Source organism: Pavona decussata, unplaced genomic scaffold (assembly GCF_977016875.1).
Source record: "Pavona decussata unplaced genomic scaffold, jaPavDecu1.1 SCAFFOLD_191, whole genome shotgun sequence".
NCBI lineage: Eukaryota > Metazoa > Cnidaria > Anthozoa > Scleractinia > Agariciidae > Pavona > Pavona decussata.
Window position 1 is genome coordinate 654,225 of NW_028145600.1, and position 58,276 is coordinate 712,500.

Genomic DNA, 58,276 nt, shown 5'->3' on the forward strand with positions numbered 1-58,276 from the left:
CTTTGAGCCCCGCTAAATAGGACGATGACGTCATATGAATTGAGAATCACCTTACTTGTTCTACATAGCAACGATCTTGGATCCGCCATCTTGAATTTTCAGTTTAATTTCTCCAACTGAACCACGGAAAAACGTTGAAATTTACTCAAAGCATCCAAAACCAATAAAAAACGCTAAAATTATGTAAAAAGTAAAAGTTCTAAGAATTAACTTTAAAATTCGTCATGAAAAGGTTAAAAATCTCGACAAACACGAATCGGCGCCATTTTGGATTGCTCGATTTCACGGCACTAAATCAAATGGAAACCATCTGAATTGACTCAAAAGCACCAAAAACCGACAAAGAAACGCTAAAATTGCATAAGAATGTAAAATTTGAGGAATCCCTAGACTCAACAGCTATAGATACTTTATTATTGGGTTGTACATAGGAATTTCAATTTTTTTAATTTATAGACAGTTGTTTATATCTGCTCCGGTTGAAAACCGCGAGACCACCAAGAAGTCTTTTTTAACTATAGCTTTACGAAAACTTGTATTTAAATTTGTATTTAAGTTTTCAATGAGAGGAGTTTCATAAAATTTTCAAAATTTGGAAGAATAAATTTAGAATTTCTTATGAATAGGTAAAAAATTCAAATTTTGAAAAATGTGGCCATCTAAATATTGACGGTTGTCATGGAAACATCAAGGTCGCATGAACGATAAATCATTGTACCAAATTATTCCCAGTTAAGTTTCAGGTAAAGTCACAAAGTTTAATGGCATTTATTTTGATGAATTTTCAAAGCCAGAACAGCCTGGGGTCACTTCGTGTCCCCCCTTCCCCCTCCCCCGGCTAATTAGGGTTAGGATGAAATGTGACCGCCATAGCACATAACATGAACCTTTAGATGTCAATCGACTTCCATATTTACCGTTGAGTAATCGAAGTCTACGGTTTATGTCCACTTGATGCGATTGTACCAAGCACTTTTGAGGGCGTTTTAACGGTTATTTCGAGTGGTCTGTACATGTTGCTACTGGTAATTTCTGCTGAATTTCTAGGGTGATTTTCACTGTGGTTTTGAAAAATTAAGGACCTTATTGAACCACTGGCACGACGGCAAAGCTAGCGTAAACGTCACTTACTAATAGATATTTACGTTGCGTTATCCACTTTGTAATTGTATTCCAACCTGTTCAACTTGTGCAATGCGGATGAATTCCGAATTATCTCGGAACATAATTAGCAGCAACGGCGTTCTTGAATTTTAAGAAAAATTCATCATCGTGTGCCCACGTTACGTTAAAACTTTAATTTTGGTCATTTCACGTTATTATTTTGCAAAGAACGTCAAAGAAATGTACTAAAATGTTTTAATGCACTTGCAGAGTCATTGTTTTGCTCGTCAAACCTTTGCTGTCACCTTCGCGTTGGGTAAGGTCCCTATTACGTAACGATGAAAACAGTATTGTGCCATGCATGGGATGTGAGCAATTGAACATTATTCACAAATGCTTGGGACTTGCCGGTTTATAAAAGAAACCTCTTGCTCGCATCTTCTGTCCTTGTCGCATCAAAATCGTAAGAAAATCGCTTGTAATTTGTAAACGTGCATGAGCGAACTTGAAATCGCACCGAAAAATCACCTTAGAAAAAGGCCTCCTTAACAACATGGCGGTTAAATCCACGGACTTTTTGTAAATATGGGGAGCTTTAGCAATTAACGGCGACGGCGACGGCAACGAAAACGTCACTATTGATATGAATTCGCGTTTTTTCAAACGTCGTCGCGATTATTCCAATTTGCTTTAAATGTCATTTGTAGGTGAAATTTAATTTCCTGGCGGGGTTGAATTCTTGGAGACCGCACCCAAGTTATAAACGGCTAGAGAATGGAAATTTCGTCGTCGCGTGTTTGCGTCCTTCATAAAACGTCCCATCTCAGGAAATTTCACGTCCTAGTTGTGCAGTGGCGGCAAAGAAATGTAATGACCCGCTTTCGTCATTAAACCGGTGACTGGGATGTCAGAATTGTCAGATTAAAACAGCGTCTCCTTTATGCATATATTTCAGTGACATTACTCTCGAAGTTTGAAATGGAGCTCTTTACACGACAGCTCACCCAGCAGTGACCCAGGTTGTAGTTTATCTTCTACAGGGTAATTAGGTATCTCAGATTAACGTTTCGGGATGAGTTATAACCCCTAGAAACGAATTAATTGCAAAGCTTTTGATTCTCTCAAAACAGTCTTGTACAAAACAAAAACACGAAAAATAACGGCACATTTAGTGATAAAAAAAAATGATATAAACTATAAAGGAAGAAACACTGGTCGCCGGGCGCTCTCAATCTTACGAAGCGAACGTTAAAAACGATACACATCTTCTCCGGCATGTGCTAAATAATCGCAAGGTGATCGAGAAAACTGTCGCTAACTTTTGAACGGACTAACGCAGGATACCTCTTCTTTTCCGGCCCGATTGCATGTATGTGTCTTCAATATTTTGTATCACAATGCTAGTTTCTTGTTTTAGCCCTTGTAATGATTGTCTTTGATGCCAGTAAATAAGGGGTTCGCCCAGTCTTACTTAGGTGTCCTTAGTTTTCTGGTCATGCAATCTTTCAGCCGGATAGTTGCTTTGGATAGACAATACTCAAGTAATAACACATAATTACCTGAATTACTCTTCTCTACTAAGCCATGGAACTTGGAAGTACGTGTACATGAACGTTTTCGCTTTGTATGTGAGAGAAGACGGCAAATTGAAGAGAAGTAAAATCGTTTCAAGTGAAAAGTTCGCAACTGAGCCTGAAAACAATGTTAGTTGTTTTGTCCAGACTGAAATAGTTCATTTAGTAATTATTTCAACGATATGTTTTATTTATTGTGTTCCGGAAAACAGAGTCATTTTCAGCTTGCTAAAGGTTTTTAATAAGTTTGTTTAATGAACGCTGTTCTGTAATCAAGGTTTCTTTTCAATACAAGTCTAGGATTAATTAGCAACGGTGTTATTTTAAGAAAAACTACGACACTTTTAAGTTTTAAAAATATGTTCGCATAAACAACAAAAATCTTCAGTTGTAAAGATATAACGGCTTTGCTACATGTTTCATTCAAGGCGTAAATTTGCTAAGCTGTCGTCTTGTTAACATGGTAAGTGATTTATTGTTACAGTTTGAGTAGAAAGCTGCTCGCCCTGTGTTGGCTAAAAGCGGTGTGTTATTCGGAGTGTAACAACCTTAAAAAGAGATTTGTTCCATTGTATTCGAGGTGCAGTTTCCCAAACAGAATTTAAAAGATTAATTGGAAGAATAGTCTCCTTCGCAGCCGTTTTTCAATAACCGTACAAAGAAGGCCAAACCATGCATTGGCATAAAACACTTTCAGTATTTGAAGACACGAGAGAAACTGAGGGTGGATTCTTTGCAGCATATACGAATACTTGTTGCATTTTTACACGTACCCTGTTTCAGACGAACGAGTCGATAATCCCACGAAATCACCCGTATGTCAGACGTCTATTGTTTTTGAACCTGATAGGCCTTATCACGGTTTTCGACGCCATTTTGACGAGTAGGGAAACAGGCGTGAAATAACAGTGTTTGTATGGAAATCCGATTTCAAATAATTTTCATGAAACATCGCTTCTGAAAAATTCATGAATTGGAAACTTTTGGCACTAGGAAAAGGATTTTAAGAAAAAACAATTGGAGGGATGTAGCTGTGCCAGAAAGCGTCCAGTCGTGTTTTGAACTTTCCATACATTTCCCTGTATTTTTTTTCCGCGAGCTATTTCTAGAGCAGTTCACAGCTGGTTCGCTATACACTGATACAGACAACTGTATGGAAAGTTCAAAACACGATCGCGACCTTTTCCTAGTGCCAAAAGTTTCCAATTCATGAATGTTTCAGAAGCGATGTTTTATGAAAATTATTTGACATCGGATTTCCATACAAACACTGTTATTTCAAGCCTGTTTGCCTACTCGTCAAAATGGCGTCGAAAACCGCAATAAGGCCTATTAGAAAGATAAGTATTTATACAAAAAATCAGTTTTTTCACGGCTAACCTCTTTGGCTTAACTTATCAGAATACAGGCAGAGTGAAAGTTGACAAAATGATGTTGAACAAATTAAGGTGATTACGAAATTTTTAATTTGTCTGAGTGAAAATCTTTTAAACAGGAAATCACGCATACTCGGAATTAACCGAACCGTTGATAAACAGCAAGCGACCCTCTCTATTTGCCAACCCGTGTTAACTAAAAGATATTCAAATTGTAGTTAAGACCACAACCCGTATAGTTCTGCCCCATTCGGGATGTGCATACAGGGTGTGCGATGAACCAATTGCCTTTGGGTTTATCGCATTTACCCAGTTGAAATGAGCAATTATTCCAGTATACCTGCACCTTTCAAAAGCCCTATTTTCACTGAATCCAGACAGCCTGCAGCTCCATGGTCTTTTGCCGTCTGGGCGCATTGTTTTGTTGTCCTTTCTTTTGTCCTCTCGACCAACAACGAGAGACCGGTTGCAGACGGTGCAGGTCGTCCCAATTATTCGCGGGCACACAAATCCCCGCGTTTGAAACTGCAATCAGAGTTACTTCCACTCTTTTTTTAATCATTATTTGTTTATTTATTTATTTATTTATTTATTTATTTATTTATTTATTTATTTATTTATTTATTTATTCATTTATTTATCATTATTCCTTTTACACAGGCAAGTAAAAATTATTATTACTACCATTTATTATTATTCCTTTTATTTATTTATTTATTTATTTATTATTATCATTATTTTTTGCTGTCAAAAAAACTAATGAAATTCATCTTTACGTTGGAATTCATAATTTTACGCCATTCATTTTATGAAAGATTCGTTTATGTGCTCTCTGGATAAGCATAACCCAGATGCGTTGTAAACACCCGTGGCTGCATTTTTCCCTTTGTACGTGTGTTGCAAAAAATGTACTCGCAGAAGGCTGACTTATCCTCACCGGCTGTGCTTCCTACCGATTAAAGTGCTGATATAATACATGGAATTGCCTTTTTGCAGACTGTTTATTGTTACCCTAACAACCGACTCTGAGAATAGTAAAACAACGTTTAATCAAGAAAATAATATTCCTTTGTAATGGTTTTCTTTGGCATACGTGTTCATATTAAAGTAAGCTGACCTGTGATACTGTGTTGAAACCCATGTCTCGTTTTTCAGTGTCCATCCACGGTTGCTGGACATTTTTCACGGTTCCTAGTAGCCAATGAGCTTATTTTCCCCACTTTTAGCTCCCCACCGGGCGCTGTCCAGAAACAATAAGTACGCGCTCAAAGTATGTACTGTAGATTCAGAAACGAATTGTTAATCATTGAGAGTTTCTCCCAAAGCACGTGATGGTTTTGGAAGTGGCGATGTTACTAATCGCTTCTTGCTGCAGGAATTGTTCGAATGGACAACGATTTTCTCCAAAGTGTCCATCTTGTTAATGGCTATCCAGAACCAGCTTTTTTGGTCTTCTGGAGCCGAAAGGTGCATAGGGCGAGATCTCTCCCTTCCATAACTTCGAGAGTATTAGAGCAATGACAATGAAATTTCTAAGAGGAATAGTAACGTCCAGAAATGTTTCCTTTGAGATCCACAACAGGAGGTGATGACGTCACATGATGTTGGTATTACGTCATCATTTCCAAGCGGCGGCCATGTTATATCCGCCATCTTTGATTTCTAGATTTCCCCAAACCGCCCAAACCCACATAAAGTAACTAATATGTGATCAAAACCAAAAGACGAAAACTATGGAATGATCTAAAACTATGAAAGTTACTGTGAGGTACATGTAAGTAAATTTTCGTCATTTTTATTATGAATATATATCTCAAGCTCCCCCCCAAAAAAAATTTCGCGGAAAAGCCTTTTAACAAAGTTATAAAAATCCAAAGTCCGCCGGGTATAATCGCCCCCCTTCACGCAAAGCTGCATGCATAATACATTTTATGTGTCCCCCTTCGCTCTTCAGTATAGATAGTACGTGCTCCTCTACTAAAATTGTTTTTGCTAAACGATCAGATTCATATTCATTATCAGAACTTGTAGTTCAAACCTTCATGTCACCGAAACGCCATTAATCGCAAACACATTTATCATTAACGTCAGAAACGTAAAACAACTCATTATGGTTGAAAACTTCGTGCTCGATTTCAAAATAGACGAAACGGAGGCAATGTTCGCAATTGTAAAAACTATAAATCGAACTGTTTCTGACCTATTATTTTCCCAGCTGGTTTTAAAAGCTGTAGTAGTAACTGTGGTGGTTTATTTATGAATTCTTTCACCCGCAGTTCATATAAATAATATCCATATATTGCACTTCAAGTCAGATTAATTCTGCCGTAGTGGCCGTTTCTAAGGTTTGCTGAAACACATAAGCAGTGCAAGCGAAGGAAACAAAATGTTTTAATCGTTGTGTTTAAGCTTAAGGGTTTTACGGCCCAGACCTCGCTCGCCGGCTATCTCTCGTGCTCTTGTCGGAAAACAAGGCCTTACTGTAAATCGTGTGCTGAAAGAAAAGCTGTAAACGATAATTGAATACAGAAAGTTGTATGCCCCAAGGCGACAGGTGAACTTTTTCACATCATGTTTTTTTACCTTCTCTGAGTCTCCATTCAATTTAGTCACGTAGCTAATGTCAAGAGAGGATCATGGATCATCCTCTCTTGCTAACGTAAGATGACCAGATTGTTGAAAACAGAACAAACAAGAAACATATGAAATTAAGAGGAGAGACCCTGGAAAGTTAAACGAGGTTGGATATGACAATGAATTTTGCAATAGAAAAAAATTACGTAAGGGCCAAAAAGGCGAGAACTGGGCATAATGGAAAGGAAAGCAAAAAGTTCACCGTCAGTCCCCTTCCTTCTGTCCGTTTCCCTTGCACATCCTCCACTAGCGGTAATCCGCGTTATAAATAATGTGTATGCTGTGTTTCGTTTTGCGTGCGTGTAAAACGTTCGGGTCTTGTGGACAAACTCCTAAGGTGTGACCATTCATTAGAGAAAACCTTTGCATTGATGGCAACACTTTCATGTGGCAATGCTTATCATGCTGTACAAAGGCTATTTAACTTTTCACCCGTTGGATAAAATCCATGAAAGCTTTTAAGCAGGACCCCCGACGGTAATATTTGTGGTTGTTTAGGACAAGTCAGTCCTAACTTTTGTGTCTGTGGATGAAATCCTAAAGTGTGGCCATTCAAATGAAAGCTGCCGAACAGTACTTTCCTGTGGTACTGTTCATTATGCTGTACAAGGTGGTTCTACTTTTGAGTCTGTGGAAGAAAGCTACTGAACAGTACTTGCCAATTAACCTGTCTTTTTCAAATATTTTCCAAAATAAAATTTAACAACTTTGCCCAGTCGTGAATTTCTGTGAATGGTTTACTGAAAACTTAAAAATGGGTATTTCCCAGTATTAGAATATATGATGCACATGTAGAAGGACTCACATAGCTTTTTTTTACAGTTGAATTTACCCTGACATGCATCCATCGAATTATTGTTGAAGAAGGAAATCGATCTGTGACCAAGACGTCTACTTTAACCTTGAAGGCATGCGTTAAAACTGCTGAGTATCTTGGATCGTACAGAAACATCTTTTACGTTTGATAGTTTTGCCTGTCCCTAGTAAAATGGAACTCGCCGACTCCAACCCAAACGGAGGCCCCCGCCTCTCGCCCTTCTATTTCACTGATTCACTGAAGGAAATTTATGGTAGGAACGATTTTCTTCTTTCCAGAGTTCGGTTTATTCGGATTCAAATCCCCCTTATGTACCTAGTCTCTACAGAAGCATCTTCCAGTGTTTTACTGCGCTTCACATAAGAATCTTGTCCTCTTTGATCTGTTAGCTTCAAAGAAGATTATTGTTTTCATTTACCGCACACGCTTGAGGCGTGATCATTGTATCACAGTACGAGACATTGGATGCGAATCTGAAGTGATTTCGCCAGTAGCAAAATAGGTAAGCCTTTCTTTTCTACCTTTTTGCCTTTGGATGGCATTTGTCTTTGCTAACACAGTTACATGCAATATGAAGCAAAAAGGCCACTTTGCCTTCTTTTAATATGCTCGATAAACACCTTAACACTTTGCTCAATCCATTACCTTCATTTTCTCTTGTTTGTTGTGCTTGGTTTCAAGGCCCCAATCAACCTTTTCCAAAACTTCTCTGAGTTCACCGTCCAGTTCATACAACCTGTTTCGTGGACTGACAGCCGTGTTGGCACAATTCAGTAATTCAGTTCTAGTGTACAGTTCTAGTGGTTGGTTGTTTAGTTTTTAATTCACCTTAGACGTTTTTAAGCCTGTTATTCACAGTTCGTTTTAGAGTTTCCATGGCATTTAAGGACAGCGAGAAGAATTCGACGCTAATGCTCTTTACTTTTTTATGGCATAAGGATATATTTTTCAATGGACTTTATGTAAATAAATATATTAGCCTATGATCAGGCAAATACAGCAAATAATGTGAAATGAAAACTTGTATGGCCTTTTGCCGCGTTAAGTTGTCATAACACTTGTTTGAACTTCTCCGGCACGAATGCAAAGTGAAAGAAATTTGAGTTGCACTAATTTCCGAGAGACCATACAAGAAAAGAAAATAAAGGATAAGAAAATAAAAATGACGTTAAACGGCCTTGTACTTAGCTTAATTTTTTTCTCCTGAAACAGTACGTGCTTTTTTTAAAGTACCAACCATGCAAAAGTTGACCATTTCGCTCAATTTGAGATCTTTAGATGTTCGGATAAACCTCTGTAAGGCAGACACCTTTCCGGCTTTTGCTTCACCCGCGCGCCAAGAGCTCTTTTGGCGGCGCGCGAAACATAAGCGATAAAAAAGGTGTCTGCTCTCGCAGGCTACTGTAAGAGATTTAATTTCTTTCAGCATAAAAGTGTCGAGAATAAAATTTTTCACTGGGAAAACTCTATTGCGAACTAAAAATTTCTCCATCAACGGTATCTGCTGTTGTCAAGATGCTGTCAGTTTTGAAGGCGATTTACACGTTACGACTTTGTCGCATGCGACAAGCTTCCGACAGGTCTACGACACGAATTATTTCGTGTAAATCAAACCTACAACTCGCTTACCACTGTCATGTACGTCACAAAAAATTTCATAGGATTTAAAAACATGTTTTTTAAATCCTACGACAATCGTAGGTATACGCATTGTTGAATGACGAGAGTTGTGTGCGACTTTTTGCATGACGCGAGCAGTAGGCGCTCTAGAAATCGCATGCGACAGTCGTAAGCAAAAGTTGTACCGTCTAAATCAGCCTTTAGACTGACGGTAATGTTGCTTGATATTTTATATCAAAGTTCAAGTGCCGCGTCTCAATTTGTCTATAAAAATTGTTCTCGGCTATTCAACTTTCCAACGAACGAGTTTGCCTTCGGTTGGGTTTCGAGTATTTGCAAAAATCATGGCCCGGTTCAGACCGTCCGTACTTCGCATGAGCCGAATCGAATTCGAATTTAGACCGGTCCAAAAAATTAATCCTGGCTGCGGAATTGATTCAACGCCGAACTGAATACAGCCTAAATTGGCTGTTTGAAGCATACTATGACTGAAGAAGCTTGTTGGGGATTTGTAATAAAAACTGACCGCAAACCTGAGGAGAGTGACAAGCCAAAAAGTTTCAACTGCTAAGAGAAAAAGATAAAATCATGAAGGAGGCGAGAAGCCAGCAAGCGGGCCGGACATTGAGGTTATTCCCCTGTTTTACAGTGAGCAAATCCACTGCACACAATAGCAAAATAAAAATTTTATGTTCATTTCTAGCTAACTGCTGAATATTACTCAATCTTACTTGCATCTAACAACAAAATTCGTAATTTGCATTTTGCGTGGAAATTACGTGTAAGGTAAGACTTTCGTAAGACTCGCCCCAGTCCCTTCCCAGAGAAACCAGTTTTGAAGCTCGATTGACCACCGCTTTGTGAAATATCTGCAAAACCAACCCGGTGACCCCACTTTTTCTTTCTGGATTTCTAACCGCAATATCGTTTGCCAACTACCGTGAAAATTTTAAGGAAAATCCTATGTTTAGAAATATCACATTTTGCGCCTAAATCTACCCAATGGACATTTTGGCTTACCTTCAGAGGTAATGAGTTAGATTATTTTGTTGAATATTTCATTAGCACTTGTCAGGAATAGTTTTCAAACAGATTTCCCATTGAATATAAATAATGCAAAGTAAAAATTCTATAAATTGATTTGTCAACTATTCCGTTTAGAAAATAATTCCTGTTTTTGGCAAATTCTCTATTATAATCCTTTTTGTTAAAAAACATACATAAATTACCAAATTTGAATGCTTCGTTTCTAAAGAACAAGCATGGTGACCCCTCTTTTTATTTCAATTTTGGAGTAGACATATTAGATTAGTAACTTGACGAAATATGAACAAAATCTTATGTTTTATTTCAAGGGAATGACCTTAAACGAAAACGAATTTTGCCATTGATGATCGGCAGCTTTTCGAGGTTCGCTTTTCGTAAAATATCGACAGAGCTGTTATCCGTCTGCACCTCTATTTCGATATTCAAAGAAGAGCCTTGTGGTCTTGTACGTTTTCATCAAACGGAGTCTGGGGCGAATTTCCTGCCTGGTTACTGAGGCTGAAGGCCTGGACACACATGCACTGTGTTGATTTTTACGATGGCGGAAGGCGGCATTTACGCGGAGGACATCGTCAAGAATTCTCAGGGAACGGTTGGCCTTGTTTTGGAAGATGCTGAAGAAACCACGGAAGAATCCGACAGTGAAGAAGAAGCTCTCAAAAAGGGACAAATCGTTGTGTGTTGGTACCCTTCTGGCAACGAAGAAACCGTCTCGATTTCCAAGGTTCGTAGCTTGCGTAAACGTTTGCCGGCAAATTACTGGCCACGCAATCTTTGCTGACTTAATTTGATTTTACGCGTTGTATTGCTTTGATCGTTGCTTTTGAAGATCGAAATTCACACCTTAATTGCTTGGGGGTTGATCGGTCATATCACTTTCTTTTCTCTTAATTTAAGTCTTAATTAAAATAACAGCATTAATATTGTACATGTACGTTGTACACGCAAAATTGTTTTTATACGTGGAATTCAAAAACGTTTGTCCTTTTACGATTTTCTCCGTTTCATTTCTTGTAACATGCCGCTGTTCTCAAATTTGATGTTTCGGTGCGTGATGTAATGCTTCTCAAATATTAGTTCAAGACGTCTTCCTCTCTACTTCAATACATCACTTGTACTAAGTGGGGTTCAATATTCAACTCGCTATAAATAGGTTACCAGTGGTATTTATAGCCATGGAACTTTATCCGCGCTGTTTTGTAGATCTCCTCTCGTTTAATCCATTTGTTAACAAAAGCCACAACTAAGCCTTGGCTGAAAGCTAAGTAGGTTCATTATCAAGCCCAGGCACCTATTTTAGACATTGTGCCTTTGAAATCACCCCATGTTTTTTTTTTTTTGTTGTTTTTTTGTTTTTTTTTTTAAGTGAATTTTCAGCAAGTATTCGTTGTCATCTTGAGATATTCACTGGTAGCCATCTTTTAGCTGTATTCCTGTGTTAAGCAAAAAATAGATAAATCAAAAAAAAAATCCTCGATGTGTTTAGATTTATTTTTTCTTCTTTACCAATACACCAGATTTGAATTGCAAATTATTTCTTAGATTGCACATATCCCAAAAATAAACTTGATCCTATATTTGAAGAAAAAAATTTTGAAGTAAGGTATCAAATGACAAGATATTTTGAAAATAGGAAGAAGGCCTAAAGCTATATACATGTATTCACCTTGCCCAATTTGTTCAAAGAGTTGATGACTCTTTCCAGCAGATAAGTCCCTATCCATCAGATAAAATGTATTGCATTTAACTTACATTTCGTCCTCTGGATAGTGATTAATATCCACTGGATGGAGTCATCAACTCTTTGAACAACTTGGGCCAGGTACACAGTGATATTACATAAATCAGTCAACATTGCATTAATTTGTCAACTGGATACATCAATAGATTTAAAATGACATGGCAAAATTAAATGATCAGATATAAGAACTAGTTTAGTTTTCCTTTGCTTTTTAATTTACTTGTATATGACTGGTACACGACAGCTCTGATTTCATTAATGTTTATAATAATAATAAAAATAATAATAATAATAATAATAATAATAATAATAATAATAATAATAACAATAATATTTAATGAGGGGGTCCAACTCGCCAAGGCGGTTTTCAGTGAAGCCCTCCTAACCCACCTAAATACATAAACTAACAAATACAATTAAATAGATAAAAGCAATATATTCCTAGTAGTAAAAAAGCCAAGTTATCAAGTAAAAAATAAAAACAAGGTTTAAAATTAGTCAAAGTCTTTGAAAAAAGTTTTCAGTTTTGCTTCAAAAACATCATCATCATCATGTACGCTTAGTGATTTATCTGCCATAAGTCAAGATCGCACTGTTGTCTGCCATGTCATCTCTGTTGTTGTCAGACCCTGATAATTTTTTACCCACGGCAACTTGTGGTTTCCTTTTACAGGTTAAGTTAGCTGACAGGTCACTTCTTCCTGGTGATGTCATCAAATTTTCTGACGTGAGCCAAGGAACCCAGAAAGGATTTATCAGCAATGTAGAAGTCGTTGCAAGTGTAAAAGTTCTTCTGGCTAACCAGATCTTTCATAATGTGGACTGCAAAGACCTTTCTCCTTTACAGGTTAGATCTAGTTGTTTAAAATAGTTAAACTTTATTGAATCTCTTGGTCATGGTTTTTCAGACCCAACATACATAAGCATGATAAATAATTCATAATTTTAAAATATATAAGCATTAAAATTATAATAATAGATAAAAACATCAACAGGTAACTTTCCTAACTGACAAGAAATGATTCAAAAGGAATCGTCTAAGTTTCTTTTTGAAAGTATACAGGCTATCTGCAGCAGTGATCGCATGTGGCAATGAGTTCCAGAGTTTAATTGCTCTATGTAGAAAAGTTTGTTGACCTGTGGCCGATTGAAAAGATGGAATATTAAGGATAGTCCTTATTTCTTGTGTTGCGATCATGAACAGTAGATCGTGTCACAAGACGATCACTCAAATAACTAGGTGCTAGCCCTTTCACACACTTAAACGCAAGAACCTCTATATATCAAATAATAACTCACAGGGAGCCAGCGTAACTCCTGAAAATCCGGTGTTATACATGTATGATCAAATTTGTATATTGACGAAGCATAAGACTATGCAAGTCATGTCAAAAGTTGACAGTGTTGTTGCAGAGATGCCAACCTCTGGGGATCTGAAATCTAAAGATTTTCTCTTGCAGTACCCCCCCCCCCCCCCAAAAAAAAAAAAATAGTCCAGTATACCTGCACCTTTCAAAAGCTCTATTTTCACTGGCCTCGGAAAACCTGCAGCTGCATTATTTTTTAGGGTTGGAATCATTGTTCTGTTGTTCGTTCTTTTGTCCTCTCAACCAATCATGTAAGGCATTGCAAACGTTGCAGATTGCCCCAAAAAGTCAGTCTCTTTCCCACAAAATCAACCCATTTCTTTTAATAGTTTCTGTAAATGTCTTCAATAGCTTGGGTGAAAGATAAACAAAAATGTGGCCAAGAACCATAACATGAATTTGTGTGTTGGTGTGTGGTTGATTTAGGGAAAAGTTGGATTTTAAATCTTAGATTATTGTGTGGAGAAAAGAGTAAAACTTTAAAGTGGCTTTTAATTGAGAGATTTGGTGACCTGTTTGGAAGACTGGGAGATCTTTTGGAGAATCCCAGATAATACCTGAAAGAGTTAGTGAGGTCAAGAACCACATTTTAAGTAGAGAAAAGATTTACAATTTTTGGGGACTCCCTTCATTTTTTATTCAGAAAATACTACAGCAGTATATCTTAAGTAGTTCATGAAGCTTTGAAGCTCAGGAGTGAACAATTTTGGTCAAGTTAAGATTTCTATTATTTTTTGTAAATTATATCAGATAAATTGCCTTGTCCCAGGGCTAAATAATACTAAGAATTTCACCATGGTAATGGTCACTCCCGTACGAAAATTTGCAGCCTGACACGGCGAGAATCCGGCCTGATTCTGACCATTTAGTCATTTTTGCGGCATAAATTGAACGAGACAAAGCGAGACACCAGATTTGTCTCGCTACAGCAGTAGAATGAGACATTTGTCTTGCTATGTTCAGAGCGATAATATGGCCAGAAATTAGCGTTATCGAGCGAGACTGGTTTTACATCGTTTACGCGGTGAACGTGACATTTGCTAGGCTGTGTTATGGCCGAGAATGGAACGATACATCAACGTGATAGTTAAAAAAATATTTACCTCCTCTTGGTTTGTAGACCATGAATTTTGCAATGCACGAATATGGGCGATAATATGGCTGGCTCTGAGCGTGTTCCAAGCATGCGAGAAACCAACGTTCGTGAAGATGATCGATTCGCATATTTCGAGGATCTTTTAATACGAGTATTGATACGGCTATAAATTCTTTTTGGCGAAATACTTGACTCCGAGTGCAATTATAACCTACACGAAATAAAATACAATAAAAAATTGGGGTAGAATCACGCACTGCTGAAATAACAAGATGCCCCTCTAATGGCACTACACGGAATGCTTAATGTAGCCCCAATTATTCCCCATTGTATGTTTCGCAGATATTTAAAAAATATCCTCCCTTGGCCATTGAAATAATTGTCTGAATGGTTTTATTCAGATATATTGCGTGATACTTATCGTTGTGTTACTAGGAATCATACCAGAAATAACTATGCAATAACGTCATGACCCCGCTGAACTGGTCTGGCCTCCTCTAGCTCTAATCCTTCTCGCTGATCATTCGATCTGTTTTTTAAAGTGGATTTTCTTTGCTGTGAACTCTCCCAATTTCCGCCGTTTCAACGGCCGAGTACTACCTAGAAGTTATTATTTCGATTTACTGCTTGAAAAAGGTTGGTTTTCTCTCTGAAAACGACAGATCCGGAGTCTTAAACTCAGACATGTGGCCGCCATTGAACGAAAACAATTTTTCCAAATGATGATTTGCTTTGACGTCACACAAGTAGAGATGAGTGGGTCCCCTCCCTCGTGATATACGCGCAGATAATGGAGTTTGATTGGGCCGCTTTTGTTCAAGACAATCAAAACAATAGATCCCTTTTGGGAGAGGGAACAATTTAATCTAGTTTTAATGAATAAATCAAATGATGATTTGACGTCACACAGAAGTGATGAGTGGGTCCCCTCTCTCGTGATATGTGCCTGAAAAATAGATTTTGATTGGGCCGCTTCTGTTGAAGACAATCAGAACAATATATCCTTACTAGGGGAGGACAGAGTTTAATGCATAAATTAATGTGCACATTTATGACACCGATGAAGAAAAAGATACCCGACCGAAACCTAGACACGTCATGCCCTGCGGGCATTCCGTGTAACAAACAATTCAAGCAAAGAGATAGTTGATACCTATCGCATGATCAAGAACTCGACTTTCCTGATTGGCTGTTGTTTTGAAATCTTATCCCGTTACGTTAGCGCCGGGCAGTTCAAGTAGGAAAGCTCTGCATTCAAACGTTTGACCGTTTAGCTCCATTTTCTTCAAAATAATCTTTTTGACTGTGTTAGTTTCCGAAGATATGGATGGAATTTTGTATGCTTACATATACTTTCACAGCGATAAAAAAGTCAGTGTACCAAATTCTCGTTGTACCCTGGCCGGTGGATGAATTCAAAGAGCTTGGTAAAACTGGCGCATTCAAGAGAAGCAAACGGCTTTCCTCGGGATTCATTTATTCTCCGTGTGCGTCCCAAACGTAAGTATAATGGTAAAATGATTGATATACTTTACCTGAATTCTCACTGGATGGAAAACGATCGATTCACGGCTATAAATATGTACATGCATGTAGGGTTGTTCCGATGATAATGCTGTTTTCAGCGCGCGCTTTTAACGGTTGAACTTGTTTTAGCCATGAATCATTAGTGCGTGCTCAAATGAAACTCAAACGGTGTTGATAAAAAGCTGACTAACACTATAGCAGCTCTAAATTATTTCTTCGTTTTCTACGTTGTTTTTCAGAATGCGTGATGTGTTTCTGCAAACCAAAAGGACCGCCCCGTAACCAAAACAAATTTGATTAACTCTTTAGGAATCAAGTTAGCTGTTCAAAACAAAAGCTTCTGGTGCAGCAAGGGAAACAGCAGGAAATAAACGGCACACCTTGAGCGACTCTTCTTTTCTTTTATAATATAAATATTTTGGAGGTAACAGAAAAAGGTTTACGGTTAATACCCAGCAAAATACCGCCTGCTACTAGTTAACTCACATATGTCAGTTCACTTCGTAGTAAACATCCCACTAATTCTGATGTTTCAGTTACCTCAGGAAGTACTATTAAATGCAGAAACGTTTAATTTTGTTAAAATATATTGTAGCCATAATTTGTAGTCATTCCCTAGATTTATAATTAACGAGTTTTTGACGCGAAGTACGACAGGTAGTTAATGTGTACGTGCTCTTTTTATTATCTGGTGTTGCCTTACCTACATTATAATTTAGGCCATAATACTGCCCGACTCTAGCGAAACAAATTCAAGCCATAATTTCAGCGAAACATCAGCAATACAAATGTCTCGCTCCATTCCCGTTCATTTATCGTTCAAAATGTCACGCTCTTGCAAGCCTGATTAGTGTTTGGCTCAAGTCTCGCTCATTTGTCTCGGTGGATTCTCGCTCACGTATCGTTCAAAATGTCACGCTCTTGCAAGCCTGATTAGTGTTTGGCTATGTCTCGCTCATTTCTCAGGCCGGAATCTCGCTCGTGTCTCGCTCAGAATTTTCGTACGGGCTGCTCTAACATATATTTTCCATTTAAGGATAGTGTCTCTTAATACGAATTTCAAAGTATTTTTGCACAGTTCAAGACTGTGCTGGAAAAGCAGATCTTAGTATGGGCTACTGGAATCCAGAAAGAAAAATAGAGGTAGCGGGGCATTTTTTAAAGATAGTTAAGGAACAATGATTCTAAAAGCAGCAAACGCAAGTCAATGCATGGTGTTGTTTCCAAATTGAAGCTTTATTATCTCTGAAAAATGCATGGTTACCCCCAATTTTCTTTTTGGATACCAAGAGCACTTGCTAAGTTCTGCTTTCTCCATATAGTCTTAAACCATGCACAAATATCCCTGTGTTAGTAGGCACCGCCCATAGGTAATCCAAGTATCTTGAGATGCATAGAACGGCTATGCACAGTAACAAAAGTAGGTACCGCCACCAATGTGGTATAATCCATAGACATTCAGCTTTCAGACAAGAGGTAAATTCAGGGTCCGAAATTGTGCTTTCCTGGTCGCCAATGCGACTAAAAATTTTGCACTGGTGACCAGAATTTCACAACTAGTCGGCAGCGGGCGATTAACTATTTCATGCCACGATCATTATACAAACAATAACTTTGATTTTCAGCCAAATCGATAAAAATAAAATTCAAAGCCGCCCGCCAATTGGTCTCTCACTTTTTACCTTTCCACTGCTTTTGAAGTATAAAACCGATTTTCCTGTTATTATAAATCTATCACAACCCTTCACAGCTCGAGCAGTGCGAAGCTTCGCTGCCATGTTTTTTGAACGAGAAATGCTGCACGGTTGTGGCCTGGTACGAACAATATGGCGATCCGTCGATCGCCTTGACAAAACGCGAAAGGAAAGATCATTTACGGTTTTGAACATAGAGCAAAGAAGCAACCGGCAGTTTTTCAATCGGGTACGTTTCTTCTCCAAAAGGTAGAGACAAGAGAAGGTATAAAGTTGACTTGAAACATTTAGTAGTCTTATGAAACTGCGTATATAGCCGGCATTCGATTCGTTCGTCGTGGTTTTTCAGTGGTAGGTGTATAAATCGCCATTGCGGCCCCAAACGCGTTCTCTTCGTTCTGATTCTTAAAAGAAAAATTGGCGACCAAAATTTTCCATCTGGCAACCAAAAATTTTGGTTTGTGTTTCGGAGCGAAGGAAAAATTTTGACACTTTTTTTTTCTGCTTTTTGGCGACCACATTTTTCCAAATGGCGACTGAAAAAAAAATTTCAGTCGCCACTTGGCGCCTGCCTAAAAAAGTTAATTTCGGACCCTGAAATTTACAGATGAAGTTTACTACTTCCACTGTGCATGCACACACTTGTCAAGTTTGGGGTATCCCCCCTCCTCTTAATTTCTTGGCCAAAAAATGCAGTTTAAGTCCTGTTTCCAATAAATAAATTGATGTATGGACTGATTTTTTTCAGCATTTTATACCTGGAGCGCATGTTAACATGGGACCATGGCTTGGAATAGTCACTCAGGTTCATCGGAAAGTTGTACTCAGGGTTAAGAATGGTTCAAGGTAAAGTTCTCAAGAAGGCATTTCCTTCTTTTGCCTTATTATAATTGTCCAGGTGCTACAGCTGCACTGTAGGCCCTTTGGTGATTATCTGATCAAGCTGAGTAGAATTGATAGCATCTTGATAGTCACTGACTTCAGTGGCGATTTAAGTTAAGACTTGGGTTGTTCAAACGTTAGTTTTCAAAAACACCATCTTTACTTCAGTTTTCAATACGACAAAAATCCAAAGCTCTGGTGTATACATAAGTTCCCAGCCAAGACCATAGCCAGACTTTCAGAAGAGGCAAGGTAAGTGTTGTGAGCTCTGAAGGTGCAAGCCTCTTACGGGGTTAGGGGACATCCTTCCTGCAAAAATGTTGAAGCTTTGAAATGCTGCATGTATTTTTAGCACTTTTTCGTGGATATTTGTTCAAAAAATAGCTTTGTTTAAGTGTAAAATGGTAGCTTTTTTATTGCTCACCAGTCAACATATTATTTGTAAATTTTACACTCACTACTTGGCCATGTGATACTTGCACCACAGTATCACACTTCTTCCTCTCTCAGCTGTGTGTGGTGTGGAGGAACATTCATATGTGGTGAAGAAAAGGTGGAAGGCCTGGACAATTTTGTTGCAAACTTGCGGGAAGAAATCCCAGCATGCCTGCAAAGTTGATCTCACGTCAACTTTTCAGGGATGCCAGCAGTAGAGAACAGGAGTAGCGTCTGTATCAGCAGCAGAGTTTTTAGCATGCTGGGCAGAATGGCTGCATAATGGCACAGTTTTTACCAATTTACAGACTGACCTATAGGCCAGTGGATAACATTTTTTTTTCCCATAAGAAAACAAGGCTCAGGTGAGGTCTTGCAACAAATCCGCCCGGGTTGGGGGGCAAGATCGAAAAATTTGGCCACTTTCCAGAACCAATCAGACTGCAGGATTTACAGAATTCTGCCCACTCATCCACCAAGAAAATAGTAAGAACTTTGTCAGAATTTAAATACGTGTAATAAAGTGGCTAAAGCCATTGAACAGTGCTCAATACACTTTTTAAGTGTAGGGCTTTGAATAAGAAGAGATAACGTCGAAGAGAAAAAATTCTCTGTTACTCCGAGTTTCGTGTTCACGCACTCATCAGACAGTATTTAATGGAGAATAAACCTGTCAAGTTATATATATGCACGCGTCTATTGATTACAAAAAACAGGGCAGTGCGGTTCTAATTACTATAGGGTGTTGTTTTTTTAATCAATTTTTCGTAAGGTAAAACTTGTTTTCTTTGGTACGTGGCACTTGGAAATCAGTTCTGATCTTTTATTTAGGATTCTGTCGGGGTTTGTAGTAATTATCATTAGTTTCTCTGTTAAGCATAGGTGACATCGTTTAGAAATGTTGTTGTAGGGTCTTGCACGGCTGATTATAGTCCATTTGATGTTGAAGTCTTGATTATTGCCACATAGTTTCCAGATGTATTTGACAGAATCCAAAATGGGCAATTCCAGAAAATATCCATACCCAACAACGGACGGCTTCCATGTTTTAACCCCCCCCCCCCCCCCTTGCCTTTGGAAATTCCAAAATGCGTTACCCCCCCATGCCCTCAGAATTCCATAATCGTGAACCCCCCCTCTCCTTCAGGATTTCCGGTTTTTCTGGGAAGTACGTTTTCGACTTTAGCAACGCCTATGTGAACAAACGAACATGAATTCATGCCTCCTCAGGGCTGTGATCTAGCGGCGCTAGGCGACAAGCTTTACTCTTCAGCAACAAGGAAAACCTACCGCTATTGGCCAGGCTGTGAAAACTTCTTTTTAAGTCCGAATTTGGCTATAATAATAAACACCATTTATGGCAGTTTCACTCCCCTTTGTTTTCTTGTGATGTTTTGACGTTTACAAAGCAGAATAGCTCAAATTCAGACAGTTAAAATCTTTCAGCGATCAAGTCTTGTTTCGTCCTTTTATAATTCATGTAGTGTGCACGAAAAGTGTTCTCAACCCATATGCTTCGTGTAGTGTACATGAAATGTATCATGATTTAGCGATGCTTGTCTTCTGCTTCCGCGGTCATACGTTCGTGGATAATTTTATTTACGAACTACAAAAGTCCACTACAATAGCGTTTTCAAGGAACTCACTCAACACTTTCTAATCCAGAAATCCCACCTGTGGAATTCACCAGTGCCTTCGGATATCCAATCGTAAATACCCCCCATGCCCTCAGAATTCCATAATCGTGAACCCCCCCTCCACTTCGGAAATCCTAAAAGCCGTCCGTGGTATGGTATGGTATATTTTCTGGAATCGCCCAATAAAAGATCAGAACTGATTTCCAAGTGCCGCCACGAAAACAAGTTTTACCTTACGAACAATTGACTAAAAAAAAAACAACACCCTATTGTAATTAGAACCACACTGCCCTGTTTTTTGTAATCAATAGACGCGTGTATATATATAATTTGACAGGTTTATTCTCCATTAAATACTGTCTGATGAGTCTGGAGCTTGAAACTCGGAGTAACAGAGAATTTTGTCTCTTCGTTATCTCTTCTTATTCAGAATTTAAATATATGATTATGGCTAACAGAAAGTGTTTCTGAAATGCTGCAGGTGTTCGTTGGAAGGGGAACAGTCGTCAATGCTGTATGATGTTAGTGATCAGCGAGATGAGGTAAACTAATCTAAGATGAACTGTTTTTCATGACCATAGACCTTCAGAGGTTCTGTGACTTTTGAACAGCTGAAAACTACATTTACTAAGTTCTACATAGTAACTCCATATCCATCTTAGCTTTTTGTGTTTTTGTTTTTTTACCTGCTTCTAGAAGTAACAATAATTAGTTCATATGTTGTTTTCATCTTGTAGGATTCTCCATTCTATTCAGCCTTGTTTTACCCTGGTCAGAAGGTGGCTGGTCCTGCCAGGGCCTTTAAAGAAGCCAGATGGCTGTCAGGAGTTAAACCGATCTTAAACAACCAGGCTCAGATTAAAGGAATAGTAGAGGAGGTGAGATAAAGCAAAAATAAACAAGGGGCAGACTATGGATCCCTGCAGTAACTTTTTAATTTGTAGTGCATGTTCAGTGTATGACATTTGACTTTTTTGACCTTTTTATTTATACTTTCCACTCCTACTGTTACATAAGTGCAAAATACAACACGCAGCTCAAAAATAAAAGTTCAAATAGGGGAGAGGTGAGTAGAGGGGCGCCTGTAGTAAAAGTGTAAAACTGTAGTAAATACTGTGCCCCTTTAAAGGAAGTAAATTGATAAAAAAAGTAACTTAGTAGAATAGAAAAAATAAGAAAGATATAGCAGAAGGAAAACAAAAAACAAAGAGAAACGAAAATAATTGGAATAAAGTATCATTAATAGTGGGCAAGGAATTTATCATCAATATTGAGCAAAGTAATACTTATACAGTGTAGAGTGCTTTTCTAAACATGTCCAGTGTATGCTCTTATGTATGAGAGTGTTTCTCTGCTGCATACAGGAGTTTATGGGCCAGGCATGGGGCAAATTGACTGTCTGTGAACAGGACTTTGCCCGGCTGCTTTTAACATATCAACCAACCTTTTCAGTACAAAGACCATATCCAAGTCAAGTAACCTGCCCAGGTATTGCCACAGGGTTATCGGCGTAAGCAGTTACATGTCACCCTCTCCTTTAAATAAAGTCTCTTACTTACTTACTAGGTGCATTAACCTCTCACCTACCTGTTCAAAATCTTAATGAAACCCCTGTTCAGTATATGTATTAAGTTCCCCCAAACTACAACAGTTCTGAAGGAATGTGGGCAAATTATTTTCTATTTCCCTTATAAAATAAGCCATAAGTCCATTTTGAGCAGTAGTTTCCTTAAGGAGTTACAGAAGTATGGCTAATCCAAGCTACTTTTGTTTCATTAGGTCAGTGTGATAGCGTGTGATGTAGACTGGCAAGTCTGCGGAGCATGCCAACATGGTTTCCATGGTGATGAATGTTTTAAGCCGCCTGATCCTACTGTGACACAAGAACAGCTACCACGGTAACATGAGATTGAGATTCCTTTATGTTTTACTTGTGTGCTTATGGGCACAATGTGTAATAAAATAATATGTATGCATGTCTACAACAAGACATTGATAAGTGCTCATTACTTGAAATACATGAGGAATATCTCAGGGGACAGTGTTTGTGCTGTAAATTGTAGATCAGTAATGACATATCCAACACTAACTACAGTGCATGTTCCCACATTTGTCTAGACTGTATCTTTTGTGCTCTGGTGCTTTTGAAAGGTTGGAATCCCAAGACAGATGTATTTTTGAGCAGTTTATGACTATGCAGGAAAAGCAGGTCTTAGCAAGGACTATTGGAATCCAAAAGAGAAAATAGGTGGAAGTGTGCATATTTCAATCTTCTTTTGCCACATACTGGTGGTCATAAACCCTGCAAAAATACATTTGAATTAGCATGGCTCGGTCCTTAAGAAATCAGAGTTTCAGTTCTCAGATGATCCTGAGATACCTAGAATTTATGCGCAATAGCCAAAGGAGGCACCTTCCTTAAAGTGCGGGGTATGGTCCAGATACTAGCCATGGCTGTCTGCTTTAGCTATAAGTTGCACTGACTTGCTTGGTTACATTTAAGTGTTTCTGTAAAAGGGAATGGTTTAAAAAAAAAAATGGGACCAGCACCTCCTTTTTCTTCCCATGATGCTGATCTGTGTTATTTTTCATTACTGCGCCTTTCAATAACATATGGACTCTGAACCCACGTGATGGTTTGCGTCAATCATAATTATGGTGGCAATTGACTGACCACAAAAAGAAGCAGAAACTGACAAAGTGGATTAAAATCTGCCCATCACAGCACAGGAACATGACCTTTTGACCCCGTTGAGCCAAACGTTTTTGTTTTCTAAGAAGTCCACTACAGTGAGTGATGGTTGTGAAAACATAAGGGTTGGTTGAATTTTCTACTTCAGAGTCCATGGAGTATTGAAAGGCGCAGTAAATTTAATATTTATAATATGAATTAGCAGTTGTACTTGCTATGATTTACGATTTTTAAAGCTTTGTTTAAAGTGGGCGTGCCTCCTCCTCGCTGACCTTGGTCTTTCTCAGTTTTTTTCAATCAGTGCCTTGTAGCCTGCAGGTAGACATCTCCTTTTTCCTCAAAGGATACAGAAGGTCTCTAAATGTAGACTACATGTAAGTGCTTGTGGAAGGCTGAACGTCAATGGGTATCCACCACCTGCATGATGATGATGACCATGATGCATCACTTTCAACCAGCTCTTTCTGACTCTCAGTTTATAATTATTTGTTCCCTTAACTGTACTGCATTTTTTCACCCTGGACCGGACATGCTTGGGGGATGGGGGGGGGGAGGGGGGGGGGTAAGTGATGGATAGCTCTTTTCGTAAATCATGAACAGTCCCAAGCAAGGCAGTTTTCATTATTATTACTTGCAGGCTGTTGGTGGTGAACCATTTCCGACATGCTAATCTTCAGATTGGGGACAAAGCATTCTATACATTGAAGGCTTGTGATCTAAGACACGTTGCAAAGGACAGTTGCTTGGTAAAACAACAAACCAGTGACAACGATAACACTGAACGCCTTCATGAGCTGACTGAGCATGCCCAGTACACCAGCCCACCATCAGAAAGTCAGACAGAAGGATGTGGTGTACATGAAGTGGAAACTGATGAGAGTGCGGGAATTTCAAACGGTGCAAAAACTGGGCTTGGAGAAGTGTCAGCTGAGAAAGGCGATGCAATGGTTTCTGCAGGTGGTGGTTTAAGTTCAGAGGGTAGTACAGAAAGCTTTGCAACGGAGAATGATTCAAAAAACAGTAGTGAATCCACCTCTACGACTTCTCTTTGCGATACAAACTCAATCACTGTCGAACCATCCTCGAATAAAAAAGAGCCAACTGCCAGCGATGGGACTGAAGCTAGTGGTGTGACTGTTCAGGTTGACATACATGAAGGTCATCACACCGCTGGCTCGGATTCTGCTGAAGGGGACGAGGATTCAGATGGCGGAGAAACTGTGACCCCAAAACCAAAAGGTGCTGGGTCGCTCAAACATGACTCTGGTTTATCACACACCCTGCGTTATCCCACAAAACGCAGGAAAAAGCGATTACGAAGAAAGCGTAAAGCAGCACCTCCATTGAAAGTCGATGTCGGGGACAAGGTGTGTGTAGAGGTGACACATACCCGCACAACAGTTGATGTTATATGGCAGGATGGATCGACAAAGGACAAGATTTTATCCACGGATCTAATACCTGTGTTTCACTTGGACGAGTTGGAATTTTTCCCTGGGGATTATGTATCTGACAAAAGAGGTAAGAATTAAGCTTTGGGTGGTGCTTGCCTTCCCACCCCCCCCCCCCCCCCACCCACTTATACATATACAGGGCTTACTTTAGAATGTAACATTGCAAGATAAGCGTAGTCGAAAATATACAGAAGATCCCCGCTAACCCAAACAAAATCCAATTTCCCCTTGATTGGACCCCATTTTTTTAGTCTTTTTCAATCAGCTCACTGTAACTCGGTTAATTCGAAGTAATTTTTCTTTCCCTTGGCTCAAACTGATCTCAATAACTCGAACTCTCTTTTAAAAGTGTCAATCAGTAAGCCTCAAAATGTCAGAACATGGATGATTGGCGTGTCGAGATCTTTATTCTTAGTGTTAAAGTGGTTGTAATTTATGGAAACGTCAGCCTTGTTTTGTACTTCATATGTTCTTTAAATTCTGGCTTAAATTTCCGAACTTAACGTTCTTTTCAAAAGCCTCTTATAAAACAAACTGGTTGCACCAATAGGTAGTCGTGATTTTGAAAGAATGATGAAAACCCGATATTTTATTGATTATTACTAGTCATAATCAAAGGTAAGGGAGTGTGCTCTATGTGCTCGATCCCAGGCTCCCTCTCCTTTGTGATGTCATCCGCCCCTGCAAAAAAATCTGCGGGGGATGCCTGATACGCGTCCCAAGATCCATCCATTCATTCCGGCAATCAGGGTTGTCCCATACAATCGCGACTCCAATCCGTATTAGGGGTGCGTTCTTCCTACGTCGAACGCAACTAGAATTCTTGAACTATTGTTTGTTTCCCTTGGGAGTTCGAGTTAGCGAGGTTCTTATGTTAATATCTTGGTAATTAAATTTTAACTAGCACCTCAAACGCCACGCATGAGTCCCAAAATTTTGCCGACAAAGCTAGTGTTGCTGTTGCAAAAACACTGCATTCACGCGTAAAAAACTACCACTGATACACCATATGCATTCTCGAAACAGAGAATGCTGATTCGTCGAATTACGGTGTGATACTTACCGCTGACCACAAGTCTCGCTTATGCCATGTCAAGTGGTTCGCACGAGAAGGCAAGGAGCTGCACGAGGAACGTGACGTCAGCGTGTATGACATCATGGAGCACACGGACTTCGAGTTCAGCGCAGGTGATGTAGTGGTTCGTGTGGCCAGAAGTGATGCTGAGGACTCGGCGGCTGAAGCAGGAGCTGGGAGGCCCACTCCGTGTGTAGGACAGGTGCGTTAACCTGCTGATTGGCAAGTTGAAAATGTGAATTCTCCCTAGTGATTTTTTAACACTTCGTTTCTCCTTAACTCTGAGAATTGATTGGTTTATCAGACCCTGTTTGTTTCAAAGTTCAGTAACCCTACATTACGTTACGTTACATTGCGTTACGTTACATTACGTAACGTTATATTATGTTACGTTACATTACGTTACGTTATATCATGTAACGTTACATTACGTTACGTTATATTACGTTACATCACGTTACGTTATATTGTCCTCTTTGGTGAGTGAGAGAGCTTGTGTAAACAGTGTGTGTAAACAGTGATCTATGAAAACACTTCCTGAGTAGCTAACGTAGTGGTCCTTCGGGCAATTAGAGCAAAATGGTGCTAAACCCGGAATTACCTAAGCAACCCTTGCTATATTCTTACGGTAATTAAGTTCTTCTAACCCAACGTCGCTGCCGGCGCGCAGAATCCACTAATTCAATAAAACAGTCTCTTAAGTAAAGCGACACTGGGTATGTTCTTAACCCTTTTAAGCCCCAACAGCGATCAGCATGTAATTCTCCTTACAGTATTACTAGTTGATCAAGGTCGATCTGGTCATGAGAATAAAGGAAATAATCACCAAGGATAAACTGCCTTGATTTTTAAACAAATTTTCTCAACTAGTAGCATAAAAATATAGAGAGAACAGAAAGGAAAATGTGTATGTTGACATTGGCAATTAAGCTGTATTGGTCTCCTTGCAACCCTTCTGTCATTTCAGGTTACTCTTGTGGATGAGGAAGGCTTTGTGTTCATTAAATGGGTGGACAAGACAGTTTCAAAAGTGAAACCTCAAGAGCTGTACAAGATTGATACTGAAGTAAGTATACAAAACCTGGATTTGATGAAAATGGTTTCTTAAGGGAGCATGATTGTTTACAAACGCTTAACTGAGAGTCATCAGTAACCTGAGCTATTCCCGAACAAAAAGCTCGAAATTTGAAACCTGTTTTGCTTATAAATGCACTAAAAATTCGCACTCCTACCAAAAATTAGAAAATAATTGGCATTTGTTTAAATGTTGTTCTGGTTCTGAAAAACGCTATGACGGTATTTGTTTGTTTGGCAACTTTGTTTCCGAGCCCCTCATTTACTGTACCAGTTTTCTTATTACCTGTAAGTATAGCCACCTTCGACAGCAGCTTGCCAATCTCGTACGCAGAGTCCCCAGGCCCTTTGGCCAGCGGTTGGTCGCCTGGGGAGACTCTAGGGTACTGGAATGTTTCACCGCGGAAATCCTGCGTTAAAGAAGGCAGGGCGTTAACAGGGAAGCCAATCAAAAAAATTTAATTTTGTTTTGACTTTCCTGGAGTCTCTCCAGACGACCAGTAAGTAACTGGCTAAAGAGCCTAAGGGCTTTGCGTACAAAATTAGATAGACTTAGAATCGTGTTTACGGCAAACGGCAACAGTGAGGAAAACTTGGGAAGATAGTTTAATAACAAAAGTTCTATTCTATCAGGATGACGGTCATCTGTCGACAGACGGATCCACAGTAGGCTCAGATGATGAATGGGAAACAGCAAGCGGAGAAAGCACAGATGAAGAAGCACCAGTCGACATTATGGATCTGGCGGCTGAAGGAGAACATGCAACTGATGACGGAGCGGAGAATGTGGATAGAGAAGAGCTACAGGAGACAAGGAACAAAATCAATGAAGCTATTTCCAATACGAATCCTGGTAAGGTGTTACAATAGCTTTTTTACAATAGGCCATTTTACAGTTGTGTGTTTAGTGACCTGGCCTTGGATTGTAAGCGAGGCTGGGGATGACCTTGTTTTGATACAGACCTCACCACTTTTCGTATGTAAATGCAAATTAGTTAGCATAAGAACAGCATGATCTACATATGAAAAGCAGTGAGGTTTGTATCAAAACAAGGTCACCCCTAGCCTCGCTTGCAATCCAAGGCCAGGTCACTTAGCACACAACTGTAAAATGGCCTATCAGTAATAATTATACATTGTGATGTCCGATCTCACCATTGCACTGAAGTAATGTAAACCGCATTTGAATACGTACACAGAAAATGCGGTATATAAATACCATTACCATTTACATTCCAACTGCCTATTTGTATCTACGACCTCCGCTTTTGATCGTCCGCTGCTCTACCGACTGAGCTACGAGGGCAGATTGAAGCAAGTCGTGGGTGAATGGTAATTGCGGCAATGTGAGCGGAAACGGTATACTAAATGTTGTGCCGCTAATGATGTATCAGAGAATTAACTCCACAGTGTATGTTAAACTGCACCACTGATGAGTGGTAAAGTGAACTCATGAATTTCTTACTGAGTAGGGAAATGGGAAATCCGGAGGTCGTGGATGTTTGTATCACCGGATTGTTGTAGAAAGATCAGTTCAGATAAAAAGACACAATGATTATGCGGCTTTTTATTTTCGTATTTTACAATACCATACCGTACCATACCACTCCGTACCATTACTTTTATTTATAGACAATTAGTTTTGAAGTAATGGCTTCTGGGGTCATGTGGTATTTTATGTTTGTTCGCAAGTGAAAATTTTAGCGACACCACTCTCCCTTATTATGATACAATATTAATTTACAGAAATTTTTTAAAGTATGATAGGAAAACCCAAAGAAACTATCAGGCTTATACAACGTGGGCTTTCCATGCTAAATTACTAATTACTAAATTACTAAATCAATCTCCTAAATTCGATGCAGTGCCAGTCTATTTACAGCATTTTATAACGTTTTACACTTGTTCCAATAGTACACCTGGACCCGGCTGTGCAAAGTAAATAGACCATTTCCGAGTTGCTTTGAACCTCGTTATGAAAGCGAAGCTAAGTGCAAAGTTTTTATTATGAAAATTAGTTTTCATTCGTATGGAAACAAAACTAATTTTCATATGAAAAGCTTTGCACTTAGCCTCGCTTTCATAGCGAGGTTCACAGCAACTCCGAAACGCAGGACTAGCTTCAACTTCGAGCGTTAAATTCCTCCGTTTAAATTACGTGATATTAGAAGCTTAATGCAGTTTATCAGTGAACAACGCTTTAAAACGAGTTAAGCGGAAAGTGCTGTTGGCTTTTAATCCTGACATTTATTATTCTTCTTTTACAGTCGGTGGAAAGAAATGTAAAAGATCATTTTCAGATCCAAAACCAGCCACCGCTGAGTCAACCACATGTACACCACATCCAACACATCATGTTACCCTTTTTTTAATGCTTTTTCGAAAGGAAAGAGTCAGAAGCCTTTAATGGCAACACAATGTAGCAGGGCTGTATCTACGAAAGAAATGAGTCGCGGCTTGGCCAAGTCGAGAACTTATCGTATAAATGCGTCGAAAAATGAGATCCGCTTCGTGGCTTAGCTAAGCCTAGCCTTCGTATTAACGACATATTTTCGTATGCTTCACGGCTTAATAATCTAACGTTTCTTCCCAATAGCTTTCATGACGTTTGACGCTGTTCCCGAAAGCCACACCCACAAGTGTACGACATTCCAGGCACAGAACCCAGGCCGCTTCCTGTCCTGTATGAGGAAAGAAATGGCTCTACTGATGCACTCTCTTCCGGCTGGAATAATTGTCAGGGGTTATGAAGATCGAGTTGTAAGTTTCTTGTAGTTAGTTTGTAGTGCCTTGTAGGTGCTAGGTGTAAATTGATCCGTAATGGCTGCCACCACACGAAAAAATTGGAGATTCCTCTCGGGGAGTAGGGATGGGTTACATGTGGGTTGAGTTTGTTGTTGGTTCTTGTCCTTGTTCCGAGAGGTTTTTCTCCGGGTACTCCGGTTTTCCCTCTCCTCAAGCACCAACATTTCCAAATTCCAATTCAATCCGGAATCTAAGAGCCACAGGTTTGTCAGTGGCAACCGACTGTTAAGTGTCACTCAAAGTTGATTTATTTTTATTTATTTAAGTTGATTCGTGTTGAAAAATGCAAAAGCGCCCATCTTCTTCAGTAAGGTGAATGTCTGTTTTTAGTATGTACCAAACCAATGGATAGGCAGCCCCAATTAGTCAATTTCTTTCGGGGGGTTTTCGAGAAAAACTTGCCCGCAAATCAAGGAGGATGTTAGGTGGTGAATGGCAAGTACTTTCCGGCCAAGGGTGTGAAAAACGCTATTCACTGGTTCGGTACCAGAGCTTATCCTCTTTCCGTTGAAACACTTTCACCGGTGGCAGTCAAATGTGAAGCCTTATATCATTATCTGATTTCAGTCACACTTGGTGAATGGTTGAAAAAAAAAATATAATGTAAAAACGTCTCTTTATTAGCACGTACGTATGTAAATTTTGGCTATTGTCCTGTGGTCGTAAAGAAGGTTGATAGTGGTCAGCGAAAAATTGTACAAAATATAATCAATTTTTAAATTCTACGTTGAATCGGCTTGGCTTCATTGTTTGTTTGTTTTTGTTTCTGTTTTGTTTATTTTTTTCCCTGTTATTGTTACACCTCACTAGCCCTGTTTATTTTCGTGCCAGGACATTCTTAGGGTCATGATCACGGGACCTGTGGACACACCGTACGAGCATGGGCTGTTTGTATTTGACGTGAAGTTGCCGCCAGACTACCCAGCCTCCCCTCCCGTCTTCCATTATTTGTCCCAGTGCTCGGGTCGCTTGAATCCAAACCTCTACGAGGACGGCAAAGTCTGTGTGAGCTTGTTGGGGACCTGGACCGGGCGTGGAAGCGAGGTGTGGACGTCAAAGTCGAACGTCCTCCAAGTTCTGGTTTCAATCCAAGGTAATTTGTTTGCCATTAATTGTAAACATCAACTGTGAATAGCTACCTCGGTTTTAAGGAGACTCGCAACAGTTTTTCTGGCCTTGCAGGGGATCTTTTGAAATTTATATTTCGCATGTAAGGCTTGCTTCGATTTCCCTTATACTGCACCACCTTGTTAGCCCTCTTGGACTGTTAGGGTAGCCGCTTTAAGCTGTCAGCTTGTTGTTGTTGTTGTTTTTGGTTTTTTAGGTTAATCGCATGACAATGCTAGTCAGCGGTCCTGCTGTACGCTGGACACAGGGGCGGCCCGGGAGTCTTAGCAGGGGAACTCTGTGACGCTTTCATGCAATCTCGTACCCAGAGTCCTCAGGCTCTTTGGCCAGCGGTTGGTCGCCAAGAGAGACTCTGGGGTACTGGAATTTACCGCAGGATTTCTGCGGTAAAACAATGGAAGCCGTTACGGGGCGGCGAATAAAATTTTTTTTTTTTTTCGAATTCTTTAGAGTCTCTCTTGGCTACCACCCGCTGACCAAAAAGCCTGAGGACTCTGGGTGCGAGATTGGCTTTCATGCCGTTGTTTTTGTGGCACTGCTCGTTCAAAGGTCATTTGCGTTTTGCTTTCGCTTTTTTGTATAAATCTACTAGCGTTCTATCACGAATGCCGTTCTCTGATTGGCTACGCTACTCGCTATCTATTCTGTGATAGATAGTGAGTAGCGGTTTTCAACAAAATGGCGGCCGCTTCATCGCGTTTTCAAAGTGTCTGCGATGAGGAAATAGATAATTTACCTTGTTTAGTTTTGACCGACTAGTAGATTTATACTAAAACAATTAGATTATTCGCTCTCGATTTCTATGCGTGATAGAAATCTCGAGCTCATAATCTAATTGTTAAATAGCTGGAGCTGTGATGTCCTTTTCGCTGTAAAATCAAAATTCCCTCCAATTACATAGGCCTCCCGATAATAAGTACTCCTCGAGCATTAGCCTGCTCAAAAAAAGCCCCAGAACAAATATATTCCGAGGACTTGTAATCGGAATTTTGACAATATGTTTCCTCATATTTACTTGGCTTTTTTTTCCCGTCAGGCCTAATTTTGTGCAATGAACCTTACTACAACGAAGCAGGTTATGAAAAGCAGAGAGGAACAGTTGAAGGACGAGAGAACAGCCGGATGTACAATGAAATGGTTTTATTGAAGCTTGTGCAGTCCATGGAAAGACTTCTCAAAACACCACCAGCTGGCCTGGAGAACGAAATACTGCAGCATTTTGCTCATCATGGGGCGAGGTTAGAGTTTTGTGAATACAGGAAAATGAATAGTAGAAACGGCCTCTAATAAAGAGGTTTTCTTTGCGACGCTTTTGACCATGCGGAGAAGCAGACCTTAGCAAGAGCTGTGGGAATCCAAAAAGAAAATTGGGGGTAACCACGCATTTTTTAGAGATAAGCAACAATAATTCTAAAAAGTTTTAAAATATAGAACAATGTACGCGATTTTCTGTCCAAACTGAAACTCAATCATCTCTGAAAAATGCACGGTTACCGCAAATTTTCTTTTTGGATTTCAACTTCCCTTGCTAAGATCTGCTTTTCCCGCCTATAATAATAAACCGCGCAAAAAATCATTTGTAGTACTGTAGTAGGCACCGTCCTTAAGGCAGTGCCTACTAATACCGAAGTATTTTTGCGGGGTTTACGACTATGCTGGAAAAGCAGATCTTAGCAAGGGCTATTGGACTTCAAAAAGAAAATTGGGGGTAACCACGCATATTTTGGAGATAATTAAGCAACAATTATTCTAAAAAGCAGTAAAATACAAAGCAATGTATGGCGGTTTTTTTTTCCAAATTGAAGCTTTATTATCTCTGAAAATTGCATGGTTACCCCCAATATCCTTCTCGGATACCAAAAGCACTTGCTAAGTTCTGTTTTCTCCACATAGTTTTAAACCGCGCAAAAATATCCCTGTATTAGTAGCACCACCCATAGGAAACCCAAGTATCTCGAGATGCGCAGAACGTATGGGCACTAACAAAGTTGGCACCGTCCTTAAAGTACTTTTTCATTTATCTTCACGACGTTTGGCAGCCATTCAAGTTACTTGTGTTGGTTTGTTATTCAGTGAGACAGTCATGATTTAGTCCTACGAAAACAATCTTTTGTTCCGTCAATGAGTGAGCCGGGTTTTTAGGCACTAGAATGACACAGCAATCAGTCAATCAATGAGTCAACTGACTGAGCCGATAAAACGATAAGTCAATCTATTCATTTAGTTGGCCATTCCACCGATCAATCTATCATTCTATCTACCAATCAATCGATCAGTTAGTTGTCAATCTATCGATTAATTTATCAACAATCAACTAATAAGTAAATCTACCAATCGGCGAAAAGTCTAGCAGTTATTTATCAATCGATGAATCATTTTGCCCTTCAATGGTCCACTGGTCAATTGTTAGCCAATCGATCAATCAATGTTAATCCGATTCGTAAACTGTGTCACATTCCCAAGGTTTTCAATTTGTTGTCGATAGTAATTTTCGCTTTTGCCTCGGTTTCTCTTGATTGGTTTAATAAAAAATTCGCGCCACTTGCACAACCAATTAAAATACAAAACAAAACCAACCGTGACTTGCCCTCGAACGCATTTTCCCGCTCCTGACGCCATTTTTATGTTCTTGCTTCGAATTCTGATTGGTTCATTGTGCTGTTTTCCTTTGTTGTGATTGGCTCGAGTAATTAGTTCTGTTTTAGTCTTGGGACACTCTAATTACAAGGCATTCTTTGTCTAACAGAATGATACACAAGTTTAAGCGTTGGATCGATTTGTCCCACGAGCAAGTAGAGACTGTACCCGCCTGCAACAACGGTGCCGCTAGAGGGTCACTGGAACAAAAGGAACAAAGAAGCGAGAGTAAAGCTGCTTGTAATGATGACGTCAGTAACAATGACGTAAAAGCGGTCGCTGTGTCAGGCTGTAATAGAGAACAAATGGTTGGTGAACTGGAAACGAAAGAGGGAGCACGTCACCAAGACCCCTGCAGCAGTGACGTCACAGAGGATGGTCAAGCAACCGGAAATTGCGTCAAGCGGCCGAATAACGCCTCTGACCAATCAGCTGAAGGGAAGCCTTCACGTCAAGGAGCAACGGCATCAGACAAAAATGTTCCGGATTATCCCTTATTCCCACTTTCCCGCGGGTTTTGTTTGAGCCTTACCCGAGCGCTGGACAGTTTTCGTACGGCTTTGGAGAAAGCTCATCTTCCTGATTGCCTAGAGTAACCTTACTGCTGTTAAAAAAAATTGACTGATTGCTATTACTGACTTTGTAAAATATAAAGAAAAGATTATCCGGCAGAAATATTTTTTCACCGTTGTATTTATCGTTGGTTTCAGAATGAAAGACAAGCTGTTTGCGCAGCTAACTGTGCGTTAGATGAACTCTTTAAGACCTGTTATCAACTAGCAAATTCTCCTCACTGCACTCCATATATTTCTTTTGGTGGAAAGCGTGAGAAGATATTTCAGAATCGACACAAATTCTTTTTAGTGTTCATTCCTGGCGTTCTGAAGACCTGCTTGTTTGAGCATGGCCTGCTGATCGCTTTTGGGGTTTACAGGGGTATTTTTTCTTGAAAATATTACAAAACGAAAAGCAAACGGTTAATTTCCTTTGATTTAGCCTTGTCAAACTCATTTATAATTCATGAAGAGAAAACAAAGGAAAGCGATCTTAATCATCATACAATTTGGTGAACGTTTTCTTTGAATTTCGCCAAAGATTTATCATTGGTTTGAGAAGCTATATCAAACAATGTTTCATCCGATTTCCAAACACAAAATCGGATGTAACACTCTTCCTTGTGTTTGATACAGTAAAAACCCACATAAAAGAGCAAGTGGATAAAGAACACTCAGGCTGAGATTTGGTCAAAAAGTACCATATACATAAGAACACATTCAGCCTGAAAAATGAAAATTGTTCTTATGTAAAAAAAATTGGCTGCCAGTTAGATTAGAATAACCTACTAGGGCACAGTACTAAGTAGATCAATATATGTGCTAGACCATTGCACACATTGAGTCTCACACCAGGTATGGGTAAATTGGTAGTTTATGCAGCACTGTATTTAATTTTTAGAAACAATTTTAAGAACACCTTAAGAACAGGCTGATTTTGAAGAAAACACCCGATATATAAGAACAAAATCAGCCTGAAGCTCCAAAACACGTGTTCTTTTATGCGGGTTTTTACTGTATATTACTTCACTATATCTCCAATTTTGGGCGTCAGTTTTCCCACGCAGTAAATTGTTTTGTTTTGTGAATCTCCCTATTGGAGTTTAACTCAAATCACTTTGCAGAGTAGAGATGAATGAAACGTGACTCTCACTTTTAACCTTTCAGGTGAAGGCTATTAAGGAGCACTTTGATGTAAACGCTGTTTACCAGTATTTTTTTAATTATTGTTTCCGAGTTTTGGAATTGAAGAGTGAGAGTATTGCTTCATAAATGGCGACCGACGAATTATTCTTTCATTTTCACGAAAATTAGCCTTCCTGGCTTCGTTACCATGTGTAAAATTCAATAAATTTTTTACGCTAAAATGAGGTTAGTGGCGCCAATTAACATATCAAAAAGAATAAGAATTCGGCCGCCATTTATGAATAAGGTCTTTGACGTTATGTGCTATAACAGCTCTGGAAGTGTAAAACAAAAATAACTGGGCGCGAAATGTGACAGAATTTACGTTGGCATTTAAAACTGTCAGATTTTCGTGTGCCTAGGATAAAGAACTTAAATTCAAAAAATTATTTATTAATACAGAGTTATATTTAATTTCAAACAACCGACACTGAGGTGTTGTGACTTATTAATGCTAAAAGGTAAACAACAGACGTATTTTCTGTTGTCATGGCAACATAATTTAACCTTAATTAATCTATAAGGTCAGTAAAGCTTTCTTTTATTCTTTACTTTTTTGTCCTAAACCTTCTAGTGACTTAACCAGCTGTAGGTCAATTGCAGAAAGTATAATCCTACACACAACGTACCGAAACAGTTCACAGATTCTTAATGCTCGTGACATTTTGTGTGGTGATAGTAATCCATGTTTACGATATTTGTAGAATTCCCCACACTGTTTTGCTGCAGACAAAAATTACGAGAAGGCGTCGAACAAGTACGAGTGCCCGTCAAAAATATTCAAAAAGTACGAGCGGCCGATACAAAGTAGGAGAGGCTGAGACAAAAAGTATTTCAAAAAGTACGAGCGGCGGACAAAAAGTACGAGTGGCCGACACGAAGTACGAGTGAACGAAAAAAAAGTACGAGGGGCCGACACGAAGTAGGAGTGAACGAAAAAAAAGTACGAGTGGCCGACACGAAGTACGAGTGAACGAAAAAAAAGTACGATTAGCCGACAAAAAGTACGAGTGGCCGACACGAAGCACGAGTGAACGAAAAAAAAGTACGAGTGGCCGACAAAAAGTACGAGTGAACGAAAAAAAAGTATGAGTGGCCGACACGAAGTACGAGTGAACGAAAAAAAAGTACGAGTGGCCGACAAAAAGTATGAGTGGCCGACAACAAGTACGAGTGGCCGAAAAAGTACGAGCCACCGACGAAAAAGTACGAGTGGCCGACAACTGTGAGAAGTGGTACAAAATACTCCATGCACTTTAATTGCCTTTTTACGCGGGATGCTCTGAGGGCAGCCCGTGTCTAAAATTGGAAACAATAAGGAATAAGTTTTGGGCCGTAGATCTTTTTAGATCCGAGATGTAGCCTGCGTAGCAGTCGTTTCCGTTTCCTTTGAGCACGAAAAGACGCCCTCGCGCGCTTGCCCCGCCTGGCTAAAAGGAAATGGAAACGACTGCTACGCAGGCTATCCGATATGGTGTACTTCTTTTTAGACATGATATTTCAGTTCTTTTGTTCATTGTTCGTAGTCACGCGCTATGACGTGGACGGATGTATGAATTTGGGCCCATCCGAAATCACTACCGCGTGCATTTGGTAGAACACTTGACTCGCGTTGGTTGCTCTTCTTTTTGCTGTGCTACACCGTGCTGACGAGAGCCAACCAGCGCGAAACAGCTGTCCACGGTTGCCGCATTCTGTTGATTCTCGGTTTGGTCTCTATCATGTCGCTGTCGTGTTAAGTTTTCTACGCAGTCCGATCAGCCTTGAAGAAATTTGAGTCTGAAATTGGGCTGGGTATCTTTTTTTTTCTTTTCTTCCTGGTAGCTTCAAATCTGCACATTAATTTATTCATTAAACTCTGTTCTCTCCTAGAAGGGATCTCTTGTTCTGATTGTCTTCAACAAAAATGTCCCAATCAAATCTATTAATTGCGCGTATATCACGAGCGAGGAGACCCCTCATCCCTACCTGTGTGACGTCAAATAATCATTTGATTTATTAATTAAACCTGGATACTAGATAAACAGCTGAACGACCGAGTGGATAGCTCTTTCGTTTGCAGTCATAGGTGTTTATAAGGATCGATTTTCTGATATTCTAATGTAAACTTAAAAGCGCTTATCTTTTCGGAACGAGTGAGAAGCGATGTAGCTTTAGTTATAATTTTCTAAGGTTAAGTAAATATTGAAAATTTTACGCACGTATTTTAGTGAGCTCACCAAGAAGAGAATTAAGAAACAGCATAGATTGACAAAAGCAAAGAGCTGTTCATCTAGTTTCGCGGGTTCGTTCACTCGGAACGTGGTCATTTATGCCGTTTGTCGTTTGTTTTAAACTTACCTCTAAATCTCTCTGATATCGATGTACCATCCTCGGAGGCACAGGGCAGATTTTTTTTAAATTTAAAGACCACTTTATTTATTTAGTGCGCAAACAAATTACAACACACTACTTAAGAAATGCTACTTGTGAAGTGATAATTACACTATTTACAATACGGTACTAAAAAAATGCGAAACTACTTACAATACGATATTAAATTATTACCAACAAAACAAAACGATACGCTACTAAGAACAATACTAACACTATGATACAAAAAAAATTACTTACAAATTGATAAATTTAATTTATTACACCCATTCTGAAATCACTGGTGATCCTTGCAATTTGATTGGCTCTCAACAGTGCGATTTATTCACAAATCGCATTATTTTTTGCTTTAAATCGCATCCTTGTTTTAGCCCATCAAAATGAAAGTGAAATAATAAGGAAATATTAATATTGACATAAAACTGTGTGATTTCAAAATGGATGTAATAAAGTGGTAATTGAACTTCGTGTCGTGCAATTTTGGTCTGAAATCATACTAGCTTGTGATTTCAAATCAAACTCGCGCTGCGCGCTCGTTCGATTTTGAAATCACGCGTATGATTTCATACCAAATTGAACTCCACTCAGTTCAATCTGACCATTATTAAGTTGCCTACAAATGGATAGAAACAGTATTTGCATTTGCACAGCTAGACTCCAAAAATTAATTGCTTAAAAAGTTGGACCATTTTTTATTAAAAGAAAGTAGTTTATTTGTCGTAATCGCAATGTATTTTTCTAATTCAATTTTTTCGTTAACGAGGGTGACAAAATCTGTGAACTGGGGTCTTTTGTCATCTTGTACTGCATTAGTGTAAAGAAAATATTTCCCAATTATGATCAGGTGGTTTAGGGTTAGATCGGACGATGTGAACTTTAAAACCCCATATATAATTTCGTTTTGCTCCAACGCAATGTTTCCTCTACATGTAGCGTTGTACCACTTTGTAAATTTATTCCAAGAGGATTTAGCAATTGGACATTCCACAAATAAATGGAGTGGTGTCTGATCAATATCATGGCAATAAGGACAATCGGGTTGCTGTTTCAGAGCAGATAACGGCGAGGGAAAGTCAGCGGGGAGACATTTCGGTGAAGAAAAAACAAGGGGTAAAACATGCACGCTTGATGCACATATAAGAAAATATTGGTCGTTTTGTCTGAAATTCAATGATGTCACTGGTCGCTCTTACTTAGACCCCTCAATGAACGACCGAAAACGCGATGGCGAATGAATTTCCTGTTGTTATAGACAAAGGCACTGTACGAAAAGAACCGATATTAGATAACGGCAAAATGAAATTGTAACGAAACTATCATTGCATTGATATCAATTGCCGTCGGGTCAGTTCTATATCGTAAACTAGTATCTCGCTTTTTATCAAAAAACGCTAAACTGGATCATTGTATTATGCTATTCCAGGGATTTGATTGGCTTTGCGGCCATCGTAGCCAACAAGAGATTATACCGCCATGCCCGAGAAATAGCGACCATTAAATTGTCTTCTGGTTGTTTAGTTGGCAAGCAAAAGCAGAAAGATCTAGCAATTTTTCTTGACTGTTTTTGATAAAACAACTATTCCACTCTCGCGTGTTGGATATGAGATGATTATGCGCCTCGTTGGCTATCTATCATCTCATATCCAACGCGCGCTCGTGGAATAATTGTTAATTATAACATGAGGAGTCTAACGAGGAAGTTGATGGTCCAGAGTTTACAGCTCATTGAAGTGTTGTCCCGGTTTGGCTCAGTCGGCGGGGAAAGCGAAAGAGAGAAGAGACTGAGGCAACACACATTCTTTTGCTGCAAGAATGGACGAAAATTTCACGGAAGGTTGTTGAAATTTAACGGGCGTTTGCTCAAATATTCATAAAAGTTACTCAGGTTCAAAGTCACTGCGAACCTCCCCAATGTGACTCAGATAAAGGACGAGTTTTCCTCGTGAAAAATACTTGTTGATTTAACCGTTTTTGACGGAACGTCAGACGAAGTACTTCACAAGGACAAAAGTTTAAATAATGCCCGCGTTGAATTGACATTATCATGCCAGTATAAATTAAAATTAACAGATTTAGCTGGTTTGCCGTTTTGTTTTTCTTATAACTTTCAATTTATATTAGTCGTAATATTATGTTGTTGTGGGGCCACTAAATTCGCATTTGGTGGTTTTCTTTTGAACGAGTTTTTGGCCTTCTTAGGCTTGCAATCGTCTTTTACATGTAAACTGGCCAAATGCATCATAATGCACTTATAGTCGATGTTGATGGAGCAGGGAAAAGCGGGTTCGCTGTTACAGCGACAGCACGGATCAGAAGAGAAACTAATTAGTGCCTTTCATCTCAATTTATTCTGTATTCAAAGACTGTTTCGTGGCGATATTTTGAAGGTTTTTCTCTCTTTTAACGCAAAACCTGAAACGAGCTCGAAACCAGACAGATGACTGAACGACTCGAGTCGAATTTGCTGTGCGGCTAAATCAGTTTACACATGTAAATTAATAATATTTTACCAGCATTTTGCGAGAGCCTTCAGCAGTCTCAAAGGCAAGAGGCGTAAAGGTTTGAAATTGCAACAAGAGAAAGACATCTAATGCCTTCGAGATTATAGCATTCAGAACAAAATTAGCATTCCAAAATATTAATGCTTGGCCGATGATTTTGTCATGTACAATTTGTACACCGGCTCAAAATCGCAACATTGTACTTAGAAAAAAATAAAACGATTTCTTTCTATCAAAAATCAGAAATTTAGCACCGCAATGACATAACAAAAAAGTGTTATAAGCAATCGGTCGCCGAGCTTATAAGGGAAATTTAAGAACTACAAATGCAATTAACAACGCAACAACGCGAAGCGACGCCATAGCCTAAAATTTGAATATCTATGTTTTTTTCAAATCACGGAAGGCAATTGTAAAACATTTAAAAACAACATTTTTCTTTAGAGTTGATAAGTAACATCGAAAGTTTGTTTTTATTCTAGCAGTAGCATAGAATTTCAAGAATAAACATCCTTACGTCTTTAAATTGTGTTTTAACCGCAGGACAGTAATTTGAATATTTTAAAGTTAGAGCTTGGGTAGTAAACAAATCGTCTCGGTGTGTTTCTAGTCCCATCGAAAATTTAAAATATTTCTTTTCCTTAGCTATAATCATTCCTCAATTTGTAGCAATTTCATGAATAAGATAACAAAATATCACTACAAAGGAAAACAGTGGCAAGCCCCTTCGTCTGAAAACAATAAAACCTGTATTTTGAACAAATGCGATAAAAATACCCCCACGGAAAATAAAGTTTTGTCTCCATATTTTTTGCGCATGGAATATAATAATGAAATTTGGTCCATCAAGTTGTTGTATATAATGTCTGTTTTCTAAGCACGCGCGTGTTTGAGATTTCTATGGGCTGAAAGCCGCATTTTGATGAAAAGTAAAATGGAAACAAGCACACGCTAAGTCACTTACAACTCGAGGTACGCGAGGTTGTGGTTGTTTCCTCGGAGGTCCGCATAATGTGTTAAAAACGGTCACCTTTAAGTGAAGCTGTCAAACTGCTCCTCTGTTTTGAAACGATTAGATTTGTCCCAGTAGTCGCGAAAAAAACAAAAGGAATACAATGTCTACAGCTAAGCCTGCCGCCTCACACCCCAAGTACATTGATATGATAACGAGCGCGATCAAAGCTCTCGCCGAAAAGAGCGGATCGTCCCGACAGGCCATCAACAAGTATATAGTGAAGGAGTACAAGCTGACGGAGAATAAACACCACAATGCTATGCTCAAACAAGCGCTGCAGCGAGGTACTGGACCTGGCGGGCCGCTTGTTCACAACAAGGGAAAAGGTGCTGCGGGCTCCTTCAAGATAAAGCCTCCTCCGGCAAAACCTGCCAAACCGGCTGCTACAAAGGCTCCGGCGAAAAAACGCGTTCCCAAGAAAGCACCTGCTAAGCCCAAAGCTAAGCCTGCGAAACCTGCCGCGGCTGCCCTGCCAGCGGAAACGCCGCCTACAGCCCCGGCGCCAGCGCCTAAAAAGCCCGCCAAACCTTCCAAGGCAAAGGTCGCCAAGGAAAAGAGCGCGAAAGTATCGAAGGCTGCCTCTCCGAAAAAGCCCAAAGTTGTGAAAGGCAAGAAATCTCCAAAGAAGCCTGCTTCCAAGAAGTGAACGCTTTTATTGGGTTAAAATCGAGCTGCAATTAGTTCAGTTTTCTAGAGTCTTGCAATGGAATAGATTTGTATATCCAGTCGAAGCTTATACGACGTTAATCGTGTCTTTTTGTAAACTCATAAATGAAAGGAGCTTGAAGTTTAGTGAAAACGGTCAAGCAGTTACAGTATAAAAAGTTTTTAGTATGCTTGACACGCCTGCAAAGCAGTCTACCCTCCAGTTTCTATAATTCGTAGGAAAAAAAGAGCTCTTGCTGAGGCCTTTTGTCCGTATGTCACTGTATTTATTATCGGCAATTAGCACGAAAAATGAGTCTTGTATTAATTTAAAAGCCTGAGTTTTTTTGTTTGCGAAACTGTAATAGTCTCATTTCTTAATTATTACTTATTATTTGTACATAAAACAGGAAGCGCTGAATTTTTTTTTTGACTTAAGTTATAGGGTGTAATTAAAATTTCCAGTTTAGCTGAATCGCAGAACTACCAATGGTTTGTTCTTTAACTGTTAGTGTTAAGCAGCAAAAACGGCAAAAGTTACCCTTCAGTCTCGTGCTATCTGTCAAAAGATAAAGTGGTCATTAGATGGTATCCAGAATACATTTTATGGTATGTCAAATTTATTTTATATTCCCAGAAACGGTGATGTCCATGCAGAGCTTTAAATTTTTTTCTCAAACTCAGTGCTTACACCTCCTACGGTATTGTGAATACCCTGCATGGGCCCCTGACTCGTTCCCAGTCGTCTCTCCTATTTTTAGATTGCACGACGTTTACGCGGGAGTTGTAAATTTGGAGGGGTGAAAAAGTCCTGGGAACGAGGTAGCTGACAGTAAGCAGAATTTCTTTCCCCACGGGGAAGCAAACTTTCTGCTTGGGAGAGTGTTTGATGTTTGGTTCAATAGCAGGCTGATGAGTCAATATTTTGTTATTTTGTTATTTTTCGTGTCTATACACTTTTTATTTAATGTTTAATGGTTAATAATGCTTTGCCATGCTAGTATATGTACAATAAAAAAAATGAAATTACAAAAGTTGTAAAAAGCGCATGACCGAAGAATAATTGGGGGAAACTAAATTCCCATATAAAGAATATTCTCCAAAAAAAAAATGTAAACATTTAAAAAAAAAAAATGAAACAAATATTAAATGCGGCTAAAAACTAGCTTAATTAAATTACCTACTAAAATTGATACTAAGAATTGTGAAGTAAAATTTACAAATGGCCCACAGCTTACCTAACGAGTTACTCCTGATTTAAATGACACAAATGATCTAAAAGATGGGATTTAAAACTTCTCAATGAAGATGAATGCATTATGTTTGTCGGAATACTATTCCAGTCTGTTATGTAGCGATTAATTGATGAAAATTTAAAGTAATTCGTACGTGTCTTCTTAGGTCTTATCTTAAAATTATGGTTCTTACGTGTTTTCGCTATGAGGATCTATGTCACAGTGTATTTATTTATTTTTTCTGTGTGGGATTTTTTCCAACAAAACAGTATAAACTGAGCGTTTAAAGTAGTTTGCTTAAAATATACGAAGTTTTTCTGTTTGGTGTCTGGTGCATTAGTGTTTTAAAATTCACAGATAATTTTCTGGCGTTGTGAATTCAGGCGCGATCAGTGGCTCTGTAAACTACTTTAATCTTCTAAAGATGATGTCTTGTTAGCCATTCTCTCAACAAAAATTTCGTTTGAATGAAAATAAACTGTTCTTATGTCTGCCGTTTTCCTCATCAGTGGGCGTAGGAAATCGTTTGAATTGTCAGTTGTAGAATGCAAGATAATCCAAAAACAACGGAAGACCCATTAAAGAAAAATACGCCCACGATGATATCAAATCCGTCGTGCCAGAAAGGATTCAAAATTACCATTGTTTAGCACAAACGTTCATTAGAAACGCTAATTTTAAACTATACAAAAGTTAGCTGCAATTTTTTGTACTCAACAATTTTCACGTTTAGGCATAATCAATTAAAGAGTGATAACACAGCTGGCCAGGGAGTTTCAGTTCGTGAAGGCATAAAGCGCAGAAAAGGAGCAAAATTCAAGTTGTTTTTCCTTCTCGTGCTCGCTGATGTCTATACACTTGAATGGAGAGAGTGTCGAACGAAGAAATACGATGCAACAGACCAGGACTCGGAACTAACACACACCTTCAAACACTCAGCTGGTTGTCTTCCAAAAAAGTAGGGCTGGGAATATGGGAATGAGCAATGTTTATCGTTCAATGATACGTAGACAAAGGAAAACAAAGCAGAATAAATGTTCAGAATAAACGTTACGATCATTTGTGGTTACTGATCTGCTACCCATTGCATAAGGGTAAGCCTTTTATGTGATGTTTATCTAGAGCTTAAATTAATAATTTTAATTTTAGTTTATATGGTTAAAACACATATAAACTTAATTCTTTTAAAAGTGGGCGGGATCGGAATTTCCATCTAAAAAAGGGCGGGATGGCGGGATTAACCGGAAAAAATGGGTGGGAAGGCGGGATCTGAGAACAATACAATACAATACTCTATTTCACCTTTTCTTAAAACATTATATTAATATTATATATGTATATTTAGTTAATTTAAAGTTTTATAGGTATTATTATAAGACTAACTAAATATAAATATCTACGGTGGAAATGCCTAGCGCCTAAGTGAACCAATATAGTTTTCTAGTCAGACACTAGTCTTGTTTAATTACATTTTAAATGTAGACATCTACATACATACTCAGCACACACTCGCACACGACACACACACTGCACTTATTTAGTGTTGAAATAAAATTTAAAAGAAAAATTAGAAGAATTCAACTGGCTTGGACGTTAAATTTGCTTCGATAGTAAACACTGTTTAACTTTTCTTGGGAAAGTAGAAAGACTGAGATCTTTGATATCTTGTGGTAGTTTTTGCCAATGGTCAACTGCTTGAGCTGAGAGCGTTTTTCCAGTATTGGTTCTGAAACGTGCTTTATAGAAATTATCTTTAGAAGCATATCTAGTGTTATATCTCTGGCGTGATGAAAGTGGTTTAATATTGAATATGCTAGGGAGCTGATTTTTATGCCACTGGTGGGAGAACTGAAGTAAACGAGGTGTAAAAATGTTCTCTCCTGTGAGTAGGTCTAGTAGGTTAAGTAGCGGAAGGGCGCCATTTGTATTTTCACCATACAGAGTAGCAAAGAACAGAAGGCGAATAATATGATTTTGCTTGACTTGAATTTTCTTTAAATGCGATGCACAGGCGCTACCCCAAGCAAGTACAGCATATGATAGATATGGATACGTCAAGTTATAATAAAGTTGTCTGAGTTGTTTTAAAGGAAGATAGTGTCTTAGCTTGACGAATATTCCAGTATTTCTAAAGATTCTCGAGCATATATGAGATATGTGGTATTTCCATGAAATTGTGTCATCAACTAATACTCCAAGATATTTTATGCAATTATGTATTTTTATATGTATATTCAGAACCATCTTTGTTAGAAAATTTAACTTTGAATGTATTACCCATTTTCTTTTTAGCGGATTAAATAATTATGTAGTTTGTTTTCTTAAAATTTATTGACAGTGTATTTATATCACACCATTCCTTCCCTTATATGAGCTCTTGGTTAATTAGGGTTCCCAGCTGGGTGGCATTGGAAGACGAGGCAAAAATATTAGCGTCATCTGCAAAAATACTAAAGCAAAGTTTTTCAAAGCAGTTGGGAATATCATAGATGTAGATGAGAAACAACAGGGCCCAAGCGAGCTACCCTGAGAAACACACAGACCATATTATGAAAGGTGTTCGTCATCGTGGTTTAAAATGATAGAGTTGAGTGATCGTTTGTCTCACGATTGAGTCACAAAGATGTGGATCGCGACGTTTCGACCGCTATACTCATCAGGCGATGGTGTCGACTGATTGTGTAACAGTAAAGACCATAGTTTGTCTAGATGATTCCGTACCAGCTAAAGAGACGTACTGCTGTCTGTTTGACAAGTAGTTTGTGACCACTGAAGAGGTAGTCCTCTGATCCCATACATTTACTTTATCTTTAAAAGAACAACGTGATTTACAGTATCAAACGCTTTCACGAAATCAAGGAAGACTCCGCAGGTTGATAGGTTATTGTCAATCCCTTTCTTTAGGTTATCAGTGACCTCGACTATTGCCTGTTAATTCAGTCGACCACCCTTCCCTAAAACCAAATTAAATTGATAAAGAATTTCATATTTTTCAATATAATTTATCAGTTGCTTGTAAACAAGCTTTTCAAAAATTTGTGTCAAGGCAGAGAGAGTCGAGATTGGGAGGAAATTTGTTGCGTCTGTAATTTCACCGCCTTTGTCATTCTGTGTTACTTTTTGACCCTAGTGTGGACCCTCTTTGCTCAATCCTATCGTTCATAGCGTCCGTCATGTCTCTAGGTATGATCGCCATCAACCGATATTTTTACTTTGTCAAGTGGGACAAGTACAGGAAAATCTTCGAGAAGAGAAAAGCGTTTCTCTATGGAATTATGGTATGGGTAGCCTCGATAGCTCTAGCTTCCCCTCCACTCTTCGGCTGGGCAGAATATCGCTTCATCCCTGGAAAATCGTTTACATGTATTTCATGATTGCACTTTGCTTTTTCGGACCTCTCTCGGCAATGGCCTTTTTCCTATTATAACATTATGACGATTACAAGAAAATCGAAAAGAAAAATTGCCAAGCAAGCACAAGAAGAAGGAAAAACAACTTGAATTTTGCTCCTTTTTTGCGCCTTACGCCTTCTCGAACTGAAACTCCCTGGACAGCTGGTTATCACTCCTTGATTGATTATGTGTAAATGTGAAAAATAGTAAAAAAAAAATAGCAGCTTACTTTTGTATAGTTTAAAATCAGCGTTTCTAATGAACGTTTGTGCTAAACAATGGCAATTTTGAATCCTTTCTGAAACGACGGATTTGACATCATCGTTGGCGTATTTTTCTTTTATGGGTCTTCCGTTGTTTTTGGATTATTTTGCATTTGACAGCTGAAAATTCATTGGCGAATGATTTCCTACGCCCATGAAAAAACGGTAGACGTAAGAGCAGTTTATTTTCATTCAAATGAAATTTTTGTTGACAGGAAGGCTCACAAGACATGATCTTTAGAAGATTAAAGTAGTTTACAGAGCCACTGGTCGCGCTGGACTATCTGCGGTAAGCTTTACAACCGAATTCACAACGTCAGAAAATTAACTGTGAATTTAATACTAAGGAACCAGACAACAGACAGAAAAACTTTGTATATTTTAAGCAAACCACTTTAAACTCTCAGTTTTTACTGTTTTGTTGGAAACATTCAACATATTGGTTGGCCGGGGTAGGGAAAGAATAACTATCCTTGTAATTTTCGGGTGGGAAATTTACACCTACGAAATGGGGCAAAGTCTCTTAACCACAATCTTCGAAACCACTATCCTTTTCCTTATTTGTTTCGCTGCCTTAGTCGGCAACTTGAGTTTATTCATCATCGTTTACAAGGACAGAAATCTTCGCACCATTACAAACATGTACATTCTAAACCTCGCTGTGGCAGATATGTTGGTTTCAGTAGTAAGCATGCCAGTTACTATGGTGACGATTATCCAACAACGCTGGGTTTTTGGAGATGCCACTTGCTCGGCGCTCGGCTTTTTGACAATCTTATCATTCATAGCGTCCGTCATGTTTCTCGGTATGATCGCCATCAACCGATATTTTTACGTTGTCAAGTGGAACACGTACACCAACACCTTCGAGAAGAGAAAAGCGTTCCTCTACGGAATTATGGTATGGATAGCCTCGATAGCTCTAGCTTCCCCTCCACTCTTCGGCTGGGCAGTATATCGCTTCATCCCTGGAAAATCGTACTGTTTTGTTAACTGGCCTTCAAATGTCTACTACATGTATTTCATGATTGCAGCTTGCTTTTTCGGACCTCTGTCGGCAATGGCCTTTTCGTATTACAACATTTTGACGTTTACAAGAAACGCAAAAAGAAAAATTGCCCTATCAAGAAATAACGCGGCACTTGCTCCGTCTCAAGTTCAAGGTTCTAGGATATCAGATGAGATGCAATGTAACAACGGTCTAGAGATAAATGAACTAAACTGCAACAATGACGGCGAAGAAGTACGGATTAACATGCAAAGAGACAACCCAGACATTCAGAATAAACTAGACTTCAACCGGATTGAAAGACCGAAGATGACAGGGCGAAATAACTCGAAGGAGAACTTGGGATCGAAATCACGCGAGTTTCAACTAACACCCGAAGAAGTTCGTATCACAAACACTTTCCTTTTAGCGGTCGCTCTGTTTATAATCTGCTGGGCACCATTCGTTGTAACCATGTTTTTCGATGTGTACTACCCCAGGCCGTTGCCGCGCGCAATAGATTTCACATCGCTACTTCTTGGTTATCTAAACAGTATGTGTAATCCCATATTGTACGGAGTTCGAAATTCTGCTTTTCGACAAGGGTTTCTTAATCTTTACTCGAGATTTATACCCGATCGTTTTCAATAGACTTACATGTGCGACTGCAGCCACTGGGCTTGTGAACTCGTCACAAACATTTAACAGAAGTGAGCTTTGTGGCAACTTGAAGGCGTGTGGTGAACGGACTGATCCACTGTAAACATTGTAAAGTATTGTAGCGAAGACCAGAATTGTGCCAAGTAGCATTTAGAAGGGAATTCCGCCAATAAACGTAATTAACACGCTTGAAGGCAAGATTAATTGAAAATTAAATGTTTTTTGTTTCAAACGTGATGCAAATGGTAACGATAACTGAGCGGAAATTTGACATTTAACTGAATTTAAGGAAAAACCCCGGTTTTCCTGACTTTTCCCTCTCATCTCTTAAAAATATTCACGTAAATCTGAAATTTGAATATCGACGTGCAGTTTGTCAAGTATGATTTCCCAGTCCATGAAGGCGAGAACTACTTTCCCTAAACCAAAGGTTAAATGACAAGGTATAATGGCTCGGCCTTTTGTTGTTTTATTATTCTGCCACATTTCTAAGCAATAGTTTCTGAAAAAACAACGTCGTGATCTCCGCGGGAACGAGTCAAGATTAGGTCTACTGTTGGAGATCTACTTTCCCATTTCAATCCCGGCTATGCACTTCTTTTTTCGGTCTCTACATGATTTATCTGCAGCCAATTATTTCACCTAACATAGCTAATGTTTCTGCGTGGTCTCCCTTCCATTCTTTCGTTAATGACACTGAATTCTCTAAACATTCCGTCATGTCGTGGTATTGTGGCAAGTAATTTTTTCTGTCCTTTTAGGATCACTAGTCTTGATAAGTAACTTCCCGACATCTGCTCTTCTTAGAGCAACCTCGTTTCTAACTATCTCAGACCAGTTAATCTTTTCCATGTGACCACAAAACCACACTTTTACAGCTTCCAAACTGTTTGATATCAACGGATTTCAAAGTCTTTGGTCTGGGCTCCATAAAGTAACACACTCTTCAGATCCTTGTCTCCGGTGCATAGTTCAGGTCCTTTGTCAACAACATCTTAGTACTTGTCTCTGCGCCTTTCAATAACATACAAACCGACTCAACTTTCAATTGGCGTGCTTTACCACTGTCAATCATAATTACAGCGTCAACCGACTGATCAAAAAAATACAAAAATCGAAACCGGCGAAGTGAATCGAGATCCGCCAATCACAGCTTACGAACGTTACCTTTTCAGCCTGTTAAGAGGCAAACGTCTTTCTTCCAATTCTTATTCTCTTAACTTTTTCGTGGCTGCCGGATGAATACTGTATTTGATCCCGATAAAAGTGTCGCGAAGACGAAAATCAAGTGTGTGTCACATCATAAAATATTCCTCGATTCGTGAAGCATTTTGCAGCATGTCCCAGGGTGCTCGCTACTGTGCGCCATTTTGAATATCGCGAAGACCAAGGCGACGACGTTGTTGCAAATCAGCAAACTGCGTAGCAGTCTTTTCCTTTCTTTCTTTTCCTTTCCTTTAATTTCCTTCTTTTCTTTCCTTTCCAAGGGAGCGTGTGAATGAGATTCAAAGGCAACTTAAATTTTGCTCCTTTGTTAATTTCTGCGCTTTATGCGTTCACGAACTGAAACTCCCTGGCCAGGTGTGTTATCGCTCCTTAATTGATTATGCGTAAACGTGGAAAATGTTGACAGAGTACAAAAAACAGCAGCTGGCTTTTTTATATAAAAAACAGCATTTCTAATGGACGTTTGTGATAAAGAATTATGACAATTTGTAATCCTTTCTGACAGTATAGATTTCACAGCTGGGTTGGTGGGCTTTTCTTTAATGGGTCTTCTGTTGTCTTTGGACTATTTTGATAACTGACAATTAATGCTTTCCTACGCCCAAGCGGAAAACGGCAGACGTAAGAACAGTTCATTTTCATTCAAATGAATTTTTTGTTGAAAGAAATGCTAAAAAGACATGATCATTAGAGAATTAAAGTAATTTACTGAGCCACTGGACGCGCTGGGCTATCTGCAGTAACCTTATTGAATTCTAAACGTCAGAAAATTAACTCTGAATTTAACTCTTAGGCACCAGCTTCAGACTCCAGGATAGAAAAACTTTGTTTATTTTAAGCAAACAACTTTAAACTCTCAGTTTATCTTTTTTGCCGGAAACATTCAACAGATTGGTTGGCCGTGGCAAGAGAAGAATAACTATTCTAGTAATTTTGACGTTGGGAATTTACGGGCTTTATGCCCTAACTGTAACGATTGCATATGGATGGCACACAAAAAGAGACGATTCAACTCAAACATAAACACAACAGCACACTTTTCCTAGTCCGTACGCCATGAAACCCGGAAAGCATGGTCTCCAATTACCCATAAGTCTAAGCAAGTTCACAAAGTCTAAGGACTTCTGGTTAAATTCGATTACCGGTTACAAATATGGTACTGTTATCACTCCTAAATTGATTATTGGTAAATGAGGAAAATGTTAAGTACAAAAATACCAGCTAACTTTTGTATAGTTTGAAATCAACCTTTCTAATGAACTTTCGTGCTATTTTAAATCTTTGGTCACCTTTCTGCATCCACGGATTTGACTACTGCATTAGTGGGCTTTTCTTTAATAGCCTTCTATTGTTTTTGGGTATTATTTTGTATGCAGTTGATAACTGACAATTAAAGATTTCCTCACCCAAGCGGAAAACGGCAGACGTAAGAACACTTCATTTTCATTCAAATGTAATTTTTGTTGAAAGAAAGGCTACAAAGATATGATCTTTACAGAAATTAATGTAGTGCGCAGAGCCACCAAGCTTTGGAAACATTCAACACATTCGTTGGCCGTGGGAAGGAAAGAATAACTATTCAAGTAATTTTCGGGTCGTGATTAACGCAATAAGAAATGGGGCAAAGTCTCTTAACCACAATCTTCGAAACCACTATCCTTTTCCTTATTTGTTTCGCTGCCTTAGTCGGCAACTTGAGTTTATTCATCATCGTTTACAAGGACAGAAATCTTCGCACCATTGCAAACATATACATTCTAAACCTCGCTGTGGCGGATATGTTGGTTTCAGCAGTAATCATGCCAGTTACTATGGTGACGATTATCAAACAGCGCTGGATTTTTGGAGATGCCACTTGCTCGGCGCTCGGCTTTTTCACCATCCTATCGTTCATAGCGTCCGTCATGTTTCTCGGTATGATCGCCATCAACCGATATTTTTACGTTGTAAAGTGGAACACGTACACCAACACCTTCAAGAAGAGAAAAGCCTTCCTCTACGGAATTATGGTGTGGATAGCCTCGATAGCTCTAGCTTCCCCTCCACTCTTCGGCTGGGCAGAATATCGCTTCATCCCTGGAAAATCGTACTGTTTTGTTAACTGGCCTTCAAATGTCTACTACATGTATTTCATGATTGCAGTTTGCTTTTTCGGGCCTCTCTCAGCAATAGCCTTTTCGTATTACAACATTTTGACGTTTACAAGAAACGCGAAAAGAAAAATTGCCCTATTAAGAAATAACGTGAGACTTACTCCGCTTCAAGTTCAGGGTTCTGCAATAGCAGTTGAGATGCAAAGTAACGACATCCCAGATGAGGGCGAAGAAGCACGGGTTGACATGAAAAGAGACAACCCAGACATTCAGAATGAACTAGACTTCAACCGGGTTGAAAGACCAAATATGACAGGGCGAAAAAACGCGGCAGTCAACTTGGGATCGAAATCACGCGAGTTTCAACCAACACCCGAAGAAGTTCGTATTACAAACACGTTCCTTTTAGCGGTCGCTCTGTTTGTAATCTGCTGGGCACCATTTGTTGTAACCATGTTTTTCGATGTTTACTACCCCAGGCCGTTGCCGCGCGCAATAGATTTCACATCGCTGCTTCTTGGTTATCTAAACAGTATGTGTAATCCCATATTGTACGGAGTTCGGAATTCTGCTTTTCGACAAGGGTTTCTTAATCTTTACTCCAGATTTATACCCGATCGTTTTCAATAGACTTACATGTGCGACTGCAGCCACTGGGCTGGTGAACTCGTCACAAACATTTAACAGAAGTGAGCTTTGTGGCAACTTGAAGGCGTGTGGTGAACGAACTGATACACTGTAAACATTGTAAAGTATCGTAGCGAAGGCCAGAATTGTGCCAAGTAGCATTTAGAATGGGATTCCGCCAGTAAATGTAATTGACACGCTTGAAAGCAAGATTAATTGAAAATTTAATGTTCTTTATTCTAAACTCTCTGGATATGGTAACGATAAAGTGATAATTTAATATTTTGACTCAATTTGAGGAAAATCCCGTTTTTCCTGGCTTTTTCTGTTCATCCCTGAAAAATATTCACCTAAATTTAAAACTGATTGAAAATCGACGTAAAGTTTGTAACGGAAAAGATTCTACTCGCCAATTTTATATCAATCGACAGTTTCAAGTATGAATTTCGTGTAGGCGACGGCTACGTTCCTTAAAACAAAGGTTATGGCTCTGCCTTCGGGTGTGTTATTATTATGGAATGACAAATTCTAGGTTTTCAGTTTACGGGCAACATGAACCCCAATGGTGAATATTTTGTCGTTGTGTCTACTTTGCCTGAAACATATTTAATAAAAAGTATTTCTGTTAGCGAGACACTGATCTGAAAGGATTTTAACAGTAGCGAGAAGCATTGATAACATATAAACTTTGTTTCCGAAGGCCGTTGTCCTCGATGTATACGTATGACCTCAAAATGGATTATGAACCAGGTGGATTTTTGAATAACAAAGTTGGTTTTCTCCAGTAATTCTTTTAAGAAGCTAAAACTGGCATCAATGCAATATTGACGAGTAAAGGTTAAATGAAATTTGTTTCTTATTTCTGGATTTCTCCAAATCTTCAGGAAAGCGTCGAAATTAAGCGAAAAGTAATCAGAACCATTAAGGAAACACTAAAATCTGCTAAAAACAAAAAACTTACAGAAAGAAAAGTAATTTTTCTTCATTTTAAAAAAGGGATTTTCCATTTTCTGAAAAAGAAAACCGGCCTGTCAAAAGTTGGTTGCCTGGCAACATCAAAGTCAATGGACAGTAACCGATGGTATCAACTTGTTTTCAGATAAATTTCGTGTAAAGTCCTACCTTAGATAGATAGGATTAACGAAGATAACACTCCCCAATTTGCGAAGAGATCTTATATGCACGATTCGTCAAGCGTAAAAAGAAGCGCTTGCCATTTAGATGATGTTTCCGGTGGGAAATCAAAATGAATAGTTCATCCAAAGCCGGAGAAATTTTCCGGATAAAGGTATAATTTTTTCGAGTTAGGCACTTATTTTTTCTTCTCTTTACCGTAACACCCGGGTTTCTGCACTATTTAATTTAACCCCATTACCAGCACCACATTCATTCGTTAAACAAAGAAAGTCATGGACTAGTTCCTGAGCTCTCGGTTTGAGCCTTTCGCCGTGATATGAGAGCCAGGAATAGGCTATACTGGAATGAAATACCAAATGGATACGAAATGCATTAAGGTATTGGGGTGATGTTTACATGGGACTATCTTTAACACAGCATTGTTGCCTTAAAAGTTGTTATCGCGTAACAGCGCGCGGGACAACTTTTAATGAAGCTATTGTGTTGCGGCAACACATTTGCAAGTTTTTGATCTATTACTTGAAACCACGCAACGAGTTGCTGCAACAAAATTAAACGTTGCGTGAAAAGTTGTCCGCGCGCTATGTCGCACTAAATATCGTTGGTAAAAGTTGTTGCGTGTAACCTTTCCTTTAAACTAGTTCTTAAGGAGTCGGTTTACGAAAAGAGAACTCTCTCCATGATATTGTGATGCAAACCAAATGGATTTTTAAAACTGATTTCGTACCTTTTGTTTTTATCTTCGTTTTTTTAATAAACCGTTCTTGAGTGAACTGTTGACGTCTTCCAATTCCGTTCGATTGCAATCATTACTGGCATTTCTTCAAGTTGAAACAAAAGCTGCTCGGTAATAACAGCTTAAACCGACAGGGTTTTGAATTTTTATTTTAAAAAACATATTATCTTAAGGTTACCCTATACCTTCAGAGGTGTCTCGCGTTTAAGCGATGTAGCGCGTCCAGTTTAAACTGTAGATACCTAAACCCCTATATCAAATTAAAGCTTATAGAGCTGGCTATCAAACTAAACCAAGCATTTTAAAATAAAATGAATTGTCAAATTTTTCACGACCTCAAAATGCGAGCGTCCGAATCACCTTTTTAAAGCTACAAGTCAACAAAAGACAGTGACAATGACAGTCAACAAAAGAAAAATTGGGTGGTATTATTAAACCTAAAAGTTTTCATCTACCACGAGCATGCAACTCGATTGAAAAAACGTTAACTGGTAAAAGGGAATGAACGGGAAGACCCAATAGATTTCTGTGAAACGTTTGACCTATGAGCTTGTTTGGATTTTTCTTGTGAGAAAATAAAAATATGAGCAGTTTTCAAGGCTCAAAATTTACATATCTCGCTCGGACAAAGCGAAAAAACAAAAACACTGATTATTATTTAGACACAAGTGTTTTACTGGAAAATACACCACTCGCAAAATTCATACAAAACTACATCCGGGATCTGATTGCCGTATTTTCCATATCCTCACTAGTGAGGATGTTCATGACGTCACTTCCCGCTTTTTCAAGGTTGTTTGTGCAAACAGTCATTAAAATGTTTTTTGTCTATACAATAAAAAAGAAAATTACACGGTGGCTTGAAGATATGAATTTTATTTTCTCGTGTTAAAAACAATATTTTACGGACGAGCGCAGCGAATGAGCAAAATATTTTTTTTATAGACCTTATTCCAAAATGGCTACAACCGTTCACTACCGTGAAAGAGGCAAGAAGGGGTAATTTCAATGCAAACAAAATCTTGTTAAAATTGTAGCTATTTTGGAATAAGGTTTATAGGCACATGCTAATACATCATCCCATAATTCCATTAGGTCGCATCGTTCACGCTTTGCACGGGACAAGGTTGTTTCAATCGAAAGTACATAATCGATTGATAATCGATAAATAGATCGCCCTGGAACCAACTCGAAAGCCTGATTGAAGCTCAAAATTAATGCGTTTTCGTTTTACTGTAAACGCATCAAAAGCCTCGCGTCCACTCTATAATTTCGTAGGGTTTTCCCTTGTTCACACTAAGACATTCAACTGCGTCAATACCCTACTAATATACGTTCCAACAGTCATTTCCCATAAAAAAAGACGCACCCAAGATGTTTGTGATTTGAATGAAGTCAGTACCATGGATAGCAGAAGGGTGGATTGGTCACGTGGGGTTTATTGAGCGCGCCAATTGGTTAAAACGTTTTTTAAGGTGGCGAAACTGAGTAGAAGTTTCGTGGCAAAGAAGATAACGAAAGTATAGTCAGAGATTTCCTTGCAGTTTTCTGATGAAAAATATTTACAATAATTCGCGGCTATAAATTACTCTGACTTTTATTCTTGCTTCTGTTTGTGTCGTTTCTCTTTCTTTAACCGGTGCAACTAATACACAAAGCTATAAACTGCAAATAAACTCGTAAATATGGAACAAATTACAAGGAAAATCCCGTTAGCAGTTCACTGCAGTTTCTTTACACAGTCCGCAGTGCTTCCTGCCTTTCTGTGACGTCACATGTTTCACTAGGTTGCGATGATCACGTGACCCAGTTACCGGGCTCCAGTCTCTTTTCAATGCCTCATCTCTGGAGAGCGATTTCGAGTGTATGCATTGTCGATGAAATCGATCAGCATTTAATATATCTTTCTAGCGTGGACGCAAGGCCAAAATGCATTCCTGTGCTTAGATACAAAATTGCGGAATTGTTTGGAGAATTTTAGACCCCAAAAAGAATTTTAGAAAATCTTGGGACTTTTAGACGAGTAAACTTCGGTAGAATTTTAGAGGAATGTTAACTTCCAGGTGACACTCAATCTTGTACCCAGAGTCCTCAGGCTTTTTGGTCAGCGGGTGGGCGCCAGGAGAGACTCTGGAGAATTCGAAAAAATTTAAAGTTTTTGATTGGCTGCCCCGTAACAGCTTGCATTGTTTTACGGCAGAAATCCTGCGGTAATAAAATTCCAGTACCCCCGAGTCTCTCCTGGCGACCAACCACTGGCTAAGTAGTCTGAGGACTCTAGGTACGAGATTGGTTAACACCAGGAGGGAGAGGTTAACTCGTGGGCTCGGCTGTCCGGATGATACGGGCCATCGTGACGTCACTTCCTGTTAAGCGCGGGATTTTGTCCAGTTTCGAAAATGGCGCTGGTGATTTTGTTGCATCAAACGACTTTTTTTTCCAGCCAAGCTCCAGATGGGGTTTGTTTTCTTGCTGAATAGATTTTTAATCTTCTTTTCTCGATATAGGTAAGTGTTCATTTATTTTCAACCCATGAATTATGCTGAAAATATTGCAGTGAAGAGTTACGTGTACTCCCGCTCATCGGAAAAGCTGAGATTATCCGCGCCAGAAAAATTACATCTTATTAATTATACAAAGTACTGGTGAGACTGACATTTGGCTCGGGACGAGGTCAAATCTTAGTGCAAACGTTCCAGTTGAGATTAGTAAGTTATATTGAACTGTAAAAATGATCAGTGCGTTTGTTTCGCCGAGTGAAAATACAGTGAAAATTAAAAGTTTGTGTTTTCTGCTGAAACTTGAGCTGAAGTTATAGAATTTGCCTCCAACATTATTAAAATGATTGATAGATACAAAATGATGATTCAAAGGAGCTTGTTTTAATTTACCCATGCCATGCAGAAAAAAGTTTGCAAAACATGCGGACGCCCGAGGAAACCGACTTTCTTTTAAACTGATCCTTACTTTTTGCGAGAAATTTCTCGAAATTTCACACCAAATCGCGTACTCCTGAACTCAGTTTTCTGACCAAACATATTCACAACATCTCCAGCTTTCTCTATATCTCTGATACGGAGACATCTTGTCGCGAAAATAAACTTATCACCTGAAATGATCAACAAAACAAATGAGCAGGGAGACGATAAATGCTGTGTTGCAGTTGATTTTCATTAGTAAAATGTTGTAAGAGTAGAAGTTGAGTTTAACTTAAGTACTAGTCCAGTGAATAATTAAACCCTCCTTATGAATTCTAAACGTACGAGAAAAAAACTTGTGCATTACCCCTAGAATTTTGATGTTTAGATACAGAATGTTTGGACTATTTTGCCTTGAAGCTGGCGTCAGACGCTCGGCCTCGCAAGGAGAAGTCTTGTCATGTTTTCCTGTTTTTGTGAGATAATTAAGCAAAAAGCAAATCCCGTTGATGGCAAATTACTTTGTACTGAAGGTTTCTTTGTAACGTAGCTTTTCCGATAGCTTTAGAGAAAATGTTTTTCGCCTTTCTTTTCGCGAGCGCTCGACCAGACAGTACCGGAGAAATGCGTTTAAACCCACTGATCATTTTTATTAAGTTGTAAGATAATTGTTTTTAATGGCCAGTCGAAAGCTCTAAACCACAGTAAGATCTCACTTTTCCCTCCTTGTTAAATTCTTTTGGTTTCTCAAGTTATCTTTCTTCAAAGAGGCGTAGGCCGTCACTGTTTTGTCGCATTTGCTATCAACCAGTGTCAAACTTTTGCGTGTTTTCATACTTGAAATATTAATTTCATGAGCGATGTTGCTGTTTTCATGTATTATGGTAATAGGTTTATACTAAGCTGTGATTCTTTGATGGCCTGGCGTAGAATTATTTGACTGATCATCCAAGGAAAAAATTTGGCGGGGTTGTAGTTTATCAATCATTCAAACTCCCCGGGTTTTACAGGAAGTGACGCCATGACGGCCCGCATCATCCGGACAAGCAATCCGATTGCGAAAAGCCGAAGTTGACCCCTCCCTCCTGGTTAACACTGACAATTTTAAACAAGCAAAATGGTCAGCAAAACGTCTTTTATTGTTACCGCTGACCAACTTGAGGTCTCGTCTATTTCTTTATTTCTTCTATTATTCAAAGCCCGATTAAGTTAATCCTGAGTTAACGTGAACTATAACTTGAGTTTAATTATTAACCAATACTGATTTTTCCAAAAGATTTTTTTCTCCCTCAGTTTTGACTTGGACTTTCC

General features: G+C 39.0%; 4 protein-coding genes across 4 annotated transcripts; all 4 read left to right on the forward strand.

Annotated features, from left to right (window-relative positions):
* The first annotated feature begins 10,692 nt into the window (after window positions 1-10,692).
* On the forward strand, window positions 10,693-34,667 carry LOC146462150 ((E3-independent) E2 ubiquitin-conjugating enzyme-like). The gene is made up of 14 exons (XM_085086033.1): window positions 10,693-10,896; window positions 12,587-12,760; window positions 18,346-18,443; window positions 21,033-21,093; window positions 21,289-21,429; window positions 22,331-22,449; window positions 23,881-24,764; window positions 25,724-25,974; window positions 26,740-26,838; window positions 27,480-27,699; window positions 29,443-29,606; window positions 30,483-30,744; window positions 31,816-32,017; window positions 33,526-34,667. The coding sequence occupies exons 1-14, from the start codon at window positions 10,711-10,713 to the stop codon at window positions 34,010-34,012; spliced, it is 3,348 nt and encodes a 1,115-aa protein (XP_084942159.1). The 5' UTR covers window positions 10,693-10,710; the 3' UTR covers window positions 34,013-34,667.
* A 6,391-nt stretch (window positions 34,668-41,058) lies between these two features.
* LOC146462151 (histone H1-delta-like) lies at window positions 41,059-42,164 on the forward strand. Its single transcript, XM_085086007.1, has one exon. It carries the CDS (start codon window positions 41,145-41,147, stop codon window positions 41,688-41,690), a length of 546 nt encoding a protein of 181 aa, XP_084942133.1. The 5' UTR covers window positions 41,059-41,144; the 3' UTR covers window positions 41,691-42,164.
* A 4,923-nt stretch (window positions 42,165-47,087) lies between these two features.
* On the forward strand, window positions 47,088-48,348 carry LOC146462152 (5-hydroxytryptamine receptor 1D-like). The gene has a single exon (XM_085086035.1). The coding sequence runs from the start codon at window positions 47,088-47,090 to the stop codon at window positions 48,216-48,218; it is 1,131 nt and encodes a 376-aa protein (XP_084942161.1). The 3' UTR covers window positions 48,219-48,348.
* Window positions 48,349-51,070: 2,722 nt separating this feature from the next.
* LOC146462153 (5-hydroxytryptamine receptor 1B-like) lies at window positions 51,071-52,224 on the forward strand. Its single transcript, XM_085086036.1, has one exon. The coding sequence runs from the start codon at window positions 51,071-51,073 to the stop codon at window positions 52,175-52,177; it is 1,107 nt and encodes a 368-aa protein (XP_084942162.1). The 3' UTR covers window positions 52,178-52,224.
* The last annotated feature ends 6,052 nt before the right edge of the window (window positions 52,225-58,276 follow it).

What these genes read in the sequence shown, in the direction of transcription:
- LOC146462150 (XM_085086033.1), top strand. Translation starts at nt 10,711, where the DNA reads ATGGCGGAAGGCGGCATTTACGCGGAGGACATCGTCAAGAATTCTCAG. An exon ending in AAACCGTCTCGATTTCCAAG is followed by an intron (nt 10,897 to 12,586) that starts GTTCGTAGCTTG and finishes TTCCTTTTACAG; the next exon opens with GTTAAGTTAGCTGACAGGTC. An exon ending in TGTACAAGATTGATACTGAA is followed by an intron (nt 26,839 to 27,479) that starts GTAAGTATACAA and finishes CTATTCTATCAG; the next exon opens with GATGACGGTCATCTGTCGAC.
- LOC146462151 (XM_085086007.1), top strand. Translation starts at nt 41,145, where the DNA reads ATGTCTACAGCTAAGCCTGCCGCCTCACACCCCAAGTACATTGATATG.
- LOC146462152 (XM_085086035.1), top strand. Translation starts at nt 47,088, where the DNA reads ATGGGGCAAAGTCTCTTAACCACAATCTTCGAAACCACTATCCTTTTC.
- LOC146462153 (XM_085086036.1), top strand. Translation starts at nt 51,071, where the DNA reads ATGGGGCAAAGTCTCTTAACCACAATCTTCGAAACCACTATCCTTTTC.